General features: G+C 38.9%; 3 protein-coding genes across 11 annotated transcripts in view; 1 reads left to right on the top strand and 2 right to left on the bottom strand.

Moving 5' to 3' along the window:
- Positions 1-8,297: 8,297 nt before the first annotated feature.
- lrrn2 (leucine rich repeat neuronal 2) lies at positions 8,298-19,908 on the top strand. The gene is made up of 2 exons (XM_059328450.1): positions 8,298-8,484; positions 16,481-19,908. The coding sequence occupies exon 2, from the start codon at positions 16,881-16,883 to the stop codon at positions 19,197-19,199; it is 2,319 nt and encodes a 772-aa protein (XP_059184433.1). The 5' UTR covers positions 8,298-8,484; positions 16,481-16,880; the 3' UTR covers positions 19,200-19,908.
- A 1,120-nt stretch (positions 19,909-21,028) lies between these two features.
- On the bottom strand, positions 21,029-49,730 carry elmo2 (engulfment and cell motility 2). Of its 5 annotated transcripts, none has more exons than XM_059328455.1 (23): positions 49,554-49,730; positions 41,349-41,418; positions 40,906-41,003; positions 40,508-40,548; positions 39,510-39,582; positions 39,368-39,418; positions 36,936-37,105; positions 36,734-36,833; positions 36,140-36,291; positions 34,927-35,005; positions 32,621-32,656; positions 32,194-32,244; positions 31,361-31,483; positions 30,512-30,631; positions 30,318-30,404; positions 30,109-30,184; positions 29,858-29,994; positions 27,574-27,737; positions 27,382-27,494; positions 27,173-27,280; positions 26,937-27,019; positions 26,770-26,847; positions 21,029-25,280 (listed from the first exon to the last, which is right to left on the bottom strand). In XM_059328455.1, exons 3-23 carry the CDS (start codon positions 40,981-40,983, stop codon positions 25,080-25,082), a joined length of 2,121 nt encoding a protein of 706 aa, XP_059184438.1. In that variant the 5' UTR covers positions 40,984-41,003; positions 41,349-41,418; positions 49,554-49,730; the 3' UTR covers positions 21,029-25,079. The 5 variants fall into 5 exon arrangements, with proteins under 5 accessions (XP_059184438.1, XP_059184434.1, XP_059184435.1 ...); XM_059328451.1 differs by having other exon boundaries at positions 30,109-30,217; positions 30,300-30,404; positions 49,554-49,729; XM_059328452.1 differs by having other exon boundaries at positions 30,109-30,217; positions 30,300-30,404; positions 36,146-36,291; positions 49,554-49,728.
- Positions 49,731-51,565: 1,835 nt separating this feature from the next.
- Positions 51,566-57,865, bottom strand: part of arfgap1 (ADP-ribosylation factor GTPase activating protein 1) — a 14,523-nt gene continuing 8,223 nt past the window's right edge. For 3 of the 5 annotated variants that reach the window (XM_059328642.1, XM_059328645.1, XM_059328643.1), the window contains 2 exons: positions 55,768-55,817; positions 51,566-55,648 (listed from right to left, as the gene is read on the bottom strand). In XM_059328642.1, the coding sequence (XP_059184625.1) occupies positions 55,309-55,648; positions 55,768-55,817 (390 nt within the window). In that variant the 3' untranslated portion in view covers positions 51,566-55,308. Of the gene's footprint in view, positions 55,649-55,767; positions 55,824-56,989; positions 57,050-57,865 lie in introns of all 5 variants that reach the window. The other 2 variants (XM_059328640.1, XM_059328641.1) reach the window with 1 other exon arrangement.

Below are 57,865 nucleotides of genomic sequence, written 5' to 3'. Positions count from 1 at the left end.
GAAAAGAGGCTTTTGTTCTTTCATGTCCTTGAATGTGGCTCAGCACCTTAATGATTGTGAAACAAGTCTCACACTGGCTGTGCCATTTCTACACATCTTTTTTCAAGACACTGACTCGAAAAATAAAAATATATTAAGATAACACGCAGTATGTGAAAAGTTTAGTTTTGGTTTAATTATAAAATGAACTACATGTTTAATCCATTAGAAAATAGTTTCTCTAATTTGCAGCACTGATCCATTCAGATGGAAACTATCACATTTTATAAGGTTGAGATGAAAACAAATGAGTACTTTATAAATAAAGCTAATAACAAATAAAATCTATGTAGCGCTTATGTAGCGTAATGATAGGTATTGAATGAGGCTAGACACAAATAACAATCAATTATCTGCATAAAGTAAAACATGATGTGCTGTTCCCAATTCCAAAGGTCCATACAGAGGTGACTGATTTGAGACTACATGAAGATTTAACCTCTTAGTGTTCCACCCCATTGTACACAGAATTGTTGGGACAGCTGGTCAGTGGACTTTTAGGGGGAGATAGGAGGTCATGAGTCGAGGTCACATAGAGGTTGTTTACGTCATCAGAAGCTGGGAACCAGAAGATTAAGTTGAGATGCAGCTGATCACTGTGTGCCAAATTGACATATTTATAAACTGTAATATGTATTAATGAATTGGTCAATTAATTATTAATGATTATGAACAACAGGATAGTGGAAGCACTAAAAAGTCTCAGGGTCACCAAGGTCATTAGGATTAAGTCTCTGGATAACTTGTACTTAAGATATTTGAGTCTGGACCAAAGAGGGGGACCCCCAGACCGCCAAGACATATCATCAACTATCATCAACTCTGAGCCAGTATCTGCTATGTGGTTTAAAACACTGGTGTCAACACAATGCCATGAAATGGCATTTCCAATAAACACATAATCACCTCTGAGCAGCTCAGCCAGTCCTTGCTTTCAATTGCTTTTCACTCTCAATATAATTTGAGTGTCTGAAGCAAAGTATTATCCTGACTAACAACAGCTCAGCGCTAAACTTGATAAACCTTTTGCATAACAGTTGCAGCACACTGCAGCTTATTAACACATAATGAAGTCTATATATTGTCATTGTTTTATGTGTTTGCATCCCTGTTTCATCATTACTCACATGGAAAATGTATTATGGGTCTATTTTTAGAAATATTTTCCAACATTGAGGACATACCTGGACCCTAGACTTTTACTTTTTCTGTCAGCAGAAGTTATCTGAATGCAGTTGAGGGAGGAAGTCAATCAGCCAATATTAAGAAAAAAAGATGGTAAAGCAAAATATTAAAGTATGTGCATTGCTTTGTGGCCAGAGTGTTTGATACACTACCCATTCTCACCACCAGGGAGAGTCATTAAGCTGTGCAGAGTCCACTGTGCTCCATTTCTTTTTTCTGAGACTATTAATTCTGGGATCAGTTCAGTTTCCCCTCCAGTGATGTCATCAGCTCTTTGAAACAACATGTACGAGCCAGACGTCCTCACCTGTGAAACAACAGAGCTTTTCACTGCCGAAACAAATGACACTGAACTTCATGAACCACAAAACAAAGTATTTCACCATGGCAACCAAAGAGCATACAGAGAACTGGCTGGTAAACACACACACACACACACACACACACACACACACACACACACACACTGTTTAAGTTAACTGAAATACGACACACGTAAATGATGATTAACAGTATTCAATCACATCGTCTATGGAGAGAAACTGGGAAGTCACTGAAATCTTCTCTTGTGTATAAAACGACACACTACAGACTAATGGTGACGCTCTGTAATTATAATATATTCATTTCCATCTTCATGTCTATACCAGCAGGGAAGCAGGTTTGATTAAGTTGTACAATTAACAGTCGCTCTCTACAGTGTGTGAGATTATTCATGAGCCTCTGAATTTCCTCTGAGATGTAAGAGTTCCTATTTAATGGCAAAACAAACCTCCAGTTCAGTTTTTTTCTATTCTCTTGTAGTCTGGAAGAATGTAAAAAAAATGTAGGACTGTGTGATACGGCCAAAATCTTCAATGCATATATATACATTTATCGACCCTTCCCATAGGAAATATGAGTTGCTCATGTGTTGCTCAATCTCTTCTCTGAGATCAGTTTGAGCTTCTCATATTTGTATCATTCTGTGATCATTTGTTTCTGAATTACTTAGTAACCCTTAGGACCAAAAGATAAGCTAAAAAGAGACAAGACATCATTGAGACAAAGGAGGTAGAGTTGAGAAAACCACTTGAGCAATACTTGAGAAGTGGGATAAACCGAGGAGGTCTCATAGTTTTATGCCCCTGATCTCAATTATGTCTCAATTCAATTGTCCTTCAAAATAACCGAGAAGTCTGTGACTGGAAGGCTGAGATTTGATTGTTTATTTAGAAGAAGTGATTGTTTATCACGATATCTCAACACATGATTTCATCACAATTTGATTCCATTGAAAGATGATACATGATCATGTTGAATTATGGCCCAGCTCTATATAACTGCATGTACAGTACAATGTCACTTATTGTAAAAGAACATGATGAAAATGTGAACCCTCTGCTCTCTCCCCCCTCCAGGTTTCTCAACAACCCTTTGCTATTAGATACTGCTGAGCTTGTCACCATGGCAGCAAATTCTCAATCATTTTCCTCTGACATGTTTCTGTGTGCACACGCTCTCACGTGCACGTTCAGCTGTGATGTGGGAGGCTTGTCTGTGAGTCCTTGAGTGGTTCAGGTCCAGCTGGTCCGAGTGTGAACAGAATTAATATGGCTCGCTGTGACAGCGGATGGATGACGTGCCGTGCATTAGCATACCACATTTTCAACATTTTCACATGCAACCTGTCACAGGATCTCATGTGCTGTCATGCATTGTGCGGCACTTTTTTTTTTGCACCCCACAGTGTGTGTGCATGTGCGAAAGCTTTTTCTGATCCATGAGTCACATCCCTAAACTTGACAGATAGGCTTGCTTCTGTTCAGATGTACTGGGAACAATGAGTCAATAAAATAGTAATATAATTTAATGTGATTTAAGGATGAACTAACTCAAATATTAGTCACATGGTTTTCAGAACACTGTCAGTCTCTGAATCACCACCTCAGCAAGGATGAGGTGCAAGCATTTTGATTCTACTTTTAATTCCTAAAATATGACTTTTTTTCTCTGCACAGATTTTTTATGAAAACAAGTCAGCAGAACTAGTTGGGAAAAAAACACATTTAACTACAGCATCATACACTCTCCTTCCCCTGCGAGACTGAAGATTCACTAACAAGAACCGTATTTAACAGCATACGTGACTCAAATTTTCACTTCTCCCATAGATGGCGGCTTGTGGGAAACAGAATGCACGGGAAGAGAGAAAAAAAGAAGAGAGGTGATACAGAGAAAAGGAGAATTGAGAAAGTGAGATAGGAGGATAAGGCAGAGCTGATTTTCTTTCTCCAATAAAAGCGACAACCCCCCCAGTGTTGCTATGGCGACCTCCTCTCTCTCCCTTCCTTTCAGCGAGCTACCACTTATCCTTGCTGCCTTTCAGTCAGCAGGGCATGTGGGTGTGTGTGCTTTTGTGTGTTGGCTCCTGAATGAATCCACCAAATGAAGGGGAAAGCCATTAGAGAGCTGAGTCAAACTGTTTCACACACAAACAAACACACACACACACACACACACACACACACACACACACACACACACACACACGTAATACACAATAATACATGATAATATAAAGCCACAAACTGCAAAAAAAACGCTTATTTTCAGTTAACTAACTTCTCTCTATTCTTTCTCTTTTGTCTCACAGTGAATTCTGCAGCAGTCGCTCTCTATTCTCTTTTTTTGCTCTTTCACAAGCACTCTGCCGGATTTTCAGTTACCACACACCCACACAAACACACACACACACATATATCCTCTCCACCGCTTCTCCCTCTGTAAATGTACAATGAAAAGAAGAATGAGGAGGATAAGTAGGGACCCATATAAGTGGGTCTGTTATTTCCTTTCCATTAGTGAAAGGTTAGTGATCATAAGAGCTATAGGTGTACCGTATACCAAGAAACAGATTTGTTTCTTGGAGGAACTGCTGAAAGTCTGTTGTACTGCACTTGCTTATTTTCCGTCACTAACCAGAGGCTGTTTCAGTAACCTCGCTTTACTCTTCACAAGAAGCTCATTTAATAAGCGGTCTTAATGCTAAAATAAAAAAAATGTACGTTGTCTTAAAGCTTCTGCCAGCTGCCAACCAGAAACCAATAAAGTCTCAGGGTGTCATGTCCCTTCAGGCTGAATGTTTAATAATGTTCAAGACGTCAAAAAAAACTTTTATTGAATTTTGTCTTCTATTTAACTATTTTAATGGTTTTGCAGCAATCGATAAAGTTGTGCGAAACGGGTGGTGGATGAAGCAATAAAACAATTAAGTATTTATCACTCGTCACTTACCCTTCTGGTAATGATGAATAAATAACACTTGTAATATTGTTTCTGTTGAAAGCTTTAGGTTACACTGCACTGTGACAGTTAAGACAGATAATTTATATTATAAATGGTTCTGACAGGCAAGATCTCATTCTCCCATAAATATGAATATCCATATAGACATTGGAATCCATATCTGAATAAACAAAGATGTGATTTGACATATGCAGTCTCCGAATCCACTAATGGCCCAAAATATATTTTTAGATGTGCTACATGTGCGCTCTGATTATACAGTTCTGTTACCACAGGTAGAATATTTTTGCATGCATCTAAACTGAGTGGTAATGTCCTGCAGTGGTGTAAAACTTTAGGAGTAGTTGGAAGTGTTTCTCTGCAGTAATATAGATGAGAAGGAGTACTAAACGTTGTTTTATACAAAATAGCTTTAGAGTCAAAGGTAATGTGGTTCATTTTGATCCTATCCATCAGCATCTTACTTGCGACATTTGCCCAACCTATGAATGTCTGACACTGACTTTTAGGCCTTTAAGCTCAGGTATTGGTCTCCGCCAACTCCTGAGGCAAATATGTGGCTCTTTTGCGACAAAATGTTCAATTGTGCTAAAGGTAAACAGGCATTTATTAATTTATTAATTGCGTAGGGAGGGCTGGAGCCGATCCCAGCTGACATTGCACGAGAGGCAGATACACCCTGGACAGGTCACTCACAGGGCTGAGACATAGAGCCAGTCAACCATTCAGGCTCTCATTTACACCTACAGGAAATTTGGAGTCCTCAATATCTGTATATCTTGCGAACTGGAGGAAACCCACTCTGACACGGGGAGAACGTGTAACCTCCAGGTTCGAAACTGGAACACTCGTGCTACGAGGCGACAGCACTAAACACTTCCAACTGGTAAATAAAACAACCTAAATAGTTTTATATAACTCTAAAGTTAGTTGTGTTAGGTGCAAAAAAATATAATTACTTCTGCTAACATTTACATTTGATTGCTAACAACAATGACTAAGTAGTGTTAGCTAACCTAAGCAAACCATAAAGTAAGTACATGTTATTTGAGGCGGGGTACACCCTGACAGATCGCCAAACTATCAAAGGGCTGACACATAGAGACAGACAATCACGCTTTCATTCACTCCTACTGATAATTTAGAGCCACTAATTAAATCTATGTGCATGTTTTTGGACTGTGGGAGGAAGCTGGAGAACCCTGAGAGAACCCACGCTGACACAGGGAGAAAATGCAAACTCAAACTCACACATAGAAGAGCCACAGGCCGGAGTCAAATCAGCGACCCTCTTGCTGTGAGGCAAGATTGCTAACCACAACACCACCGTGTAGCCCCAAACAATACATGTGTAGCCTAAATGGGAAATGTGGTTAATAAGCTTATAATAGCTCAACTTAAAGAGTGGCATGATGTGACACAATTGTGTAAATGTTAGCTCAGTGGGATACTTTCATAGAAACATTAAGGCATGTAAACAATATTCATTGATAAGGATACACAATAAACACATGATTTTCTGCCTTGACACATGACACACAAGTGATTTCCACCCTGTTAAAACAGATATGTCCTAGTGGTGGAGGTGTGCCCGAACCTTGAGCTCTGCAGCAGGAAGCTATTGACCTTAACACTTCAAAACAGAACAAAGCTTGGATACTCTGTCAAGACCTGTCAGGCAGGTACCAAAATGTTGAACTCACCACAAACTGATTCAGTAACTAATGTGAAACATTCTTCAGTCATGTTATGTTGCATGAGCTGCCCACATCTCCCATCATCATCACATCTCAATGCACTACTTTGAGTCTCAAACAAAACACTGTTTTAAGTGGACATCTTCACCTGTCTTATTTGTATGAAGCGTGAAGTGTCTGCTACTGCCTAGTTAATTCACAGGGGATTATTTATCGTGCTGCATGCATGCTATTTATCACATTACTGCTGTTCTGCTGCAGCCTGGAGTTATCCACAGAGTATAGTTATGTCTCCATTCCAGGACAGTCAAACTGTGTTGCCTTTGTCATTTTCTATATATATAGCCAAAGTAATGGCATACATTATCCCTTACAGAGCTATGGTGGTGTTACTGAAAATATATCCATGCCGCAGTAAGTCTGAGATCCTCTCGTCTGCACACATACTGGACTGAATTCCTTTTCGTTCATACATAAATTACCACCACCTGTCAATGTGGCATTATGCAGATGCTGTTAAGAGAGCTGTTTGTCTTCGAAACAGAACATAAAACTGCTGATCGGGATCAGAAAACACTGAGACTGGTGGTATCGGAAAAAATGAAATGAATAAATAAAAATCCAAGTTACTTCACACCAACAGTACCCACTTTTAAATGCTTATTTTGTACATAATTTTCTCTCGTCTATTGTTGTTTGCTCATTTATACAAAGACTTGAATTACTTTACCAGTTTCTGCTCTTGGCTATTGTCTATATTGTTTTGTTTTCATGGCAGACTCTCATCTTATTTCAGGTGAGATAAAATTGGATTAAGGCTCATTCAATTCACAGTATGTCATTTCTGCAACTTGGAGTCTCTCAATTGATGCTGTGAAGTAGTTTGGGATTGTGTGAGTTGTTGTCTTAACTGCTAAACAACCACCAATACTGTTGAAAATCTGAAGTGACTCGGACAGAAATAATGTACACAGACAAAGTTTAATGCATGTTACTTTTAGTAATGTTTATTCACGTTTTGTCATTTCATTCTAATTGAAAGTGTTACAAGTAGTGTTAGCTAACGTATCATTAGATAAGTCGACCATACAGCTACTGTGGCTTACATTATGCAACATTATGTGGAGAATTCAATCGTTCTGTTGGATTTTGAAATATCAGATCAATAAATTAGGTTACCACTGGATTACTGTGTGTGGATAAATGTGACGCAATAAATTAAATAAATAATGTTGCGGGGGAGAAAAATGCCATATTTCTGTTATTGAGTACAATTCTGTGACATTATATGATTTATAATTCTGATGCACCATCCGGTGTTCCAATTTAGAGCAACTACAAGGGTTAAAGGGGATAGATATGACAGCATTGAGCATTGATATTTTACAGATTTCTCTGGGTTAAAAAACATTGTTGGTGTGATGTATAAGCACACAGCTCGAAATTGCTATATATTAGATATCTTTAAAACCTTATTGAATCCTGAAGTTAATCTCATAAAATGAACTAAACTCACACAATAGAAGGCTAAGTTGTGGTTTTTTAAAAGCTGTACATTGTATAGTGTATGTTTCAAGCAATTCCATACTGAAACTGCACAAAAAAGAAATGACTCAACAAGTCTGTTTAATGAAGATGAGACACAGTTCTGAAAAAAAGATTTCACACTGGTTGAATTTTGAGCCAATGAGCTCTGGAAAAACACTGTAAAAAAGAACCCGTAATAAAAAAAAAACATATTTTATCATCTAAATTGTCTCTCCTTCTGCTTTGTAACCTTAGTCATCTATGACCTGGCACTTTGAGCGTGTCTTTAGTCTGCAGACGATGGCAGGAGACTAAAATGCCAGCCGGAACCAAAGGAAACTTGTCATCCAGAAAAATCACACACTGTAACTAACGCAAGTGGCTTGTGAAACAGGAAAAGAGTAAGAGGGAGAGAGTGAGGCAGGCAATAGAAAGAGAGGAGGAGAGATGAGAGGGACAGAAGCTCTGGTGCAGAACACACCTCATCTCCATTTTAGCTGGAGGGAGAGAGAGAGAGAGAGAGAGATTCAGTCTGTGCCAATTTACTCTCCAGCTCCAGCGACACAGAGAGGAGAGCTAGGGAAGTGATATTTCAGGAATCTTAAGAGATACACAAACGTGTGACTGAGAGGGAGAAGAAGAAAAGAAAGCATCCCGTTGTTGCACGTGAAGCATCTGCACAGAAAGAGTGAACAAATGAAGAAAGGAAGAAATGACAGAGAGAGATGTAGTCGGTGCTTCAGCTGCGGTAAGAAACCTGAAATATGTTGATGTAATTTTTTAAGCAAACAGGTCATTGCAGCACTCACACGGACGTGCAGCTGTGGATGCATGCACATTCACTCTGACTGAAAGCTGTATTGATTCAAGGGTGTTGCTAGCAGGTGTGTGTGTGTGTGTGTGTGTGTGTGTATGTGTGTGTGCGTGTGCGTGCGTGTGTGTGTGTGCGAGAAAGAGAGAGACAGAGAGACAGAGAGAGATGGAAATAGGAAAGCTTAAGGATCTCTTTTGTCAAACAACATAAGTTTGTGTTTAAATGTGTCCGTGTGAATGCTGGAACAGATACAGCTGCAGGGCAATGCATCAGTGTTTTCACATTATTATTACTATTATTATGATCTGCATCCAGCACCTCTGTCTCTGTCATACATCCCTCTCTCCTGCTCTCTAAATCCTCCCTTTCGCTCTATTCCGCCCTGTTGCAGTGTCTCTGTGTGTGTCGTAGCAGCACAGCACAAACAAACCTCACACAACGGACTGTTTTCATGCAAGCATGTAGACTTCCATATCTATTTTCTCCATTTCTCCATTAGAAAATGTAGATGGCTCTATATTGGCTCTCTCTTTCAAAGCAAAGTCTGTAGAAGCATTCATGTGACTGATCTGAAATAATATTGCTGTTTTGTTTTTTTCACATCCCATGGGGGCTCTGAAAACTTTCAAGCAATTTTTCCTCCTGATAGTTGCCCATTAAAGCATCTAATCCATTATCCCACACATAACTGTCTGAAATAAAATGGCCCAGCACAAGCTATACTGCAAAAGCACCTTTGGAAAGTTAAAAGAAAAAAATCAAATTTTGAAATCCAAAAGTTGACAATTGTCTCTCTATAAATGTATATGTTAGTGTGTTCAGGGTTTTAATGCATGCCTTAATTCCATTGTACTTTATCACTGCATTAGCTTGTTTTCAATGCTTATGGCAAAACATACATGCCATTAATAATTAAACTGTCAGACAGGCCTGAATGTGTATGTGTTGAGTGACGTGGGACTGCAAAGGTTATCAAATTACTGTACTTTTTGATGTATGTGATTCATTTTGTTTATTTGGTTGCCATCTAGGTTGCAGTTCAGCATGTTATCCAAAGAAATCTAAACAACAGAAACCTGTCCAAAGGAAATGCTGATAGATTAGGTATTGATCCAAGAACCTTCACTGCATCATTTGGGTTCAGCATTGATATGAAAGTCAAACAATCCAGGGGAAAAATGCAGAGTTTTCCAAATATGTTATTCAAGAAAGCACATATAATTTGACAGGAAAATACGCATTATTATTATTGTTGGGTTAAAAAAAAAAAAAAAAAGTCAACACTGAAATCTGTGCATCAACCATTATGTTTCTTGAAATTATGAAGAGTACAGTATGAGGATATGGAAATACACTTTATAATGAATGTTTTATCAATATTAAATAGATTTGATGCTTTGAAGGCCAATGAAGATTAGGTTAGAAAGTACAATATCTGCCCAATATAACATGACTTCCGGTATAAATCATGGCCATTTCTCCATGGTTTTCTTGATAAGGATTTTGGTTATTATCAAGAAAACCATGGAAAATGGCTAGATATCAGCTCTTAAATTAAACTCTTATGAGCTATTTTTGTTTTTATAATTATATTTGTCCAAACAAATGTACCTTTAGTTGTACCAGGTATTAGAATTAATAAGAAATTGAAGAAAACAATGGTCTAATTTTTTTTTCCATGACTGTATAAATACATATAATAACGTCTCTGTACACTTCTAGTTCAGACTGCCGGTGACAAAGCAACACAATGGTCATGTGTGGCCAGCTCGCTGTTGAAATATTGCTCATGTTGTCATGGGTTTGCATCTGTCTGCAAACATGAATTGTCAGTTAAAAGCATCACATTTAGCCACGCCACTGGTCCCTGTGTGCACTGCAATACAGAGAAAGCTAGCATAGCGTCAGCTAACTTATAGAGACTGTATCCCAAATCGGACACATCTGCAATGCCGCACTTTCTGGTGTTTTCACGGTAATTTCGAATAAGATCAACACCACCAGTGTAGGTATAACTGATTTATAGATATTTAACAATCAATGTGGAAAATTTAATTTATGTACATGGAGATTTACTTGTGTAATTACAATACAAAAGTATCTCTGATGAGAGAAAGCAGTAAGAACACTCGGGCGACACTCAGGCAACAATCTTACGGTAAACCGTAGCGCTAACGTACACGGTTAAAACAATATATGGTTCAAAATATAAGAAATTAGACTTTAGTTTCACACTATTTAATTAATTTGAAGTAAAACATGATCATTTATATTAGCAGTTAATGTGACATTTTGATAGAATCTAAGCCAAATTGTGTCTGATTTGGGATACAGTTACGTTAGCTAAATAACAGATCAACAGTTAGCTGTGGTACATTTCAAATGTACACAGGCGGTACCTGACAACATAGACAATGATTGATTGATGCTTCACTGCGTCCAGCTCAACTTTGATTTGTAACACGTCACTCAGTAACATGTGTCGGACGTCAATTTGTAGCTTTCATTGAGAACGAAATGTGACGGTGCAGCTAGAACCTTTTTTGGCTCTTTTTTGTGACTTCTTGTCACAAAAAGATTGAAACATTAAAGTGTGTTTTTTACCTCACGATTCATTTAAAGAATCAATCAATAATTCAGTATTTCACAAGGACAAAGAAAAAATCTGAAATCTGAGAAAAGAAATAAAAATGGGAAAAGAAATCCGCTCATCTTCGCTGCTCAAGGCTTTATTAGCCGCTATTAGCATAACAGACTCAAATCATAAACCAAACTGTCAGGTCAGCGGGCATTGTGGGTAATGTTGGTGACAGGTATAGAAATACAAAACACATGTCTGGTTCTGCTGCATTGATTTTTCTTCTCTTTTGAAAATGTTTAAAAATTAAAATAAATAAAAAAACAGAAGGAAAAAAAACTGTCCATAGTGAGTCAGAATATGTTGTACAAGTGTGTATGGCTAAATGCTAAATTATCACAAAATGGATTGACTAGTGTGAAAAGATGAGCTTGATGTTAATGTCGGTGCATAAACATCAAACTGTGGTTGATAAATTGATTGACTGACTCATTCATTTGAGTGATTCCTTAAAAAAATGTATGGGATCTGTATTCAAAAGTCACACTTGATAGCAAATATGAAAATAAATTAACCTAAGGAAGTAAGCCTGCTTGAGCGAAGTTAGTTCAGTCATTATTTCTATTTAGACCAATCAACATAGGTCCTATAGAGTTTAAGAAAGAGAGACCTCCTCCCCAGCTGCAAACTACAGAGTTACTTTCTTCCTACTTGGATCGAGGTCAGTGCAGCTCCGTCTTTTTGTTATTATTACTCATCCTTGTATGACCGGGCTATGGCTGGGGATAATATGTTAGCTCCTCTGCAGTCATGCTAAACTTTCAAAGAAATATGAGTCAGAGGAGTCAGGGGAGTATTAGTGGCCACTAAGAAAAAAAATGTTCATCCAATTTATCCAGAGGGGAAAGAGTTCTGAAAGTATCCGCTGAGTCACACGGATCATGTTCACAGCTCTTTTTTCTGGCTAGTTTAAATAACAAGGCAGCACAAGCCCTTTGTATATACGCACACAGTTCTGCTTTCCTGAAACCGCCAAAAACACTGAGAGCTTTTGAGAGCAAATGACAAAAACGAGGGGACATCAAAATTAAATGATGAATCCATTATTGAGCAGGTTGCATGAAAAGATGAGAGAGTGGAGATGAAAGTGAATGTCTGATAGAAGAGTAAGAGGAGCCCCAGGAGGTGAGAAGTGCTCCTGTTTTTACTGTTCCAGCTCAGAGCACACACAAAGTCCCTCACTTTGTGCTTCTTATATAATTGGTGTTTGAATGCTAATGACTTTTCTCTCCATCTCAATAGCTGTGCTAAATTGAATCTGTCAATCCTTCCTCCTTCTTGTTTGTGGAAAAAAACTTGGCAAGCTTTTCACCACACTTTCTCCTCATCCGCTCACAGACTTACAGCCTGCGGAGTTGTACAGCATTTCCTGTTAGTCATGTTTTATCGCACCAGCTGCCAGGATGGAAATACTCAGCAAGTGTCAGGAAAGGTTAAAAGTTCACCCGATTAAAACTTTTATCTATTTTATTATCAAACGGAACTTTGGAAAATGGAAATGGAAATTGATTAAAGAGGAAATGCAGTTTTGCAGCTTCAGAAATGTAATCCTGATGTTTCCTCGGTCCAGTCGGTGCCGTTTCATTTCATCTGTGTTCTTATCAAATGATACACGGACCAAAACAAATTCCAAAGTAAATCTCAAAACACTGAGACGGAGTGAGGCTGGGAGATGTGTTTCCATGGCAACTATGCAGTAAGCCTTCTCGCCATGTGTGAGTGTGTGTTTGTCATGCATGATACCAGTATCGTGTAATATAACTCGAGTGTGTGCCACAAAAAGAAACTCAGTTGGCAGGCAAGGAACAGTGAAACATCGCTCAATTACAGTTAAATGACCAAAAAACTAGAAGGGCTGCAACTAACGACTATTATTAAAACGATTTGATGACTAATCACGATTATTCTGATAATTAATTGTGCAATTAATTTATGGCTCGTATTTTGCTATCAACATTTTGTTGCTATTTAGGAAACGCAAATAGGAACGGGTTTGGAGAAGTTATGTGATTTAAAGTGAGGTGAGAGCCTCGGATGGCAAGTCCCAATACAACTCCATCAATAGACAGCTGACCTTAGGTAGCTAAGAGGCAAATTCTTTTACCTAGATGAGTCTGCATCATCCACAAGTCTGGCATGCCTTCTTTTCAAATGTTCCTGCATGACCGACATGCTCCCGTGATATGTAAGTTCCGCTTTACAAATCTTGCAGCCAATCCTCTTCTTTGCAGGGTTTAGGGTGAAATGCTCCCATACTTTTGAAGTTTTGGGATGAGATGCTTCCTAGTCACTGTTTGGCATGTCCAACTCTCAGCAGAGATAGTAAGATGATTTATCCCTCAGAAACTCAGCTCTGGAAAACAGCATCAGGTCTGCGCACAGCATGAAAAACAGTAGGTTCTAGTAAGAGCTGCAAGTCAGCATAACAAGGTCACAAAACTTTCACCCAGGAGACTGATGCTCGTGTGCCTGTGTTTTTCCCCCTAAGATGGCGAGGGCATGATACACCCTGCTCTGCCCCTGACTGGTTAGTTCTCATTTCCTTCCTTGTTTGGGTTGGTTAGGTTTAGGCATGAGAAGTGAGATTGAAATCGGGTAAGAATATCATGTCCCTTGTGAAGCCACAAGTAAAGATTGACTTAATTAAAGCAACTATAAGCAACTTTCATTCATCAACATGTGTTGAGTTTGGCACCCCTGAAGGAGGTTGTGAAGAATGTGCACGATTTTTAGCCAATATTGTCACTGATAGTCTCATTTGCTTATGTCATATAGAGACATCAGTATTAAATTGAGACTGTTTTATAACCAGTTTAAGGTTCCTTTTATCTTGCGTATGTAGGTTAAGTTTCCTAAACCTAACCATGTAGCTGAGCGTCATATATCAGCACAGCAGACAAAAATTGGCTATAGTCACATGTCGTCCATGTTAGAGAGTTTTATACATACAATAACACAATGCGAACGGTATCATTTGTAGTTTAGAAACAAGAACTAGAAGGGAACTCAGAGAGCAAAGACCTCCGACAAGGAGAAAGTGAAAAATAATTAGAGTATCTGCCCCATGAATCAGATCCACTCCAGTTTAATGGATTCTTCCTTTGCCCATGCACCCTTCCACCAAGTTCTATAAAAATCCAGCCAGTAGTTTTACTTTAATCCTGTTTACAATCAGACAAACAAATAAACCAAAATGAAAACAGAACCTCCTCAGCTCCTTGCAGGTAATTAGACATAGACTCTTCACTTCTCAGCTCTGTGGAGCCTTTCAGTGTGTTTGAGCTGATTGTTGGTTTTTATGACCTGAAGCTTTAATGAATTTCGATTCACCCGTGCTGCCTTTATTAGCATAGTTGGTCTGTTTTCAGCAAAGACCCCTAAGGACCCTCTAAACACCACCTGCCCAGCACCAAACAGTAGACAGACAAAGTAAGCTATGAGCTATTAAACTAAGTGAAGCATTTAGGAGCTAAAGAGACAGATTTTTTTTCTAAGGAGTTGTTGGAGACCAGAGTTAAAAGTAAGACTGAATATTGGACTTTCATTCATCAGCTGGACAGAAAAACGACTCTGCTTGAATGATAAAGTTTGCTCTGTGTCTGCTGGATGTGTAAATAAGCAACTGTTTGTGTGCAGAGAATTTCAGAAGGGCAGCTGCTCAAAGTTTTTAAAAAAAAGGGCAATTGGAACAATATTTTAAAACTTTCCAAAAATGTCAAGCTACGTTGTTTATAATTATTATTATTGCAAAAACTTTAATCATAAACACGCCAAACAAGATATCATGAGTTAACAGCTTACCAAGGTCATATTTTGGATGAAAAAGCATACATTTCTATACCTCCACTCAAAACCAGCACATCCTGTTAGCTGCTCTGCCCTCTTGTGGCATAAAAGATGCAGCACGACAAAGTATTAGTACCTAGTACATAAAGAGGTAATGTAACACTTTACCTCCCTGCACCAGATCGATAGACTTTAAACTCAGCTGAGTAAAAGAGGAGCTGGTTAAAAAAAGTGAATAATTAAATTACTGATTTAAACGATATTCTAAACTTAAAAACCTGATCTAAGATATAGCTCTAATCTAATATATTTCTAATAGTGTATATATATATATATATATATATATATATATATATATATATATATATATATAAAGCAAAAAATACAACAACAGTGTGGAAAACAGGAGAACACATCAATATGAAAATGTAAATAAGGTTTATTACACAATGCACATATAGATACATGACATATTTTTTGCATACAAAAATATATACAGTACTACAAAGCTCAGAGTTAGATCAGTTTGCACATATCAAACACATGGTCTTATTACAGCTAATGACTCTTCAAATAGCACAACTTCACATTTATGATGAGGGCCACTGGAGGGCCACAAAACATTTAAATTAGTAAAGTACAACTTAATGTTCTGGTATATAACCTAATATACTATATTGTACTATCATACTGTATGTAGTATTTCCATCTAGTATGTGAATTAAAATCTAGTGGTGACTGTGACACAGCTGCACTCCTGGTCAGCTAATTACTGGAATGATATCACTGCTGCCAAATGTTTTCAACCCGTTAATATGATGGTGTATGAGAGAGGATGCCAAATTCTGTAAATGTTAATGTAGCTATATTCACGCAGTCTTTCCCATTAAAGGCTTAAGTGCAGAAGGCTGATAATATAAAAGATCCTTGGGGCCTTTTTAACTGTTACATAATAAATAAAATTTGTGGGACGTTATGTTCTGACGCTGAACACTGAATGTGAAGCGTTGACATGAAATATTTAAGTGCTGCACGATTTCATCACTCCTGCATATTTACCTTTTCTCCTGTTGGCTGAAAGAAACACTGCAGATTACAGCAGAGGGCTTTTTTTCTCTCTTTCTCATAGATTTTCTAATTTTCGTTCTCTCCATTTTTACCTTCATTTGTCATTACTGTCTGAATGTGCTCCTTCACTCAAGGCCAAGGCCCTCTGCATGTATTTTTTTCCCAGGCTTCTGTCTACATGCTCATACATCTACCTTATTCTCCTCTCTCTTGCTCTTCTCAGCTGCAAATTACCTCTTTGTTGTTGACATCTAATATATTTCTAATGCACACAGATTCAGTTTAGAGTGGGAACTGATGAGATATAATGCTTAAAAATGTGTTTGTATCTAAGAGACACGTCTCCTTTTTACAGACCGTATCAAATAGCTGATTTCAGGTTGCTTTAGTTTCTCTCTGAATCTCATTCTTTCTCTTCTTGTGTTTCTGACAAAACAGTGAGCCGTGCCGCAGGGAGCCATGAGTCCTCCACCTGTGGCTAGGATGTGAGATCGATAGTGTGACAACAAAGGCTGTCATCGAGCTGCAGCCCCTTCACATTCCCTGTGCCACCACTGAAATCAAAGTTACACCAAAAAACAGTCCTCGACAACAAAACGAACATAAACATTTCAGTTCCTTAGCTGTCTGAAGCTGCTGTCGGCTGCTGCTAACCATATAATCGCTCTTCAACCAGTTTAGATTTTATGAATGACACTACAGTTGGCATACACATACACCTTGAAACTGTTAATAATAAGACTTCACATACATTTGTGGTCCAAATGATTCATTTCACATCTTCATAACAAACTCCTCCTCACCTTGTCTGAATCAGCTTCAGTGACCTGCGAGGATTATGAGGCCGACTTTAGTGTTTTTTTTACAGTCGCAGTGTCTCCTGTGTGTGTTCGTCGGTGTGTGTGTGCCTGGCGCTGTGGGCTCGCTACCTCACGCACTACCATGGCACGTCTCCTGCCCGGCGCGGTGCATGTGTCAGATCAAGCCGTGGTTCTCCCCTGACTCTGTCTACCATGAAGCTCCCACCGTGGACTGCAACGACCTGCTCCTGACCAAGCTCCCCGTACCCATACCCCTGAACACACACACCCTGCGCCTGCAGAGTAACCTTCTGTCTGAGCTTAACACCGCCGTGCTGCATGGCCTCGCCAACCTCACCGACCTTGACCTTTCCCAGAATCGCTTCACCCGTGCCAGGACAATAACTCAGAGCTCTTCCCTGCCCTCTCTGCTGTCTCTGCATCTCGAGGAAAATCATCTCAGTCACCTCCCGGTGGCCTCCTTCTCCTCACTGCCAGCTCTGCAGGAACTCTTCCTCAGCCACAACAACTTACACTCCATAGCACCTGGAGCGTTCACCGGCCTGGACTCCCTGCTGCGTCTGCATATCAACAACAACAGGCTCATCACTGTCGATCCTCGCTGGTTCAGGGCTTTGCCTCGCTTGGAAGTCCTCATGCTCGGCGGAAACCCTGTGGAGGCCCTGCCTGAGCGTGGCTTCCTGGCCCTGAAATCCCTCCGGAGTCTTGTCCTTGGTAGTATGGGTCTGAGAGGGTTGGCTGAAAAAGCACTGGAAGGGCTGGAGGGCCTAGAGAGCCTCTCCTTCTATGACAACCTGCTGACAAAAGTCCCCACTCAGGCCCTGATGAGAGTCCCAGGCCTGAAGTTCCTCGACCTCAACAAGAATCGCATCAAACTCATCGAGACAGGTAACTTCCGAGACATGGTCCACCTGAAGGAACTTGGCCTCAACAACATGGAGGAGCTGGTGTCCATCGAGAAAGCCGCCCTGGAGAACCTCCCAGAGCTCACCAAGCTTGAGATCACCAACAACCCGCGACTTTCCTACATTCATCCACAGGCTTTCCTCCAGCTGAGCAGGCTGGAGAGTCTGATGCTCAACTCCAACTCTCTGAGCGCACTGCACCAGCACATCATGCTCTCCCTGCCGAGCCTCCAGGAGGTCAGCTTACACTCCAACCCACTGCGATGTGACTGCCTGTTTCACTGGGCCGCTGCGGAGACCTTGCACCCTCACACTGAATACACACAAGCAGAAAAGCAAGCACCTCGCATGGTGCGTTTCATCCAACCCCAGGCCACGCTGTGCTCCGAACCCCCAGAGCTGAGAGCTCGCAGGGTGAGGGAGGTATCCTCCAGGGAAATGTCGGCTTCATGCCTCCCCATGATCCCTTCCAGCTCCCTCCCGTCCTACATTGGGGTAAGAGAAGGAGGAAAACTTGTCTTGCACTGCCGAGCTCTTGCCGATCCACAGCCTGAGCTGTACTGGGTGACTCCCTCTGGGCTGAGACTTGGACCTGCACCGAGCAATGCATCCAGAGGTTTACGAGGTCCCTGCCACAGCCTGACAGCCGCTGACACCTCCGCCCCCAGCGTCTCTCCCAGCCAGCCTCAAGATGATATTCCCTGTAACCTCTCCAAACACTTCAGGCTGCTGCCTGAGGGAACTCTGGAGTTGAACAAGGTCACCCCCAGCGAGGCAGGATTGTATACGTGCGTAGCTGAGAATGCACTGGGAGCAGATACGCGCAGTGTTACTGTTGGTGTGCATGGCAGAGAAAAGAAAAGGAAGAAAGGGACGGCTGCTGATATGAAGGGGTATCAGTTATTCAGAGCGGATGCGAGGTTGGAGGTGAGGGAGGTCGGACAACACTATGCTATCCTGTCCTGGCAGAACGGGCGCAACCTCCCTTCGACTCGTCTATCCTGGCAGGCCATTTACTCAAACGCACACACTCCTACCTACACCACACGCATCTTGGCTGGCACTCAAAGCTTCAACCTGACCCACCTGCAGGCAGAGACATTTTACCGCGTGTGTCTACATTTAGGGATCAGCGAGGGCGCCAGGCATGCCATCAGGAGAGAGAGAGAGAGCAGAAAGCCTCATTGTGTTTCATTCAGGACCAAGGATGTCCCGGAGCCTCCGCCCAGCTTGCAGCTCAGCCCAGAGCTGACCTCCACAGCAGTCACACTTCTGCTCCTCGCACTCATACTGCTGCTGCTGGCAGGCCAGGGTTGGGACAATGAGCCCGGCGAGGGAGCAGAAAAGCACCACAGCACCGTCATCCAGGAGATCAAAACTCCTAAGGCTCTGATCATCAATCAAAAGACAGAAGGGAGCAACACACATTAGCCCAAACGGAGTGAGAAACTGCTTTTGCAACAGGACTGCTGAGATTAATATGTTTGTGCACATTTGAATCCACAAAACTGATACACACACGCGCATACAAAAAGTCAAATATACACTTTGTGAATCACAGCTAGAAGAGAGGAATCATAGATCAGAGCAGTGGTGTTGAAAGAGATTTGTATTTATTTTATATACAGTATAAAGTATATATTGACATTGTTTCTGTGTTAAGATGTATTGTAAAGAATGCCTAAACCCTAACTAGGGAAATAAAAATGGACAATCATACTCCTGCAGCACAGTGAGTGAACACAGGAGAAACAAATGAGTCTGAGCTACCGATGACCACTGGACTGAAACTAAAGACAACCTAATTCAATCCAGGGAGGGATGGATGTTTGCAGAGGATAGCGGCTCAGACCTCCGGGGTATCTGTCATGTTTCTGTCTACATGTTCCACAGACTGAACTATTCTTTCTCCCAGCAGATGAAACTCTGTCTTGGGACTGATGCTGAATTAAATTCCTGCATTGATGTAAACAACCCTTTTGCTTAGCTTTCAGTACCTTGGACTGGGTTGTCCATCTTGCAGTACATATACAGTATTACCCGCCTAACATCCCACATCCTCTTTCAGCATAAAAGTGATCGAAAAGTAATTGTGTCAAATTCTATTTTGAGCTATTATACAATAAAATCTTTTACTGTCTAGTTATGTTTTATTTCCACAAACATGATGCAAACAGTACCAGCATGGTGGATGAGAAACATTTAAAGTAAACTCATTAAATGGAAGTCACATATTAGGGATTCATCTGCAGCCACAGCTCTCTGCTCATCTGTATGCAGCTGGAATAAGCAGGATAATAGCTCAGGACATCCAGAACTACTCAGTAAACACAAGACACAGTGTGTCCCCTGCTGGATGGGACCAGGAACTGAGCGAACACTTCAGCAAGGTGAAAGAAAATACTTCCAGTCTGTTTAAACTAACACATGCCAATTAACAGTTGGAGAACTATGAGGGACGCCAGAGGGAGCTTAAAATTCAAAATCAGAAGAATCGGAGTAAGGTTTATTGCTTAGCAGGTTTTCACTTTTGGTATTTGGTATTTGATCCGGAAAAAAACATTAGACCACCTTTTTCTTCAATTTCTTGTTCATTTTAATGCCTGGTACAACTAAAGGTACATTTGTTTGGACAAATATAATGATAACAACAAAGATAGCTCATAAGAGTTTAATTTAAGAGCCGATATCTAGCCATTTTCCATGGTTTTCTTGATAATGATTTTGGTTATTATCAAATAATTAAATAAATAATTAAACAGTATTGAACAGTAAAAACAAGGGTGGTCTAATAATTTGTTCCATGCCATAATAAACATATTGGAGGAAACCAATATAAACAGGAATCTAGATAGAAAAGGTACAATTAAAACAATATATAGACATGAGCACCCCTATATATATATATTATAATTATATTAATTATACTTATATATACTATATATTGACAATATGCTATTTTTGCCATGCATTATATTTTTCTGTATTTTCATCAAGGATCATATGTAAGTTAGACCATCATTGATATACAATTCATTCCATATGGAAATCCGTCTAATTCACTTAAATAATTATACTGGCATGCATGCTATTATTGCAATTTTTGTGTTAATCTTTTTTTGATGGGTAACGTTAAGCATTGTTGGCTTTATGTTCTGAACTTGCACTGTTTAATGATGTATCAGAATATATCTTTATTAATGTGGTTCAATAAATTCAGGTTTGCTCTTTAAAAACAAAGAGGCAGAGAAGGAAAAGCGTTGGTTCAACAGTAGTTAGACACTGTATTTATTCACACAAAACATAATACATTTTCTTCAATAAGGCAACACAATACTGTATATACATACAATGATCTATATGTATACCATATTTAGATTTGATGTTGTCATTTCTTATCCAACAACATGTCATTCTTTACTATCACTAGCAAGTGTAAATAAATAGTTTAGCAAGTCATGTAAAAGAGTACCAGATGCGAAAACTTCAAGTCATAGTGTTAGTACATCCAATGCAACAATCCTTCATCACCATGGTATTTTGTGGTTGCTGAAATATTTTAGCTGCAGCTCGATGAATCGCTGGAATATAAAATACGGTTTTATTTAACAGTTAAAGGGACCCTGTGGAGTTTTCTTGTAAACAAAAGTTGAGTTTACATTCAGTGTTACTCACCAAAATGCATGTGTCCTTGTAGACGTGTCGTAAAAGTAAATTTTTTAAGTATTTTAAAATACTTTTTTATACCAATGTTAAATCGCTTGCAGTCTTCTTTGCCTTTTCTGGCGCATTGCAGCATTTTTTAGTGAATTACTGTCACCTGTTGGTCAGCGGAGGAGAGTGAAACCACTGGCAGGTGTGTGTATCGCATGTGTGTTCTTGTTTGTGTGCACGAGACAAACAAACAGGGGACCCACTCTTAGAAAAAAAGGTCTACAGCAGGACTAGAGGTCTAAAACTCCACAGGGAACCTTTACAACCTCCCACATCAGGTAAAAAGCAAAACGCAAAAACATTATTTGAAAACAAATTCAAATATATTCCTTTTCACAAACAGCATAAACAGTAATGGTACTTTTCATTATTCCCATTATAAGATACATTAACACTGACATCATCATTAGGTGCTGGAGTGGGTGTCATTCCTAAATGACATGAGGTGATTGTAGTATGAAATATGTGGTTGTGTGACTTTAAAAAATGTGACATATATATTTTTTTTAAGTGAGAAATGTCCTTACACAGAAATGAGCGTGTTGAATGTACTGTACAGAGTGATACAAAGTGAAAATGCTGTTAGCTCGATACCCTTTCTCTTCACAGCTGATAAGATTGTACAATTTACAAAAATATAATTCTATTCTGCATTAACAAGTGACAGTAGTGGTTAGTACAGGTTTAGAAGTTGACAGGACATTAAAAGTGACGTGAATAAAATACACAAACCAATGACACTATGGAAATAAGAAAAAGACATCAAGCAACAGTATATAATTTATATCACCGTATACAAAGCGCACAATACTGTGTGCTCATACATGAGCAGCACTGGATGCTCCCGATGCCCACAGCCACGTCACTCAGCTGTGTGTGACCTGCTTTCAATCATTTGAGGGTTGTACTTCTAAAACAGAGCTGCTCTTTTGTCCCATTTGCCCGTGCAGTGCGACAGAAAAAGAGCAAACTGCTGATTCATTCAAACTCAAGGGCCATCAAACACTGCTGGAATGTTCAGGTAAGTTTGTTTCACCAAAAAAAAACACCACTTTAACTTGTCACTATAATCTTTCCAAATATGGTAACACTTTATACTAACCTACACCTGATTTAGTATTTATAAGCAGTGTATTAACAATTCATAAATGGATGATGGGACACTATAATGTAGTCGTAGTAGACATGAGGACAGTTTTAAGCGTTTATTGATGTCTTACTTAACAACTGTTACTCCTCTAATGAAGCATTCATAATTGGTGTAACAGTTATCATTTTTTGATAAGAAAGCAATAATGCACAGCCAGCTGGTCGTTATTGTGAAATAAATAACTACAGGGTAAAGCAGGTGTTGAATCACCCTGAAGGCTTTTATAGGTCCATCTCAATACATTAGAATAACATGGAAAAGTCCATTTCCAGTAGTTCAAGTCAAATAGCCCCAACCAAGTACTGAGTGCAGGTCTTCATTACATGTAAGCCATAATCATTATAATAAGAAGAAATTAAATCAATTAAGACATGAAATGTTTCATTCTGTGTGTAATGGATCTATATAATGTGTTATTTCCACTTTTGGAATTGACATAAATAAACCTTTCTATGACATTCTAATTTATTGAGATTAACCTGTATTTTCCAATAATGACCCACTAGCTGTACATTATTCAGCTTATTATATGAACACTTAATAATACACTATCAATATAATGATCTAATAATAGTAATATATCAAGTCAATAATTTGACCCAAAATGTTGATTTTACAACACACTGTAAAATTGTTATACTGTAAGCCAATATGCGGCTCAATGTTAATTATTTAAGATATATGATAACATATTATTTCAACTATGTTTTACTGTTATCAAACATTGATTAAGTGTCATTACACCAGTACATCAGTTATGAATGCTTCATAGGAGAATACATAGGCCATTCTCTTACTGCTTATAAACACTAATGTTACCAAAAAATATATATAATGACTTTGACTGATAAGGCAATGCAGTGACTATGGTTGAAAAAAACAATGTGCACGTTAGAGCTTTGGCCCAGAGCTTTACGCTCATGAAATATTGAGATTAATTCTTACATCTCGACATAAAGAACCTACATTAAAATCTCCAAATCTGCACACAAACATACACACAAATACACACATAAAGAAGGTATCTTCGCACCACATATACTTGAACAGTTTCAGTTCAGTGGGATATACTGTACTTACTCAGACTGTTTAACAGACTATGAAAGGTTTGTTCGTCAGAGGAGATAAGTGATCTGAAGCAGCATGATTGTTCAGGAAACACAAGCAGTAAAAAGATAAATGATGACAGCACCACTTTTGGTAAGCTGAAACAATTGATTCGTAAATTGACAGGAAATTCATCCTCAAAATGTTGAGGAAAATAATGTTTTTAAGCAAACAAGCCAAAAATTTCCATATGTTTATGATATTAGTCAGACGAAACAAGGTTTGGTTTGTTTGTTTGTTTGTAATGAGGATTACAAAAAAACTACTGGAACTTGGTTGAAGGTTATAGCATGGACCGAGGAAGTACCCATTACATTTTCAAGTAGAACCAAATCATAGGGTGAATAAACAAATCATTTTTCACATTTGGCCTTGACAGAGATTTTCCCTCTCCAAGTATCCTTCTAGTTTATGTTATTTCATAGATAAAATGATCAATTCTTGAGATCCATGAAAATAATAGTTAGTTGCAACTTTTGAGTCCCAGTATGATGGACAGAGTAAAAGTATCAGATATCATCTTTACATCCCATCTGTTTCTTATTAACATGAGTTTAAAATTACGATTCAACCTCACTTTATCACTGATTTTCAGCATGTTTTCCTTAACATTAATGGGACCTTGATGGGCAGCAGCATAGTGTACTGATCAGGAAGAGGAAACCTCACGTCTGATCCCCCCGACATTAACTTGAGACCTTGAGCAAGACACTGTCTGAATTATTCCAGGAGTGTGTGAGTGTGCAAACCCACTCACTCTACCCTGTGTGACGTTTCACTGAACGTCTGTCATGTCGGAGGACAGACTGAATCAAAGTAAACACAGTATTACAACTGGAAAGGTAGCTTTACTTCATCTTCTGCTGCCAGAGAGAACACATGCATGATTTTACTGACCAGTTAAGCCACAATTTGCCTAAAAAAATTGCAGATTTGTACAGCTTTTTATCCATATTCCCCATCAGGCACAGTATCCCTTAACTTTATAGCAGGTTTGTACCTTTAAACAGCAAAGAATGGGAAATATAAATCTAGATGTTGCCTGGAGACTGCACTGATAAATGAGATTCACTCACTGAATCCCTGCCAGCTCCAGCCGTGCTGCTCTGTAGTGGACCCTGACCTCTGAACTTCCCGTGAAGCTATAAACACATTTCTCCTATTTGACGAACCGTACAGCATCACAAACACGGATGGAGAAAAGTCTCCAAGGTTCTGAAATGTAAAAAAAAAATATTCAAAGTGTCCCTTCTCGGGTGCAGCTGAATTCATCAAAAGATCGAGTGTACCCATCCTTGACAAACACACACATGCACTGCAAACACACACACGCACACATCTCAACTGTAGTTGTAGGTGAAGTTATACGAGCTAGGCTCCTTCGGCACGGGGGGCGGGGCTTCTGGGATGGTGATGTTCTCAAGGTCGAGGAGGCGGAGCTTCATCTCCATGCTGATGAGAGTATCTAGGTCACTGCGTGTCAGGTCACTGCCCATCTCTTTGCCCAGCAGCGCACACAGCCCGTCAGTCCAGATGCAGTACTGCTCCCAAAACACACACACGCACACACACACAAAGACAATAGTATGTTAGCCACAGTAGCTACACTACACGTTCGAAATTTAAATCTGTATGGTACTTTCTGATCAGCTAGATGTTCTTTTTTTGGTAGTTAAACAAATAATTCTTGGTCTAATGCCGTGTTTCAAATGACATCATGCTGTGACGTCTTCTTCATCACGACAGCCACTAAATCTTTTATTTGGCAAACAAACAGAAGAACGTCTGGGCTTCATCGAGAATACTAATTTAATCTGAGCATTCAGTTCGGTGTAGTGTGTCCCCCATTACGCAAGTATGTATCTTGAGTCCTGTTTCTGGTCACCTGATGAATGTAACTTCAATAGCTATTTTTATTTTAGCTCAATTTTGGTCTCCACCAACTCCTGAGGAAAATATCTGGCTCTGTTAAACGCTCCCTGTTAGTTAGTCACTAACTGTGTCTGTTTGATGTTTGGTTTGGAAAACTGTGGGGTTTTTGTAGTTTTTTTGTTGAAAATAGCTGCCTGCTGCAGCTGGAAGTGAACTGATGAGAGATGGTGAGAGTGAAACAAAACAAAAGTTGCGAGCAAGAAAACCAAAATAATAAGATTCAGATATTAATTACCTCCACCAAGGAGGCTATGTTGTCAACTCAGTTTGTTCGTTCTGCATTCATGTGGTGTGGAAATATTCAGAATTTTTGAGATTCTGACTGGGAAAGTTCCTCAAGTTGGAACAATTACACATTTCATGGCTCCCCTGATCAATATCCTCTTCACCTTACACATACGAGACCAGTTGTTGAAATTAATACTGAATTGGGTTGCAAAGGGGTGGAAAATTTCCGGCCAATTTCCAGAAACTTTCCATGGGAAGTTAAGCTGGGGAATTTTAGAAATGTTCAAAATTAAAACAACATGACATTTCAACAGATTTATTTGTAAGTAGAACTTTATCAAGTTTTTAAATTATTTAATTGAAAAATCAATTCTTTCATTGAACAACAAAAAAAATGAATGTTGAGTTAAATGTTACTCATCCCCCCCGACCCCACCCATTCAAAAATTAAAATTAAAGGACCCCCCAAAAAGTCCCATTTAAAATGTTGAATAAAAAGAGCTACTCTCCCTTCAAAAAAGTCCAATTCAACAGTAAATATTGAATTGAACGTGTGATGGAGGAATGCAGCCCTGCAGCAAAAAGTGTACTGTGTGCATGTGATTGAGGAATAGCAGATACTCAAGTGTACTGGCATGAAATCTGGTTGTTTTAGCAAAGATTTAGCCAAGATTATGCTAAAACATATTTTCCCCAACTATTTTTAAGTTCCCTGTTAAGGGCCAACCTTCAATTTTGTAACTTCCCGGTTTATTTCTGTTTATTCCTATACATTCCTGTTAATTCCCATGGAAAGTTTCCAACTTTGAAAAATCCCAGAATTTTGCAACCCTTATACTGAATAATGAAGCTTACTGTTTCTGAGCTTACCTCATATTTGTTGGGTGCAACGAAATTGAGTGTCTCATCCGGATCATAGAGGACAGAGAAGGCTAACTCCAGCACCTCCTGAGAAAAGCAGATGGGAGAAACAACACATTAAGTGAAGAATGAAACAACAGCCAAGTGAGCAGAATGACAATAAAAGAACATATTACCTTGTTTTGTTTCAGAGCACTTTTTTCTTTCATATGAGGGCAGTCCTTCCCGGTCACCACAGACTTGATGTCAGAGATGGGGACTGAGAGGAATAAAAAATAAAAAATAAAAAGTTTATTACTGTCAGCCTACTGACAGATACAGTGTGCTCTGCTACTGGATGTTTCATCGAGTGTGTAATCAAAACATTATTAACTGTGCGATGGAGCCACTTGAAGAAATAAATGCATCTTACTCTTGTCACTCAGTAGCTCAAAAGGCACTTCACCCTGAGGTGACTCATCCAGGTCTCCATAGTGCAGCACTTTGTGATTCAGTGAGAGTCTGCAGAACCAAAACTTCTCTACAAAAGAGGCAGGAACACAATGCTTAGCTGATAACCAACAGCAGCAGAACTCCTTCAGCTGAAAAAAATCAAAGTGATTGTATTGATACTGTTTGTACCTTGCCTCCGGCGGTTCCCCAGTTTGCGGAAACAGCTCCCCTCACACAGCCGGTTGAGTCGCTGCTGCTTGATGAGCTCTAAGATCTCGGGCTGAATTCTCTCCCGCAGCTCACTGGAGGACAAACACAGCATGAGCAACAGGGACAAACACACACAAGTGTACAATACTATACTGTTTCCTGCAGACTGACATGATGGGGGGAGACTGGAAGTCGTCTTGGCTCATTCTCTCTGACTGCCGCAGACGCAGAATCTCTGAATAGTTGAGACCTCGCAGTTTATTCTTCAGCTGGTCTAAAGACGACGGCTTCATGGCCAGAGCCCTGGTGATCTGCTCACGGACCACCTGCATCACCTGCTCACAGTCACACACACACATACGGACAAGTGAGGAAAGCTGGAATAAAAACACTTTAGACTTCCAAAATATTAAGAGATGATGGGCATGTATTGGCAGGTCTCACTTTTTCTGATGTACCTGCAGGGTTTTAGTGAACCGTGAACGCTGTTAAAGTTGTAATTCACAGAACAGTAATTATCCCATTCAGAGACTCATTCTGCTGACAGTCATGAACTAGCATGAATATTTAAAATAGATACTAAATGGTTCCAGGTATTTTGTAACAAAAGAACCTTTGTCCTTATAAATAACTGTCTCTAAGAGTCGTAATTGATTTAAATGTGAGCATCTGCACAAGGTACTTTAAATAAAATGGACAGCATTAAGAATATAATTGCCATGTATTAGTCAAACTAGGAACCTTTCAGCTGTCTGCGTCAATAGGCTGCTTGCTCACACACAGAAGAAGAATGAAGCAGCAACAGTGGTTTTTAAATGTGTTTAAATATGAGGCCCAACATTACTCACATTCATACTGAGCAAACCTCAGCGTTTCACCTCTTTTTAAATGCTAGCAGCCAGTTGTAATTGAAGTTTCAAAGGTCTGACAGGCTGGGGGAAAAGTTAATATTCAGCTACTGAGAATCTGTTTCCACTTACAAATTTTTATATAAAACAAATTGGATAAATTACTTCCATTGTGCGAAAAACTTTTTATACCTGAGGTAGTTCTTGCTTTCATCGAAAAATAGTTGATGTGCTAAATGGACATGAGAACACCTGTGTCGATTATGTTCTGATGTAGCGAGCATTTCTATCACACGACTGATCTGCTGTTTACCCTTTTGGAATATAAATCAATTTGATTTCTCTATTCAGCATGAAACATGCTTGCTGACATGAAAGAACAATTAAAACTGGCCCAGCTCAACCAAATTCATGAAGACCTCTCTCCATTTTTTTCTCATAGATACAGTTAGATGACTCTGGTTTTGTTCTGTTTCCAGTTTGAGACCTTTACTTCTTCTATTCTTTTTACTGGTAGATTACATCTATACATTGCCTATAGCGCCTAAACTTCTGACCAAACTACCCTGCATCCTAGTTTCCACCCTAGGGAACCCATAATTTAGATTTGCTTAAAATTGCTTTCCATTTAAATGGAAACACCGCTAATGTTTCCAATATGAAAGGGCATCTTCATTGAACCTCTCACTGCAGCAATACCACAAAGCAATAGAGTGGGTCCACCACTGTACTATGATATAGTACCTTAGAAAGAGGCCGGTGTGTGGATATATACATATATTTATATGAATATTAGAGGTGGGGGGAGCGTTCCCGGTGGCACACCTGGTAGAGTGCATACCACAGAGGCCAAGTCCTCGTAAGCGGGCGGCCTGGGTTCGAATCCGGCTCGGAGCCCTTTCCCGCATGTCTTCCCCTCTGTCTTCCCCTTTCACTCTCAATATCTCTCCTATCAATAAAAAAGCTACAAAAATGCCCAAAAAAATATATCTTAAAAAAAAAAAAATATTAGAGGTGGGGGAAAAATCGATACAGCATAGTATCGTGATATTTTGCGTGGCGATATTATATCGATTCATGGGCCATCAGTATTTTCGGCAGATTCACTTTTAGGAATATACTGGTGATACTTGTATCATATGAAACTAGAAGATCTAAGGCATCTAAAAGCACCATGTGGATATCGAAATAATGCTGCAAAGTTAGACTTTTTTTAATGTTCCATTCAAAAAGATTAAGAGCAGTGAAGCTTAAAGTTGAGGAAAGTTTGATAAAATGCTGCAGTTGTCGTCCATACATGTTTGATATCAGTTAAGATCAGTTTGACTGAATACTTTGTTGGTCAGTCTGTGGGTTTGACGCTCATTGTGGAGAAATAAAAAGACTGAAGTGAGATGAATAGACTGAGAATTTTTTTCTTATTTGACAAAACTTTTCAAGATATTGATTGCAATGCTCACCATATCGCAAAATGCTTAAAATCACAATAATATCGTATCGTGACTCAAGTATCAGGATAAAATCATATCGTGGGGCCTCTGCTGATTCACACCTCTAATGAATATGAATATATTCAAAGTGGCTGTGAGAGCTCTTTAATCTCTGACCTTATTGAAGTCCTCAGCTGTGGCTCTCATCTCCTTCCAGGTTTTATTAAGCAGTTGGATGCAGACACAGAAGAACTCCTCCCAAGCCCGGTCATGAGTGAAGAACATGGGGTGGTAGTCGTTGCAGCCCTCATTAGCTGCACAAAAGAAAACAATAGTGAAGAAAAAAACAGAAAAGTAGTATGACACTTTCCTGGACTGCAGAGTGGATTAAAAGTACACCAGCTTCACCTCTTGTCAAATCTACTTACGCAGTTCTCCGACCTGGAGGATCTCGCACAACATTCGAGTGAGTTCGATGGCACACCGGCCGAAGGGACATTCATGCTTGTCCTCGCGGCTGCTGTTCTCCAGGACAATCTGTTAAGAGTGAGAAGACATGTTAGGCGTGGCTGATTTATCCACCTCTGTGGGACTATTAAAGTCCTGTCTGAGGACTAACCCTGATGTATGTGTCCTGGTGAACCTTAGCCAGGTACAGCATGTTATCCAGAGCCAGCATGCCAGGAGGAGTCTGGGTGAAGTCCATGGCCGGGTTGACATGGTTCTGCATGTGAAACACAAATCACGTGAATCAGGAGACAATAAAGAAGTCTCTATTTAAATCTGTTTACACAACTGGTTTAATAAGTATTAGAGAGGAAGCTGACTCACAGTGAACCCCAGCATCTTATAATCCTTGGTGTACATGGCCTTTCTCTTTTCTGTACCAGTGGGGTCGTTTTCTCCATCGAAAGCAATCCTTCGCAGCTCAAAAATGATGTCCCTCTGAGTCTGAAACACAGCAAGACAACATGTTGTGAACATATCAGCATTAATAGTGACACTTTTAGCATTACAGCAGCATAATTCTAATTATTTTTGACTATTTTGGGGATTTTGTGGAATTTTTACATAGTGTAATATAGTGTAATAACAATGTAAACAAGCACTGAGCATATGCAAATGCTTCATCCGGTAACCTGTGCGAGTAAAGGCTAATACATATTCTGCAAGAACAGAGACATTTTTTCTCTCTCCCAGGGTTGCAAGGACTGAATGATGTCATTCAATTTGAATGAGACGTGTGCTGCAATGGGAGGACCCTATGACGACTTCCCAGGAGTTCTGCAGTGGAGTTTCTTGTGAAGTATGAAATGTACAAATTTCTCTGTTCTTGTGGAGTATGTAAAGGGCTTAAGTCATTCATTTCCATCAATCTGATCATAGCTGTGATCTCAATGTCATTTTACAGTGGCAATTCTATAAGAATTACTGTCCTGTTTCCTTTGCAAACTTGTGGCCCTGCCTACCCAAACTTTATTGATGCAGATCAGTTTGAATCACCATGTTGTTTATTTGAACATACCATAAATGATTTCTTATATTCTTTAACATCTAACATTACTTAAGTAAGTATTTATGTCTTTCTCACATGGGAGAATGTTTTAACAGATTACATGGCATTATATCAATAAATGATCTGATGATCTCCAAAAGAGATTTTTTTTTTTAAATGTTTACCTGGTCATTGGGATCCATTTTGGTCATCATTCGTTCTTCCAAAAGGTTGAAGGTCAATACCTGCAGCACATACAGCTGATGTGCCATCTCTGCTTTGATTGGTCGATTTCCTCTGATAACATGCTGAAAAGAAGATTACTTAGTTAAGAGCAAAACCTCAAGCAAGTCACGGCACATCAAATCAAGCAGCACAAAACAAATCTAAAAGCCTAATAAATTAATTGTTGACCGTGCATGATGCATAATGATGTGCCATAAAACACAGTGTGAGAGTCCAGCAGGTAAGCAGGTCTCATTAATATAGTGCACAGACTGGCAGAACACAATGCTGGAGCCGTTTCAGGATGTTTCCTTGCTCCGGGGAGCAGGACTGCAGCGTCTCCCCCACTGACATTTGCAGCCAGTTCAGTCAGGCACTTCCAGAAGAGTCAGTGCCAAAAGGAATCACTTTCAGAGCAGATTATTTTCCACTTCACAGACTTCATGTCATATCACATTTGCTGGTTCTCTGTCAAAGCTCTCCCAGTGAGTAAATCTTTACACTTTCTGAACTGGTGGTCCCTGGAATGAAACTTCCAGCACCTCCAACGACCACAAAAAAAAAAGAATAGTCTCAAATACGGCTGAACAGAAATATTTTGTATATAGGAGGTTTTTCAGCCACTAGTTTCTAAAACAATCTCTGGGAACTGCTTGATTCCTGGATTCACACCTGGATATTTCGTTTGTTTTCATTGTCGTCTGAGAGCTTAATAGCCAGTAAAGCAGAGCATTAACTCTGATGTTTATCTGAAACAGCCAGAAATATTTCCAGACTTTCATTTCACACTTACATTGAGGATGATAGATCGCAGGTGCTTCTGAGCCAAGGTGCTTGCCATTTCCTGAGGGTAAAGAGATACATTATTTCAACGCATCGGGGCAGATGAGGGAAGATACTTTATTACACAGCAGAGAAGTGCGCAGCAGTAACTTCAAGTCTACCTACAGCTAATGGGAATTTTAAACAACTACTGAAATGCAGCAACACTCTGAAGCTACATCTCCATCGCTGCTTTGAAGCATTTGCCCTTCACACCTTCTGTAAAAAAACATCTTCAGTCTGTCAACACAGTCTGTCTGCTGCTGCAGCAAGCTCCCTCTTCATTTGTGTGGCTGACGCAGTGGCTATCCATGACACAGAGAGAGATAGAGAGCGAAGGAGGAGAAAGGCTGTGGGGCGGAGAGGACGCTATGAGATGCTGAGGGATGTGTACTCACAGTGAGGTGCTGCTCCAGCGGGTTAGTATACTCCTCCTACAAGTTGAAGGGAGGGAGGAGGGACGTGGGCGCAACAGTGATGGAAACAAAGAGCGCACACACAAGGACAATGAGATACAGGGATACATCACAGCATGCAACAAAATAAAAACATAAAACCACAAAATGTAATAATAACATCAAGTAGTCACGACATATAGCTTTTTAAAACCCTCAACAGGCCTGCCTGCAGTGTCAGCTGACTGGTTTTGAAAGGATTTCACAAACCTAAGAGCTGTGAAAATCTATCAACCCACAGAGGAAAATATGATCTTTAAAACTCAATTTTTATGCATTAAAATGTGATGCCCCGATAGATGCTTTATTGAAGATGTTAACCAAGTCTGCTGAGGATTTTCGTCAGCGTAAAAAACAAAAACCTGTTCAAAACTAAACTGGAAAGACAACTCAGTTCAGCTGCTGCCAGAATTGCTGCATGGTTTTGTCCAATCTCTTCCATTTGGAAACTATAAAAACAGCACAAGTACGAGAAAAAAAGCACACATTCAGAGAAGTAGCTCCCCTCTAATGTACTTAATATGAGCACTGTTAGTTATCAGTTCAACAGTGCCAGCCAGCTGTATTTATCTCAAAAGAACTGACTCAGTTCGCCCTCCAGTGGTGAACAACAGAAGCTGGAGATGAATGCATGTTCAAGGACGCCTATCTGAACACACTGTGACTCACATGGCCATAAAAAAGGAGGAAATGTTAGAACCCACAATAAAATGAAGGCAAATGCGCCCCCTCCTCATGTCAACTAACTCTCCGCCTCCACTCTCCTGCATTTCTCATAAGCACTTTTAAAAATGACAGAGGATTTTTGAGAGATATTTTACGATATAAATATATTTTCAGGCTTAATTTGCTCTAAATCAAATGTATAGTTGTGAAAACTTTTTCGCCCAAACTTTTTTTTTTCCACCTTCAAGTAGTTTTGAAAAAAGATCCTGGCTAAAATCTGTTTCATAAATAATAATAATAAAAAAAAACACTTTTGGAACTAAGATGGATTATCAAACATTGTTTTCAACCTGCTCATTAATTATAAACCCAGGAGAAAAAACAATTAAATCAGGCTTAGAAAATGGATCACCAGAATTTCCTACTTGCCTCTCACGGCTTCTGTGCTTATCAGACTGCTAAAAGTCATTATATTTTAATGATTTTATTTAAGTAGGATTTCATTGATCTGTAGACTGCAATTAGTGAGTTTCTAGTCTGTCCTTGTTCTTTGATGTGTATTATAGAACAGCTTTTTAAGAGAACAAGCCTTTAAATAGTTGTATCTCTATAGTTAAAATAACACGTACAAATGAAATTTTCAACATGGAGAACTAATTATAAACGGGACACACAAGACAAGTGACAAAGTATGAAACAGGATGAAACGCTACAGTGTTGTCGTGCACTGTGTGAGCTGGGACAGAAGTTATCACTGCAGGGTGAGCCAACATATGAGACATCATGACTGGGATGAGTGACATGCTGGACAGACATCCAGAGAAAGCACTTGCTCCTTAAGTCTTTGGCTTTGCTAAAAGAATGCATTTGTTTGTCATATTTTAGTATATTTGGATGTTATATGAATATTTTCATGCTACATTTGTTAAATCTTGCAAACATGCTAGAAATGCCAGGTTTCACTTAATCATCTCAGTGGATTTCTTCACATTGTACTCTCCATCATAACACATGAAGGATGTGAAATAGTGTACAACTGGCTGGCATTGAGTTGAATCCTTGACTTTAATAGAAATAAGCACTCTTCACTGTATTTAGCCACCCAAGTCTCCTTAATGAGTGCTCTCTGCTCGGTTTCCATCCAAGCTCTTTGTCTGTTTGGCACAAGCAGTCCTCCTTCAGTTGGTTTACCTCGCTGAGCTATTCTTAAATAACTGCAGCATAACAAATGTGCAAACTTCAAAGGAAAGCGAGTACTATTTTGAGCGTGTCATTACAGAGGTGACTGTCAAGGAGAATCCTGACAGCTGGCAGACAGGCGTCTAATTCGTAGGATTAGCATTAACTAACCTACTGCTGCAAATATTAGCAGCCAGGATGAAGCAATATCTGCAGCTCTCTGACACCAAAAAACATGCCACTTTTATGAAGAAATGGCAGTGCATTATGTATTAGTGGCTTTTTTTTAGAGCGTAATGTGAGGATGGAACATTATTAGTATTCTAGCTCTGTCTATCTATTATGCGTATTCAGTGCTTTTTTTCCTAGTACAGAGCACTGTGCTTTGAGTGCTGCACACTGACCTGCCGTCTGTCCTCTGGTGCTTTCAGGAAAAGAGCATTGATGAGGGCGATGGCGTAGGTTTGGATCTCCTGGTTAGACCTGAAGGAATATCAAGCATTGTAACAACCAGTTAGAAGCATCGTGCCCCACAGTTCTCCATAAACTACAGGCTACAACTCACTCTACTTTTATAGCTATCACTACTAATATTTGGGATGGGTGCAGGATTTTAGAAGCCACTTTTCCACGTATCTTTAATACCACAAAAAGACCAAAACCAACAATGAATTGAACCTACGTACAAGTATTGCCCTGTTATACCAAATATAGCTTAAAGGGGCCATATTATGCTATTTTCTGGGTTCGTATCTGTATCTCGAGTTTCTACTAGAACATATTTTCGTATATTTAAAACAAACCAAAAAAAACCCCTAGGAGCTACTGTACACCAAAGTCACTCGCAAATGTATATTCATCTGCTGCTAAAAGAGGGTCCTTACAAGTGCACTGCTTATTTAAAACTGCTCAGCTGTTTGAGGGAATTATGTACTTGAAACTTACAGCCTTGATTACAAAAAAGTTGTGACATTGACTAAAATGGATGAATTCAGAATTTGATGTATTCTGTCTTAAATTAAAATTTTACACAGCATCTCAACTTCTTTAGAAATCGGGGTTGTACATGTGGCTTTTGGGTTTTTAGCAACTAACGTGTTCAAGGCTGAGAGACACAAACAGATCGAGAAGTAGAGAAGTCCTGAGAGATAGACAAACACATTATTTTTGCTTTTATTCTTCCTGTAAGTCGCTTTGAATAAAAGCGTCTGCTAAATGACTAAATGTTAATGTATTCTACTCCTTAAAGAATTGTCACAAGCACTTATTGATGCACTAACAGCTCTTATTGCACTATACCTTGATTGTTTGCTTTTATTCTTCCTGTAAGTCGCTTTGGATAAAAGCGTCTGCTAAATGACTAAATGTAAATGTAAATGATTGGTTTTGCTTTTTTCATGGGATTTGTTGACAACGAGAACAATATAAAATAACACCAGCCTTGGTGTTTGAGGTCATCTAAACATCCTGAACTCACCCATTAAAATGAGCCACGAGCCAAATGTCGTGGCACATTTCAAACATTTTATTTCTTCAGTTACCCCGTACTGCTACATTAACTCATCTGCCCCCCCATATCAGAGTGCGGGACGACCCTGTGCGTGTGTGTGTGCTCACACTTGCAGGTGCCCGATGAGCTGTCCCACGGTGATCTCCTGCGCCACCCGGTGGTAGAGGCTGTGGCTGTTGAGGACCATGCTCTCCAGGATGGCCAGAGAGCGCTGCAGGATGGACACATCCACCATCGGCTGGTTCACATAGCCTGCGATCTGAGCGAGGACAGAGGAGGAGACTGAGCACCATGAAGATAACTCTGAATCTTAAGCAGTATTAACTGTGTTTAAAGTGAATCCAAGAGCTTTAATCCGTCAAAGAAAAATCAGAGCTTCCATTCCTTGAATCTAACTGTAAAATAAAACTAAATCGAGGAAAGTTTCTCAGAGTGACTGTCAAGGCCATAAAGTTTTCAGAAGAAAACTAGTCACATACTGTACACAAGGAGCTCTGAAGGAGCTCTAAATAATGTGGGGAGTTGCTAGGCAACAATGCCCACTCATATCCAGCACGTAGGAAGAAAGGTTGGCAAAGTAATTAAATAAAAGCATACGAATAAAAAAGATAGACCTTGAAATTTTAAAGTGCTTATTTGTCCAGTGGGCTCTCTGTGAAACTATAGTGTTGGATGAATTGCTCCAGTGTTAGGAGAGGTACCTGTTTGATGAAGGACAGGGAGATCAGGTCCCAGGACACGATGCCATGGTCCATTAGCTCCAGGAAAGCAGTGAGAGTGAAGGCCAGCATTTCACCAAAGCTGAAGCACAGAACAGTTAGCAGAGATCTTTTCATGTCCTCTGACTCAGTCCAACTATCATTAAATAATAAATCATGTTTAAAGGAGTAAAAATATAATTACTGGGTTCCACTCTCAACAAGACGCGCCAGCGTGCCAATGCCCTCCATATTGATGAACTCTGCAGCAAAGGTTGGGTCTGCAGACAGCTTGGCGAGCTCTTTCAGAGCCTCCAGACGAGCATCGATACCGTGGGACTGGATCCTCTCCAGGAGCTGACGGGCAGCGCGAGCCTGTCAGACAAACGAAAAGCAACACTTTTAATCTAACTTTACTTAATCCACAGATTCACTGAATATGATTTTAAGGCATTGTGTCATTATTAATCAGACCGATGTACAAGTACTGAAAAATAGGCTTTTGTTGTATTTGTACACTCTCTTTCAGTACAACATAACTATAATAATTAACCCATTTAAGCCGGGAAAGCATTATCGCATTTCTACCATTAAAATAGGGAGCGCTATTGCGTTATTCTACCATTAAGGCTGGGACATCGTTTTGTAGTCTTTGTCACAATGCAACATGGGACTTTTCCAGAACTTTGAAATCATGGCGGAAGACGACTATAGCGGAGGAGCTCAGAAGTAAGTGACGGAATCGATCTTGATGAAAACAGCACCGGCGATTTTATTGCTGATCCGGACTTTGAACCCTCGGAACCAATCGACTGGGATTTATGGATGAGGAATATGTTTTTAGACGACATATTTCCACAGAAGAACAGACAGATTTGTGGCCATATGGAGATAATAACAATAATAATACTAATTGATTGTGATGATGATATAAGAAATCAAGACTGTTTGTCTTATATTACTTTATGTGTTGTTAAGTACCCTGAAAAGTGCAATATATAAAATGTATTATTATTATTTATTATTATTATTATTATTATTATTATTATATTATGAATTATATATATTATGAATAAATTATTATTATGAGAATTATTATTTAAAAAAAATATTACAGTAGGCTAATGAGAACTATGTCTATTTCTTCCAATGGTCATATCATGTTTGCATCTTGCTAATGGGCATGTATTAGTATTATGCATAGGATTTTTATTCAGTCAAGTTATTCAGTGTAACATTTGCTTGTTGTTGAGTTTGTTGATTTTTTAAAAAACTTTATTGAAGGTTTGGACAAATAAACTTCTCATGAAGGTCACGGGTTCTTTCAAAATCGCCCAGAGGTTTTCCAGGCATTTTTTCCAGGCGTTTTAGGCCTTAAAGGGTTAAGAGCTAACTGTTTAAATAAAGCAGCAGCCTCCAGGGCTGAAAAGTGAAGTCAATGCGGCAAAGCATTAAAACGCCATTATTTCTAACGGCCAGCAGGGGGCGACTCCAATGGCTGCAAAAAGAAGTCAGACTGTAAGGAGAGTAAGAAAATGTTTTTCTAATAAGTTTATGGTCTTAATTGCTAGCTGGACGATAGCGCAGGGTATGCTTAAGGCTGTGGCTAGCCGATACCACATGAATACCCCGGCACTTTCACAGTGTGTTTGCAGTGAATGAAAGTAAACTGTAGGTTTTGGTTGCCTAAAATGTCTTTTTCAGCATTTGATTTTTCTAAAAGACACTCTGAGAAGTTGGCTGTTCATTTTTGCACTAACCAAGATAGCTAGTCAGCACTAGCACTGGCTGATAACTTAGCTCCAACCTTTCATCCAAATATGGTCACTTTTCCAAGAAAAGGGCCAAAATGCCAAACTTGAGATTCAAAACCATAGTCCCTAAACTAATGGGTTATTGGTTTGGGTTAATGTTCTTGTTTAGATGAATATAAAAGACAGAAGAACTTCATAATAACACATTAACGACTGAAACTGATTGGAATTCAGGCACACAGCATGAAGAACAGTACAACTTTCATCACAAACTAGTTACTCCTTCCACTCCAGCCTAGTGCACAGTACACTGAGTAACACTTTGTTGTGTACTTTGGTGGAGGCGCGAGGTGCACCCACAGAGCACCCGGGAGGAAGGGTGGGATTAGGAAGAATATATTATCATACATTATTATTGAGTGTGTTAGAGGCTTCTATCAACCATGGTAAATCACATCAACCCCTTTCATCCTTTTAGAAAGCAGCGCTCTCCCATCATGGTACTGACAGTCAGGTTATAGTTCAGACAAGCAGATCAAAAGTTTGCCTGTACAGAAATAGAGATATTTCAAGATAAGTCATAATTTTGAAAATGTTTCTAATTATTTTAAAATACTAAGTCATTATTTTAAAATACTAGTTATTATTTATAGAGCGATTTACATTATATTTCTTTTACTAGCAAAAGTAGGCTTCAACAGTTGCTGTTCATGCATCAAGACCTTTTTCAGTCACTACACGATAAGAATTAGAAAACTGAATGAGGAGCCAAAATACTCACCAGTTACACATTTTTCAAATAGCTCATTTTATTTTATCTAACAGTTTCAAAACTTCCTAATAAAGACACAAGTGAACAGGAATTTTAAAAAAGCTGACTCACAGGTGAAATGGCTAATCGAAGGATGGTCCCATTCTTGATTTCACCACGGCTCTGTAAGACAATAAAGGAAGAATGTTTTGACATGTTCAGCATTGTAATTCTGTCATTCAGAATGGCAACAGGACAAGACACTGAGGCTCACCTGCTCAGTAATATAAAGCTGAGGGCCATCAGCATAACGCAGAGCAAACTGCTCGGAGCCTGATAAAGACCAGCTGAGGATGAGGACAGAGAGAAAATAAAAATATTTCAGTTGAAGTGTTAGATACCAACTAAAGAAACAGAGGGACACAAGTAAACTTGTTGAATGTTTTAAAGAGGCATACTCGCATGCATGAAAACAATGTTTTTGCAAGTCGGATTCCTGCCTCCAGCAGTAGTATTTACACGAGTGGCAAAAGTGAGAGATTGTGGAGGAGAATTATTCAGTGGGTGTTAACAGTAAAGTGCAAATAATTCTCAGTTTGAAATGGGAAAGGGAGGCAGTGGGTAGATACAGCCAAAAGGTGGATGGGTGAGATAAAATTTGCAATATTCATCACTAAAGTGCACGACAAAGGAGCGGGCAGAAAACAACAGTGAAGCAGAAAATCACATGTTAAGACCCAAGCAGGCATGATGACAGATAAGAGAAAGGAATAATGGGAAAGAATGGTCATGTACAGATGTTATCTCTGTGTGTGAACCACTTGAATGCTGTGAAACAACTGTGGAAGGACTCAGTATCACAAGTGTAACAGCTGCCATTCTTGTTTGTTTTTTATATTTATCAGTCAGCAAAGCAAATGCAGAAGTGCCTTAAAACCTGCATTCTTTCTAATGGCCAGCAGGGGGCGGCTCCACTGGTGGCAAAAAGAAGTCTGTTTTATGTGAGTCAGCAGGAAAATACTACTTCTCACTTGATTTATCACCTTAGCAAAACTTTTCCAAATGAGTTTATGTTCTCAATTGATAGTTCCAAGTCTTCTTCAATACATAATGATGTTCATTTTGTAAATTATGGTCCCATTTAGAGCAAATACAAAATAAAGCAGGATATGATCTGGCTGCAACTATCTTGAGAATGACATGTCACTATTAAACAGGAAGACAGAGACCGCAAAAATCATCAGGCCAACATAAAAATATGCATATACTTACCCATCACATACTTCCCGTATTATTGAGGACAAAGGTCTTTTCTGCAGAAAGAAAAAAGCATTACAGCAAAAAATTACAGCAAAATAGAAAAACATGACAGCAATGACAGCTTATGGTAAGAGCACATACTTTTAAAAAGTAAATTTACATTTCTGAGTGTATTACTCATGAACGGTTATTTACCGTAACAACCATTAAGGTACTTACATGTACTCTGCATAACTAAAGCGCATCTCAGCATTACTCATGCCTTTTACATTTAAAAACCAATGCAAGCACGATGTCCTGCTTCAGTAATGAAACTGCTTTTAAAAGGTTTAGTCTCTAACAGCTAGGAACATTTAAATACAAGGCACATGGGAAATGTTTTTACTGTGACATTTTACACAAATACACACCTGGTCCATCTCTATAAGCTGAGCGTTAGCACCAGGCCATTCAATAGCCACTTTCACGATGTCGACTGGGGGTGGCATGGCTGTGTTATTGAAGCACCCTGCAGGAGGAAAAGAAGATTAGTGTAATGTCTGGTACAACTTCACCTGATAGGCAGTATTTGACACCAGTTGTTAACACACTTTTTACTTCACTTGAACACTGAGTTACATTTAAATGTGACATTAATGCCATTAAAATGATAAATAATGAGTCATTTTTTGACACCTCACCTATTCAGAATGTAACACAAGAATTATTTTATCGTTATAACTTAGTGTGTTCATTATCCTGCACTCCTACAGTATGTCAAAATGTTTAGACTCAGTCAAGTGAAAATATTTTTAGTTTTCAGTCTGATGATTGATTAACTTCAGAATGATATGAACTAAAGGTTATACATCACCTAATAGAGATGTGTTGAGGGGGTCAATCACTCTCACAGCTCTGCTGTATAAACCGCTGAGTCAGCTCCCCTGTGAACACAGAAACCCACACAGCGGTCGTGTCAGTGCAGAACCTTGTTTTCCTTAAATCCCAAAAGCTGCTCCACCCCTGCATTTTCTCTCCTCTGAACTGAATCTGTCAGTGAGCAGATCAATAAGCATGACTGTTTTGCAAAACCACACACACACACACGCTGATTTTGGCTGGGTCGATCCTTCTGCCTACTCAGCTCTGGGTTTGCTGTGCTTCATTGCCCTTGACATGGTATTTTTATTGTCAATAAATATGCCAAATACACGGTTGCCCATAAAGTTGTAATATTTATGTTTTCAGACACAATCCTCTGTTAACTGTGGTTTCATCTTCATTGTGATATGTTTGGAAGAGATTAATTAATAACGTTTTGAGAAGATATACACATTATCTGCCAAGAATAAATCACATTGTCACAATCATTTCATGGAAAGAGGTCACAAAATATTTATTTCAACTTTATGAGCAACTGTGTATTTTTACATTCCAATCATGTTAAACCTTTCTTTACCAATTTATTTTTTAAAATCTTACTTTTAATTCTCCACCCCAAATGGTTTTGTTCCAATCGGTCATGCATAGTTTAAAGCATTTAATTAGCTTTAGTTTTTGAGAAATTAAAAACACTCAAATCTCAAATGTATATGCAGAAATGTCCTAAAAAAACAATATGTAGACTCTTCCCCTCAATCATCACTTATGAACCAACTAGAACCTGCCCTCTGCCTATACTTTCATGTGGGACTTATAGAGTGTGACCTCCATACTATCTCCCATTTGAACTTATCGCAGATGCATATCATGTTAGATAAATAAAGCATTGCAGTACTGAAGTGCCAACGATACATTTAAGGTCATTCTAAAATATCTTTTTTAATGCTATATCAGCTGGTATAGTTATCTGGTGTTTAAAGCTCTCTCAACTGTAAATTGTTATGGTTACTTTATCAGCTTCACAATCCCAGTACCAGTTGAGCTCCAGAAGCATGTGAAAGAAAATAAAAAATAATAGGGATGCACAATATTATCCGCACGTTATCGGTATCGGCCGATATTGGCTTGAAAATGAACCGGACATCGGCCAACACGTCGATATCCGCCGATATAATAAAGTGATTATATAATTGGGTGCACATCATCTCTCTGTTGCACCTTGTTTGCAGCTCAGAGAATTGTGCAGTATAGTCTGAGCTCACCTATTTATTTATGATTTGATTAGGGACTGAAGCTGCTTACATTTTTTGTACTTTTTGTGATTTTGTTGTAGATTGAGTCGTCACATATTGGGCTCCTGTTAAATTTGTTAAATTTGTTGTTAAAGTTAAATTTGAATTTAAGCAGCAGTCTGTAAGGTACATGTAGTTTTATTTAATTTGGGGTTTTAATTGCTGTACAGTTGCACTTTTCACATGTTCCCAGTGAACACAGGTTATGTTAACTTATTATGTCAATTGGGAAATTGGCCAAATTTGCCCTGATTCTGGGTATTAGTTGTGCGGGAAAAAAATATCTGCATCTGTAATCGGCTAAATGAGTTGTAAAAAATCGGCATATTGGATATCGACAAAAAATCCAATATTGTGCATGCCTAAAAAATAATATCACTATATTTATCAAAAAGGGCCCACTGATTATACAGTGTACACTGACTTTTTCTATTTTGCAGTTAACTAATAAACCAATTAATTCATTTTTTTTAAAATCACATGACAAAAAGGACAAAATGGAATAATCTGGCCATCTGCTCTCAAATTACATTTTCATGCAAACTCATATCACATATTTATACTAATTTGATTTTTGACATCATTGCAACAGCATACTTTAATTTACCCAGAAACATTTCCTGCTCCTCCTGCTGTATTCTGCTGCGTTCGATTGCACTCAGAGCTCAGAAGGATCCGAGTTGGAAATTCCAACTTCCGAGGTAAATGCAATTCATTGCTCAACCTCGGAAAAAATGGCGGGCCACAGCAAATTGATGTTTGTTTGGATGTCTTTCGAGCATTTCAAAATTATTCTGGGGAAGTTCATCAGCTACCTGGTACAACATACAGTTAAATGGTTGTGTCCACTCTGGGTCCAAAAATATAATTAAATCTTATCAATTTCCTGGATATAATAAAAATAAGTGCAGAATTACACCTTATAGACTAATGTAGTTTAAATATGGGGAAAACTATAATATTTTTTACACTTTTTACTGTGCTTTTTCGTCCCTACTAGGCTCACACAAACTCTTTAATTAACTATTAGAGTGGGAGTGCAAATACCATTACAAAGTAATCCTACGCTTTCAGTAACACAAATGCTAAATTAAACGACACATAACAGACTAAATGTTGAAGATAAAGTGACTGTTTATTTCTCAGGGTGTGTGCCGCCATTTTGCTTTGACGTTTTCCACGTATTTCCAACCTACGGGCTGCTTGGATCCTATCCAAATTCCCGAGTCGAAATCCTGAGTTCAAGGGCCGTTCTACTGCACTTTTCTGACTCGGAGGTCGGATCTTTCCGAGTTACGAGTGCAATCGAACGCAGCATTGGCCACACTACTTCAGCCTTAATACTTAATTTCACTGGTGCACTGAAGCTTATTGAACTTTCATTATTGGCTCTAGAAAACAAGAGGAAGAGAAACACGGAGACAGCCGGTCTTTGGCAACAGAAATTCTCTGCTCTCACAAGAAGTGAGCATGAAAAGCTGTTTGACTGACTCTGCTGGTGATTGGAAGTCAGCTGTAAAGAAGAAAACACACTGCTGCTCTCCAAATGGCTTTTTTGCATTCAGGGTCTCCTTCATGATACAAAACACTTTGTACGGCCTACAGCTGCTCATCTGAAAAGAAATCTTAATAATCAAGAATGAGCCTGAATCAATTACCTTCCTCCCGAGATATTTACCAGTCTTATAGTACATTTGCACTGCAGCACAGTGTTTGAGTTTCTATAAATATATTCACCAGTCAGTTTACGTCAACAACAGCTCTGACGTCTGACACTGTCGTCCTTTGATCATTCGTTAAAAAAAAAAAAAAAAAAAAGGACATTTTGCTCTCTCAAACATAAGTTTATTCTTCTGAGGTAACAGACTCAGTTGTCAGTGCATCACTGCGCTGCTGTGGCTGCTCACTCCTCATGATGAAGACATCTCAAAGTTGGAATAAAATTTTCAGCTGTGGTTCTATAAATATTAAGCACGCCTTGGTCCTTTCATCTGAATAACTTTGAACCACAGGATCTGCCTGCTCCACATAATTTGTGAAATTAGAGATACCAGACTTTGAGATGGGGTGATGTAAATGTGATTAACATCAACAAGTTAGGTTGAAATCTGCAAATGATACTGAGTGATAACTGCCAATTTAATTCTGATTCCAACCAGCCATCTGATGGAGTGACTGCACCGCCCCCACATCTCCCAGCACACAGCCCATCACGTCACATAATGTGTGATCTTCAGCCCTTTCTCAAAAGTTTGTTCTTGTATTAAAAAAAACATGGGTGGAATATTTCCACTAGTTCTGGTGCAGCCACATCTTGACTTACCCCAATGCACAATGTGAAGCAGCACTATGTTGTTATCCATGCAGCATAGTTGGTTTTTTTCTGTGTCCCCCAAATGATTGTGTTTTTATTCATTATTCTATCAATAACATTTCGTTTTAATACTACAAATAAGGTAAACCATTGCTTGTTTAAACCACAACAAAACGTAATTAACAGTTTGATTCCTCAACAGATTATTTATGGAATAATTAAAAATGCAACCGAAAATTAAATGTCAGGTTTGATTTCCCAAAATGATCAAGCAGTCAAATGTAATTAACATCAAGTAGACGATTCAAGAGGGAATATGAGGTGTAATTTTGTTTTCCATATCACATTAGTAACAGCATTATCAATGGCTCTGATACCCTAATAAGACATGGTATCTTGTTCCAGTTAATGCATCATCTACTGGAAGCTACACAGATACTATGGCTGGGTATTGGTACTTGTATTGAGCAAAATAATCCAGTACCAAGTAGTGCTGAAACTTCTCCACTCAACAATACCTGCATTCAGGCCTTTTGTTCCCAGATATAGAAAAGATGACAGTTTGTGTGGTTTTGTTCACGGCCAATAACAACAAGTATTAAGTGTGGTTCTTTGACAGAAACCTGTAGCCCCAACAAATCAAATCAAATAAATGTGGTTTAATACATATGTGATGACCTTCTAGCAAAGCCATACTAAATGATAAATGATCTGATTTTTTACCATAGTCTGGATATTAATAGTTAATGTGAAATATGGCTTCCCCACCTGACTTCCCTAATGCCAATCTTTGAGTCAATTTTCAAATCAACATCTAAATTCAACACTTAATACAACTCTTTTAATGGTTTTAAATAAAAAATCATCTGCAGCAACTGTGAATTGCTTTTGTCCAGAGTAACAGACTGCACGTTTTAAGATTTAAGACCTTAATCACTCAGGTGAGACATTAATTATGAGCATTTTCAATATTCACCTGATTAAGGCCTTTTATCCTCAAAAGCCTTTCTAGCACTTCTTGACACTTCTGGGTTATCTCAGTTTGTACATGAATCCCCTTACTCCAATGGTGACCTCGCTGACTTGATTCTGTCACGCGGGATACAGGTTTCTGCTCCGATTGTCTTTCCTGTCATATCCGTGCTGTCTGATCACTTTCTCATCAAAGTGTGGTCCTGGCTTCTTTCAGTGGAGCGACAGGACTCGTCAAAAATTATACCAGTGACTTAAACAGCTTTTTCGTCTGTCTGCTGGACTAGACTGTCAAAAAGGTCTACACCCTGGTTAAATGATCAAACAAGTTCCCTTAAACAGGAGATTGGAAAGCCAATGGCATGAATCAAAACTGGAAGTTTTCTGTTTCATCATGGCACGGGTGTATTCAATTAAATTACAAGCTCTTTCTGGTGGGAAAGCAACACATTTCTCTTGATTAATCAGTAATAAAAACACAATCCTAGCATGGGCGGATTAGGAGACAATGGGCGTCTCGGCAACGATTCGTAATAGCCTTCGCCAGGGCAGGTACACCAGCCAACAGCACAATAACTAAAAATAATTCACCGGTATCTCAACAACAACAACAACAACAACAACTTCGCAGGCACACTCAATTAAAGTCAAATGTACATTAACAAAACACACTCCACAATAAGACCACAAATAAGAGATCATTTTTAGAAAAACGCAAAGCTTAAGGAAACAATTGACAGCAAGCTATGGTGTCACATATGGAAAACACAGGAAGACTTCATGAGTCTACATTAATCATAAAATACTCTTACTGGCTCATACTCGTATACATACATACTACTCGTATACATACATACTACTGGCTCGTATCAGGGAGGTTTCTTTCTTGTGGCATCTTCAAAGTTAATGTTTTGGCCATTTCCTTCAGTAGGAGTTTTGGGACTATGTTATTGACATCATTTACGAAGCCTTTTAACTATGCAACAAGAAATGCAAAGTCAATATCTGCACCTTCTCACGCTGGGCCTGGGTCTTGTGGGCCCGTTTGGTGACCCACCCATGAATCCCAGATTTCCCCTTGACATTGTAGCCAAACTCACCCAGATGCAACAGTCTTTCGGCTGCTCACCCTTTTCAGCTTGTGATTTTTTTAGGTTTTATCTTCAGAAACAGAGAGATTAGATAATTCTGCAGAATGTGCAGTGCATTATTCAAAGGCTGAATCCCACATAGTTCCTGTTTTTACTAAATATAAGTCTATCTTAGCCATACTGGGACTCTTCTCTCTCTCTCTCTCTCTCTCTCTCTCTCTCTTTCTCACTGTGCTCCAGATGTTTTGGATCTGGTTATTTGTCCTACAGGGGAATCAGCCTCTTCTCTTGTTATTCTATCTCTCTTGTGTCCATGTTGACCTTGTCTCTATCTCCCTGTGTGTGAATGATGTGCTTGAGCATTGTCTCTTGTATGTTTGTGTAGTCTGTCCTCTTTCCAAGTCTACATGGTAAAGAGCTGGTCTATTCCGTACACGTCAATTGCATATCTGTCCATCCTGGTAGTGGGAACCATCCTCAGTTACTAAGGTTTCTTCCATTTTTTCTCTGCTGAAAGGATTTTTGGTAACTTTAATCCTTATCCAAATTGAAGCTCTAAGCACAGAGCACTCAAAAAAAATAACTCATTGGATGAACTCAATTCAATTGTGGGCAGAATTTCCATCCAACAAATATATGTAGCCTAAACTCAAAACAAGTGCATCGATGCAATATAATGTATTTGAGTTAATGTAGCTCACTTTTTTACATTTGGTCGAACTCAAATTAAAAACATGTATGTATTGTATTTAAATTGAGATACCTCAACTCATTTATGTCGAGGAGAGCTAAAATAAAGAAATTGTGTTCGTTCAACCTAAAAACATAGAATTGGAAAACTGAAAGTCATTCTTTTTGGGTTGAAGGGAAGGACAGGGGAGTAAATTAATACATTTTAGGTTACACGTCTTAAAATACTTTTGATTTGATTTTAATTGATATATTTTCATTAGACAAACATTACATTAATGTGTCACATCTAAGAAGGGCTTGAATCATTTTTTTGAGTGAGTGTGTTGCATCTGGTACAAACTGTACAGTCATTTGAGGCATTTTTTTATACTGGGCTGTGTAAAGAAAAATTGCAATCCCAGGGTAAGTAAACCAGCATGCAAGGAGCCCTTGAACTGACACATCTGAAATCATCTAATCCAATCAGCCAATCTCTTGGCAGCAGCTCAATGCATTTGGACATGTAGACATGGTGAAGATGACCTGCTCAAGTTCAAAGCAAGCATCAGAATGGGACAGAAAGGTGATTTAAGTGATTTTGAACGTGGCATGGTTGTTTGTGCCAGTCGGGCTGCTCTGAGTATTTCACAAACTGCTGATCTAACAACCATCTCTAGGGTTTACAGAAAATGGCACGAAAAAGAGGAAATATCCAGTGAGCGGCAGTTCTCTGGGCCAAAATGCTTTGTTGATGCTAGAGGTCCGAGGAGAATGACCAGTTGGTTAGAGATGATGGAAAGGCAACAGTAACTCAAATAACCACTCGTTACAACCAAGGTGCAGATGACCATCTCTGACGAACAACATGTCCAACCTTGAAGCAGTAGACCATACAGTCACTTTATTAGGTACACACTTTGTCTAATAAAGTGGCCAGTGAGTGTATTTTTGGTGAGTCCTGTTATCTGGTTGGTATCTGCCTGATATATAACTGGTATATGACTGTTCTACAACTGGATGGATGGTCTATGACTGATATATAACTGGTATCAGACTGGTGCATGACCAGGTACTGGGCTGCTGTACTGGGAGCTTTTAACAGAACCCACTCAGCAACAGTTATTTGGCTGGTGGTAGCATAGCAACAACTGCGAATGAAAAGAAATCCCAGTGTGGTCTGAGCCTCGTTTCAAAGGACTCACAACTTCTTCTGTCTCCCACCAGCTACTTTTTTTTTTTTAACGCGACCCGGATGTTTCTGACGCCATTTTACTGTTCTTATAATGTGGTTAGAGGCTTCTGTCTTGGCAGACTAAATAAAACATTCACACATGTAGGCTGCGAAGCGACCAACTTTTATGAAAGCTAGTTAGCTAACGGTGGTTGGATATGCGGAGTGGCGCCCCCTCTACTTGTGCTCCTTATGAGGACATGACTGACAGAAAAAACTGATTTGGCAATTTGCATTTATTCCCCTCACATAAAAGAAAATATTATTACATTTTTAATAAAACATCCGTTCTTGTCAAGAAAAGCGATAACAGTCACTCGTTTTGCATGTCAGGGGATGGACGGCTACCAGACGTTGCAGTCCATTATTACTCGCTTCTCTAATAATAAACTTATTAAAGGTTTAAGGCCTGATTATCGGTGATCGATCAGGCTGGGGGTGACGCTTTAGTCACCACAAGGAGCTCACACATTGATGCAGCAACGGCTGCAGTTTGCTACCCTCTGATATTTGGCGATATCACTCACAACTGGTGAAAATGTCGGTGTATTAAACAGCGGTTAACACAGACAGCACCGCCTCTTGTCATTGTGTGTGTGAAAGTAGCAGTTAAAAGCAAACTCACTCGTTAATACAGCCAGCAGCAGCGTTTATCCCTCAGAAGGCGGCTAATGTTATTCAGTCATCCAGCCTGCTCCTCCATTTCAGTCATGCTGCAGCCTGTCTCCCGGACGGCGGCTGCTCGGATCCTGTCTCGATGCTTTCTGCCTCTACTGTGAAACGGCTCCCTGGTTTTACTGAAGCTTACTGAGCTGCTAGCGTCGATGCTGTGTTACTCACCCTGTGGCTGGGTCATCGATGATGTATCTCTCTATGTCTCTTTCTCCTGTGAGATACTTTTGGCAAGGAGACACAATTCCACGCCTTGTAGGCGGGACACAATGTAAATGTCACCGTCTGCTAATGAGGCAGGCCCTTCATCTGATCACTGTGCACCCTCACACTGACACCTTTCTCAAATGCAGTCTGCTACTGTACGATGCGACATCTGACTTATAGGTGCAACAATCTTTGATCTCAGAGTCTCAGTCAGAAATGTGGATGTCTATGTGTCAGCCTATAAAAAATGTACACTTTTCTTTTCTCTAATTTAATTCCATTTTAGCTCTCTTCCAAAGTGGTTTGTACCATTCAAGCCCAAAACCTAAAGTTGAGAATAACACAAAATGAATCTAAAATATGAGGTCCATGTGTCTCAGATCTTAGCCTGGCATGGTACAAACTATATAATGTTATATAAATAACTGTCTGGTGCAAATACAAAGCTATAACTGATAATTATGTTTGTTGTGGCAGATACCAGTACGACATCAATAACGGGAGTTGTGATATTTTGACAGAGACGATCATAGTGACATTTTTTTTAAATGAAATGATATCATGTAGGCCTAAATAATAACATTGTGTAAATAGCCTAATTCAGCACCTCTTTTTGTACAATTCTATACAGTTAGGGTTACAGTCTCTCTTCAACCCTCTACACACGTATTTTGAGTGAAAATTATTTGGACGAAAAAAGTAAACAAATATTGCACATACAATAACCAATGTTAAAGATGAATTTGATAGCATTTTTTGTTTTTTTCAAATGATCATTATGGTGAATCTATTGGCCATAATCTGATATTGTGGCAGTCATAATCAACATGGTGACATTATACTTGCAGTGTTCATTCCCAGGCAGCTGTTGTTACTGGCTGATAGCTAACTTTTCAGAACAATAATTTTTTCATTTACTTGAAAATTAAATATTGAGTGCCAACATTTTGTACATCGCTAAATTTGAACTATTACATAATTGAACGCATCTCTTTGACGTAAAGCAAACCCTTCCAATAATTTTATATTGCTGAAAAGGAAAACTTTAACCAACATAATCATGTTGTGCTTCCGATTAGGCTTAAGAAATAACTAGATTTTGCAAATTGCATTCACGGCACAATACATTTTTATTGAACACAGAAACCATGTGTACAGGAAAAACATCCATAGCCTCAACTGAGTAGGGAACGCTGGCTCACCTCATGGGATGGCTGCTGGTGAAAACTTGAAGGGGCAAGCAGACAACCGCACTTAAATTCACTGAGGAAAAAAACCTTTTGAAAATCAAACAACAGCTGAATGTTTTAGCTCCACGTTACATCTCATGCATGACATCAAAAATAGTATTTCTGACATAATAGTTTCATCAACAAACACGGACATACCCAATCTCAAATATTCGACAGGCACAGACACTGAGCCAAACTGCTGCTCTGGAAAGTTAAAGTTTGGAATTACCTTCAGATTACATCGGGTTTCATTTAAAAAATGAAAAAAATCATTACCTTATATCATGACCTATTGGATGCATTTGTCAATAACACATTCTGCAGTTTATCAATTAATCAAGTGTACCAGTAACCCCAACATTCACCAATAAAAAAGTTAGAACTATAGGCTCTTTTACAGATTTCAGACAAGTGGCTGTTCAAATGTTTCCCTTTTTAAAACATGAGATATTACAGCACAATACTTCTGTTAATTTCCTGGCAGTTTATACGTTTCATGCCATCGTAAAAAAAAACCTGACAAAGATTCAGTAATATAAGGAAGGTTGAGGGTAACAATATGTGGATTTACTGACATGTACACCTCACTGCATCAGAGACACACAAGCAAACTGATATCAGTATAAACAGAAAGCAATCACAGCCGTTTAAGGTTTTCAACCACATGAACACATGACTGCAGCGGTTCAGCGACACAAATGTTTCAGGAGTGATCTTTTTGTTTTTACATCATTGCACTTTAACTGAGAACACACTAATGCTGTTGACCCATCTCTGTTGCTCTGCTTTAACACACTTCTTTCAGCAAAGACAAAATGAGCCACAGCAAAACCTGCTATAATTAGGCCTACAAGAAGCCTGTTTACTACTGAAAACTTGTCCGTAAACTGAAGACTTCTTAGAGGTAGGAAATGGGCATGGAATAAAGCTTCCAAGAAATAGTCTTCACACCTTAAAACATTTGATAAAGTAATATTGTTTAGCAATCATGAGGCACAATGAGTACTGCCTATAGATGTACAACAACATGTTATAACAACCTAATAAACAATCCAGCAGCTATATTGCACTGGTAGACTGCTCAATGAGCAGTTAGTAATTATCTACTGGCAGATAATTACAGACACCAAGCCTCAAAGAATCAGGTGCAAACTGAGGATATTAAAGGGATAATATGCAGGAATTGTTGTTTAGGGTTTGTAAACACAACATTCAAACTTGGCCCCTCCCTGGCTCAATCGAAGTTGAACTCTGACCCCAGATTAACTCTTTTTGGAACAACCTTGGTCCTCTTGCCATTTTGCTTCGCTACATTTGCTTTTTTTTTTTGGCACTGTGGTAGCCATTTTCAGAGCTTAGTGCCTAAATGCTTACACCCAGAAACATCCCAAACACAACAAAATGAAAAGAGAAAATGCATGCAGAGGGCTGGCTCGCTGCAGATACTGACTCTGCTACACACTTCTAGTGGGTCATAAGTGATGATTAAGAGGAATTATTCCTGTTCAATCTATACTTTTAGGCTAATCCTGCATAGTATACCTTTAAGTGGTCTCTCACATTAATCATTAATGTTATTGTTATTTTCTGTTGTAGGTTTTCCAACAAAATGTAGACCTATCAAAACACTTGAGTTAAGTGTAATTGGTTTGCATCATTTATGAAGACTGGGCATCTGTAGATTATTACATGTGCAGGCAAATTAAACTTCATTTACAGTATGACAAAGTCGCAACAGCTGTTGTTGTAGAGAATTAAAGGCCACATGGGGAGGTTACGTTCTAAAATATTGGCCTATTTCTAAAACTTGATGGCTCATTAGAATTTTAAGATTACCAGAGGCTTGTAAAAAACCCTATTTCTTGCTTATTACATCCCTACTTGTTAAAACAATGAGCCTTTCATGACACATTTGCATTTACGATTAACAAAGTGAGTGCAGCTGCCATTGATCTGACTGAGGGGTGCACTGGGTTGATTAAATTAATTCATAACAAGTGTTGGAGAACTATGAACGTAGCATCCAGCAGCATATAATGAGCCTCATTAACATACTCCACAATTTAGATGTTAATACAAGTGTGAAGATATCTGTGACATCAAGTCCTCACAATGCATAATGACAAAAGTGCTGCAATAACACAGATGGAGAACAGATCACACAGAGTTGCTTCATACGAGATGAAATTTACAATGACCTGTCAGTTCAGTTGAGGTCACAAGTTACAGGTTCACAGGCAACACCATGCAGTTAACAACATAGTCGACCTCTTTGTCCAGTTATTTAACACAACCTCCACACTCGCACACAGCACACACAGTATATCAACCTGCAATAAGAGACGTCTGTGTGCAATTATCTACATTAATCTATATATCATTTTTAGACACCAATTATTAAAAAATACCAAATGTCGCATCTTGAAAATGAAATTGCAAAGTTATGGATTAAACAACTGCTGATGTCCAACAAGTGGTTTTTCAGAATAAGAGACATTGATCACTGGCTACAAGAATGAGTTATTACAGTCTGCCATGACTGTGTGAATTTGAAAGATTTTATTCAAATAGTAATCAGCCAGCTTCAAGGTCGGAAAAAGAAAAAGACAAAAAAACTATAACCCCCGCCTCTCCCCCAGTAGATCAACTTTTGGCAGTTAATTTGAGTTCTCCATACAAACACATTAATTTAAGCTGTGAGGTGAAAAAAAAGTACAAAGAAACATTACTTGTGGAGTTGCATAACTTAAAAAAAATCAGAAAATTATGTTGAGGATGTGAGGATGTGTGAAGAATTATTTAATTTTGCAATGAATGTTTGAATAAGTGTCTCAGACAGGTCTTGTTAACAGACAGTAAAGATGGAAAAAAATCAAGGTGAAATCACACTATTGTGTCAACCAATCAAAATCAGCTTCAACGTCTCACTAATGTTTAATTAAACACATCCACTTTGACAAGTTTTAGGTCAGTATGACAACATTGTGATACAATACATGCATTTACCCTAAAGCAACTGCACTACTTTACCGTTAAAAAGGGATCAAGGATTGTTGATCAACTTTATTGGCTGAGGACACACGGAATTCAACTTTTAAGCACCCCGTCCATTTTCTGGTCTTGATAACATGATATTGTATCAGCAGTTCTCTGCTTTTAAACCCATGGACTTTTTGCACATTTTAAAAAAGGTCCCATGTGTAGGATTTAGGGGAAATCTGTCGTCAGAAATGAATTATAATATATATTTTTTTAAATAATTTTTTGTTTGTTTTTATTTGTGCATAATCACCCTAAATTAAAGATCATGTTTCTACAGTAGCCCAGCACAGACAAAGCAAACACTGGCTCTAGAGATGGGCTTTTCGGTTTTTAAGTTATGTGACGGCTGCCATAAGTTCTTCAACTGCTTGGAAAGGGACAGGTGAGTGGAGGGCGGTTCACCAATCTGCAACCTCACCTCTAGATGCCACTAAATCCTACACACTGGTCCTTTAATAGAAAAGAAAAAAATAATAATAATAATAATAATAATACTAAAAAGGTAATTTACTGTAACTCAATTACACATAGATTATTTAATTTAAACTGAACAAATCCACATTGATATGCAAATGTGTTACAGTGATTATTTGTTTCTCAATTTAATATAATATTTTGAACCACAGCATGGAAAGGGCTCCAAATTTTTCAAAGATTATTTCCAGTATCAAAACCTTAAGAACAAAATGTGCAAAAGGTCCAGGGGCAGAGCAAATCAATTTGATTGGACAAACAAATAATCATGTCATTAGTGTTTAGTCAATCATACTGTATTTACAATAATTGATATTTACAATGTTAGATTTTCTCTGTCATGCATCATTTCTTTATGTGGTGAATTGAGAACTGGTACCATTAAACCCTTAGTATGAACACTGGGTTATTCACCATTAAGAGTATTATATTTGGGGAGCCCAGAAAGCTATGATCATATCTACACTGATTTCTTCATATTTTCTTGTGATGAAGGTAATTTACAATAAAATACATGACTGAGTCAGTATAGTTGTACATTTTAAGAATATCCATTAATAATTAACTCAATTTATCCCTGGGCTTTATTAATTGTTTCTTGGGTTTATATTAAATATATTTTTGAATGAATTGACAGGAACGGAGCTGACGCAGCTCTTTCCCTAAAAGTGCCAGTGAGATGAACAGAGAGAGAAACAGAGGGAAAAGGCCAGAGTGGAGAAAAAGGTGATGAGATGTATGGTTATATGGTAACTACCAGTCTGCATTATCCCAGGTTTCCTCAGCAGGTTTTGTGGGACTCTTCTTCGTCTTACCCTCTGCGTTCTCCCAGTTGTTGTCCCATGCTTCCCAGCTCTCCTCTGTGCTGTGTTTGTTGTTGGACGCTGCTTCGGAGCCCCAATTGTCCCAACTGTCAGAGCTCTTCTTTGCAGAATTATCTGCGATGGTCCAGCTGTCACTGCTCGGAGATTTCTTGGCCTTTAAGGAGTTGTTGCTGCCAAAGGTTTCCCAGAAGTCCTTTGAGACAGGCTGGCTAGAACTGCCCTGATATCCCTCAGTGGCATCCATGTTCTGGTAGCTCTCTCCAGCAGACCTGTACACAGGCAAAACATGAAAACATGCTTGAATAGTTCAAGTTGCTTCTGATTAAAATCACACAACACAACAGACTTTGTATGTAGGAGATTCAGAATTGTATGAAGTTATTATTACCCATCCTCCGCTTTCCCCATGAAGATATTAGTCAATTTTGAACCTGCTCCCTGAACCTAAAGAACAGAAAACAAGCTGACACGTCTGGTATGCAGTTTTCAACAAGTAATGATAGAGAAATTAATTGAATGAATCTAAATATAAACAAACAATTTAAAATGTTATATTGCATTTCTAGTTTTAGCAACAGTTAGAAACAATAATCTATTTTCAGTAATATTTTAACTGCTTCAAACACTTTAGGCCGACTACCAAGTACTCACCACCAGATTAAAAATGGCAGCAAGAAAAATGAGAGATGACATGAAATTAGAATTGTTCAAACATTCATTATCACAGCAAAACCAGTCTCCTTTGAGTGTCATGTCGGGGTGCTGCGGCTGCATCTGCAGATTTTGCTGCTCTACACTAAGACGCCAAGGTGTTAAGTTAGTGTTATACAGAGCATAAACTGTATAAAAATAGTGGACAGAGCCTCTGCATTTGGAAAGTGAAGCCAATGCAAAAGTACCTGCACTTTTTCTAATGGCCAGCAGGGGGCAAGTTCACTGGTAGCAAGAAGAAGTCCAATTGTAGAGAAGCCTATGAGAAAATGGCCCTATTTCCCACTTTGTTCATTATCTCAATGAACATTTTTCTGTTGAAAGTATGGTCTCAATTGCTCGTTTCAAGTCTTCTTCAATGCAGGATGATGCTCATTTTGTAAATTATGGTCCCATTTAGAGTAAAATTGGCGATAAAGTAGGGGATGATTTATGATTTAGGGCTGGGCATCTTTGTGATTGATAAGTCAATGCCACGGTGACCTATAAGGTACGACAGAGACGTAGAAATATTCATGGCACTGTGTATATTTAAATAGCTGTGAACTTGTGTTTGGTTTACCACAAATTCTGGGAGTTTGCTTTGTTAGCAGCAAATGAACATGGCAAAGCCAGAAGGCTGATGCAGTGAGGTTTAAGGTATAGGTGGGCAAGCATGGTGTCCCCAGAGTCTAGAACCACCATTTTATACAAATATGGTCATTTTTGGCTAAAAAGAACAAGATAGCAACGGCTTAATAAACAAACTCGAGCCCTCAAAACAGTATTCCCCCAAACCAATGGTGTAGTCACAGTGACTACGTCTGATTCTTTTATACAGTGTATGGATCAGAGCTGCTGTATCGGACTCAGGAGACTGGTTTTGCTGGTACACCGTGGCAGAGGTCTGCCCATCCTACCTTGTTTGCCAGCCCAGTGATGCCGACTGCCATTTCATCTAGCAATTTGCCATCTTTTACCTGAATGAGCCAAATTATTATTAAAGACTAATAAAAACAACATTCTCCATCCACATGTGTTTGCCTAACTTACATGTAATGAGCAGCAGTGCGTTCTTGATTGTGAGAAAAGTGTGCGATGCATTTTGTTATGGGCACTTATAATCAGCATTGAGAAAACAATAACATTTTGTTTAAGTCTAACAAAAGGTCATTCTTCTCAAGAGAAAATCATTCCAAGGTAAAGCAACTAGAACCATTCAGCAAGAGAAAGAAGACTGTTACAAAAGTGCATACTACAGAGATCTTATATCACCAATGCCAACTGTACATTAGAAGACAAAAACATTTGGTTTAGTACTAGTTTCTCTCGGTCATTGGCTTTTCAACTTTCTACCAATCAAACATGGAGAATAAACCACTACAAAGCAGGGTGAAAGACTATTTTAAACGAATTAAAGAGTTCACTCATTTTTTAATCCTCCAGTATTTTGATTTCTGAACAAGAGCATGTTTTCTACATATGATATGATATGATATATGATATGATATGATAAAAAAGACATCCAGGAGCTGCTCACTTGACATAAAGAGTTAGAGCAGTTATGCAGAAAAAACTCAACATGACTTAAAGGATGGTGACATATTCATTTCCTACATGTTGCTTAAAAACTAAACAAAAAAGCTTATTTCAATGCCAAAGCTCAAACACATTGAATATGCAAAGCCAGTGAGCATTTAATTGTCAATTGAAGAGCTCCAAAATGTGTCATTTCATGTTTACAGATCTCAACGAGAAATTAAACCACTTTAGAACTCTTAACCCCAATAACGGTT

This window comes from Centropristis striata, chromosome 3 (genome assembly GCF_030273125.1).
Source record: "Centropristis striata isolate RG_2023a ecotype Rhode Island chromosome 3, C.striata_1.0, whole genome shotgun sequence".
In the NCBI taxonomy this organism is placed as follows: Eukaryota; Metazoa; Chordata; class Actinopteri; order Perciformes; family Serranidae; genus Centropristis; species Centropristis striata.
Note: the sequence above shows the minus strand (reverse complement) of the source record. Positions and strands in the feature narration are given on the sequence as shown.

Coding starts and splice junctions, on each gene's coding strand:
- lrrn2 (XM_059328450.1), top strand. CDS start 16,881: ATGAGGCCGACTTTAGTGTTTTTTTTACAGTCGCAGTGTCTCCTGTGT.
- elmo2 (XM_059328451.1), bottom strand. CDS start 40,983: ATGCCACCCCCAGTCGACATCGTGAAAGTGGCTATTGAATGGCCTGGT. Junction 37,106..39,367: donor TTCGATTAGCCATTTCACCT/GTGAGTCAGCTT, acceptor TTTGTCTGACAG/GCTCGCGCTGCCCGTCAGCT. Junction 36,834..36,935: donor CTTGTTGAGAGTGGAACCCA/GTAATTATATTT, acceptor TCTGTGCTTCAG/CTTTGGTGAAATGCTGGCCT.